At 37.1% G+C, this 55,144-nt stretch overlaps 1 protein-coding gene across 1 annotated transcript; it reads left to right on the forward strand.

Annotated features, from left to right (window-relative positions):
• The first annotated feature begins 3,174 nt into the window (after positions 1-3,174).
• ABCD3 (ATP binding cassette subfamily D member 3) lies at positions 3,175-51,962 on the forward strand. The gene is made up of 23 exons (XM_088153087.1): positions 3,175-3,590; positions 13,075-13,108; positions 15,049-15,147; positions 16,610-16,698; positions 18,889-18,958; positions 22,675-22,772; positions 22,915-23,038; positions 23,678-23,734; positions 24,614-24,756; positions 25,508-25,577; positions 28,788-28,857; positions 31,371-31,468; positions 31,559-31,650; positions 31,971-32,059; positions 32,153-32,225; positions 34,259-34,322; positions 35,599-35,676; positions 35,764-35,829; positions 35,913-36,002; positions 40,249-40,368; positions 42,754-42,858; positions 44,622-44,678; positions 47,048-51,962. The coding sequence occupies exons 1-23, from the start codon at positions 3,463-3,465 to the stop codon at positions 47,123-47,125; spliced, it is 1,992 nt and encodes a 663-aa protein (XP_088009213.1). The 5' UTR covers positions 3,175-3,462; the 3' UTR covers positions 47,126-51,962.
• Positions 51,963-55,144: the final 3,182 nt, after the last annotated feature.

Genomic DNA, 55,144 nt, shown 5'->3' on the forward strand with positions numbered 1-55,144 from the left:
TTCTTCCTGTCCCCCAACACTTGATGTTGTATAATTTTAAGGTACTGATATAAAGCATTTGTCCAGATAGATGGCAGGACCAACCAAAACTAATTTCAAAAATCTAAGTGAAGTCAGACCTATTTAGTATTTGTATTTATTTATTTAGTATAGCCACCAGAAATTCCAAGGAACATAAACTAGACTAGGAAGCCAAAAGACATCATGGAAGAAAGCAAGGCAAACCACTCCATACTGTTGCCAAGAAAACTAGTCTTTGATACAACTGAAAGTTGTTACAACCCAAAATGTTCCTTTAAAATTCCATCTCAATACAGTTACAAACTACAGATGTAGGCCTTTAACATAATGGCCTATTTTTTCTACCTCTACCCCTGACTTATTTTGTTTAACATCCAGCTTAAAAAGATTTCTAGAATCCTGAAAGCTTGCTTATAACCTTGTGAAACTCTGGTCCTATTAAAAGTTCTAGCCTAATGTACTTCAGATTTGGCGAGGGGGGGGTTGCTGTAATTTCTTCGTTAAAATATGTTACTCTTTTGTTGACACATATTTAAGATAAATATTGTCCCACAAATGGTTGAGCTATAATGACATATAATTTCCCACTGCACACACCAGCATAACTAAGCAATACAGGCTAGAATAATTGTAAAGCATTGGCTGATTTGACTTGCTTTGATTATCAAAGCTGGAAACATTACCATGTATCTTAGTCTTACTCTGTCAACATGTAAGAGACATACTCAGATATTTTAAACAATGGGTTGCACTAACATTTATCCAGAATTAATAATAGTGTTTTTATCTGAAAAGTAATAAAAGCACATTAACAATAAACTGAAGTGTGGGATGAATAGAACTTGCACTCTTATTAACCATTTCTAATACCTTCCATTCTCCAACTAATCTCCAAAATCACAAGTAATCACAGTTCTCATCATGACTTCAACTTTCATTATATTCTCTCTACAACCTGTTTGTTCTGCATTCCACATTCCAAACAATCTCCTTTCTCCATCCCAGCAAATAAAAATTAAATAAATAAATAGAATAAAGATATCTGTAAGTGGTTTATTTCATTGGGTCATCAAGGATAAGTTCAACTTCTTATTCCAACAGTGTCCTTAAGGATGCAGTTTTATTTACCCATCCAACATGATTAGGAAGGCACCTTAACAATATAAACAAGCAAAATTAACAATAAGATGTTAGCAATTTAAGCAATAAAATCACAACAGCAACAATAATCACATGGGACAAAGTAATCACAGAATACTCCAAAAAAAAAAAAAAAACCCTCTCAAACATTAAATCGCAAATTTGCTGCTTAAAATGCAGCAAAGGGATCAAGCAGGTATTATTATTTTTATTAGATTTTCATCCCATCTCTTTCTTTCTTTCTTTTTCTTTCTTTCTTTCTTTTTCTTTCTTTCTTTCTTTCTCTTTCTTTCTTTCCTTTTCTTTCTTTCTCTCTCTCTCTCTTTTTCTTTCTCTCTCTCTCTCTCTCTCTCCATCCATCCATCCATCCATCCAGGGTAGCAAATACTCCTGCTTCCTACTTTCTCCACAACAAGCCTGTGAGATGAGTTGGGATGAGAGTGACTGGCCCAAAGTCACCAAGGGGCTTTCACGGGACTAGAACTGAGTCTCCTGGTTTCTAAGCCATCACCTTAACCACACCACCAAACTGGCTTTCTTAGTAGTTTACAGTATTTCAGACCCTACTGAAAAAGTATTGTTTGCACACATCAGGCAGCAAAGGTAAATATGAAATAGGACATCACTAAGTTGCAGTGAGGACTTTTTAGATGAGGACAGTCATACAGTATCCTAAACTTCAAAAAGTTTATAATTTTCAATGCCAAAAATAGTACTTTGAACTGGTTGCAGCATTCTGTACTTGTAATTTTTATTTTCTCCCCCAAACAACTCCATATACAGTACATTTTAGGGTAGTGTACTTGTATGTAACAACAGCAACCAGAACTTGAGACTGATAATTTAGATTAACTACCATTAATCCTTTTTGATGAAAAATTCTTAGTGCTCTTGATCGTAAGGGACTGGTTGGCTATTTTGTCCTTTCTTCCTTCATAGATAGATAGATAGATAGATAGATAGATAGATAGATAGATAGGAAGGAAGGAAGGAAGGAAGGAAGAAAGAAAGGAAAGGAAAGGAAAGGAAAGGAAAGGAAAGGAAAGGAAAGGAAAGGAAAGGAAAGGAAAGGAAAGGAAAGGAAAGGAAAGGAAAGGAAAGGAAAGGAAAGGAAAGGAAAGGAAAGGAAAGGAAAGGAAAGGAAAGGAAAGGAAAGGAAAGGAAAGGAAAGGAAAGGAAAGGAAAGGAAAGGAAAGGAAAGGAAAGGAAAGGAAAGGAAAGGAAGGAAGAAAGAGAAAGGCCGGCAGGCCGGCAGGCTGAAAGAAACAGGGGAAACATAAGCTCACCAAATCTTATGTATTTTAATTAAATTTTGTAGTTGGAAAAGGTGCTATCAAAAAAAAAAAGGTGCTATTATTCCTGATTTTTTGCCACCATAGCCTAACACAGCTTTCTTCCTGCAGTGGCAAACTTAGTGTAGTAAGTTAAATGTAAGTGTTAACACCTGCTGCAAACTTCTGTGCACAAGATTAGATTAAGAAATCTAGATGCTTCTATTCACATTTTGCAAAAACACACTGTATGCACATAGGAACATACTGCAAGGATGGTGGAATTAAAAGTACAAGCTGCTATGATTATCTTTAGAGAGCCGTCAGTTAGTTTTTTTCGCCTTTTCCTCCTTAACAGATTTCCTCTGGCATGAAAAAACAAAACAAAACAGAGTAAGACTACAAAAGTCCGCAGGGTCACAATTAGAGGAGAAGGTAATCTGGTCATCCCAAAAGTCTCCATGCATGATGAGGCAGAGAGACTGAATAGCAACAGCTACTTCTGGGAGCGCACTTGCTATGACACATGCCCTTGAAACAGAGGTTGCAGGATAAAGTCTTCGCGTTCATCTAGACTTCTGGCTAAGCTTCCTTGCCAAGAAGGCAGAAGTGCCTTGCTATTGCCTTCTTCCGGGAGGTTTTTGGGACTTCCTACTGTAGCTTCGAGCCCGGGGATTCCCTGCTGGTCCTCCATTCCAGGACTACCTTGCTTAGGTTCCAGGCCAAGCAAGCTCGTGGGCATCTAAGCTTATTCAGACGCAACCTCTTCTATGGCGGTAAATTCTCCCCCCGGCCTTGGCGTTTTGCTCCGGCTCGTTCGGCTGGTTCTGCTACAGCTTGGGCCCGGCTGCCGGGTGAGGAGGAGCCAAGGCGGGGTTGCCAGAAAGAGGGCAAGGCCCGAGCCGCCGTCGCCCACAGACGCCACCTTTTTTTCCCGACGTCCCTCTTTGCGGCGAGCCTCTTCTCCAGTCGGCAGCCGCCGCTTTGGTGCTCGGGGTGCGCCTGCCGTTCTCCCTCTTGCTGCGCCGCCATGGCCGCCTACAGCAAGTTCCTCACCGCGCGCTACTCCACCATGGCCGGCGCCGCCGCCGCCGCTTGCGCTCTGCTCTGCCTACTCAGCAAGCGGCGTAAAGCCGCCGCCGCCGCCGCCCAACACGGGTCAGTTACGGGGGTCGGGGGCCGGCTGGGATCGGGACCGCGACCGCGATAATTGTTGGATTCTTCCGAAGATGGAAGATCGCCCTGCCTGGGTGGGGAAGAATAATCTTCCCCTTTCCTTCAGTCACCTAAGCGCCAGTTCCAGGTCGAAAGGTGGGAAGGGAAGGGAAGTCTGAGAGGAATTTCGTAACATTTTGCATAGGTCAATAGGAGTGGCGCCGTGGAGCCTCTGATCCCCGGGGAACAGGTGGACTATTCAGCAGGTGTGCCTTTTTCGGCGGGGGGTGGGGGGGTAGCAGCGTGTTACTTGTTTGATCTTGGAAATCTGCTCTTCCTTCAGCCCGGCGAGGCTCCCTTCCAAACTCTTGATCTCGTCCTCCACGACTGGAACTGTGCCGGGTCACCAAGTGATCCCAGGCCATCTTGGGCTGCACTTTTTTTAATTAGTTCTAGCTGGCTTGGCCAGTAGCGAGGGATGATGGGAGAGGCCATCCAAACCATTATCCGGAAAGACTCTTTCTGACCTGTGAAATCCAACTAATTGGAGAGCACAAATGGCATAAACAGTAGCTGTAGTGTTTATGTGCAGCTTTGCAGTGCTCCAAGATTTCTGTGGGTTTGATTTCAGTAACGGCAACCAGATTGTAAAATAAATCAAACCTGTTATATCCATCTTGGACTTACAGTGGCTTGTTTGCTAAGTGATACTGGTGTTTGTTCTCTTGTCCTTTGATTCAGGAAACATAGCTGATTTTCTCCACCCACTTTTCTTGGGCAGGAGAGTGTTTTCTTTTATTATTTTGAAAATATATTTATATTATTTTACTGTTACAATCATACTAATTACCCTTCATAACATACTCAATGGCTATTATACAAAGCATCTAATTTATGCAAATTGCAAGGGAGAAAGCGACAGATTATCCCGTATGAAACATGAGGTATGTATGGACTCATGCAGAAAAAAAAAATTCCGAAGTTGAATTTTCTGAAGGATAGTTAATAAATATGTTTCATATTGTGCAGCTTATAAAATACCCTGTTGAAACACTGCAATTTGGGTGAACCTATTATTGCTGCTACATATGTCTTGCAAGTTTGCAGCCATGATGATTGAGACTAAAGTAATAGTTTGAGTAGTACATTTTTATTTTAAAAAATATTAGCACTTAACAATTTCAGAGATTTATAGCTGGTATCTCCCAGCATTAAAATGATAATCGGACAATAGTCAATTAACTGCTTATCTTCATACAAGCAAGTTGGGTTTTCACATGAGTTGAAAACATGAATGAATGTATGTATGTATGTACTGCCAGAACCAAGGAAAGCAGTTTGTCCAATTGAAAAATCCTATAACTATCTTATTTTCAGTGTACTGTTAGACCTTGAGCGTGATTTTGTTTTCCTAAAATACCATTTAATAGTTAAATGAAGTGATGTATCACATTCCTTTGATTCAGCAACAGATTTTGTGTATTTTATAAGTTATTTGACAAGCAGATCATACCTATATACATTCTAATGCATGTTGCATTTATTGAGATGCAACCTATTTTATTTATTTATTTAGAATACTTGTATAGCCGCCCATCTTAAAGCCAAACTCTGGATGCCTTACAACTGAAAAAAATAAAACAATGTATACAACAATAAAAACAAAAGAAATGCAGATCTAACATTCCCTTCCCACTCTAACCTCACCCTATCTCAACACTTGGGAGGAAAGCCAGGTCTTAACCACTTTCTTGAGGGTTAAATGGATGGGGGCCTGTGGGATCTCCGTTCCATAAGGCAGAGGCTGCAATAGAGAAGACATTAGGTCCAAAGATGGCGGTGTTTAAGGGAAGGGACCTGGAGTGTGCCCACCCTATCTTCTCTGGTGGCACAGGCAGATAACCTCAGGGTGAGGCAGTTATGCAAATAACCTGGTCCTGTGCCATGTAGGGCTTAAAAGGTGCTAATTAGCACCTTGAATTGCACCCCGAAGGAAACTCGGAGCCAGCGCAGCTCATGCAACCAGGGTGTAATATGGGTGAACCTAGTCCCATGTAAAGTTCATTGCAGTAATCCAAAGGGAGATGACCAAGGCATGAGTGACCATGAGCAAGTTCAGGAAAGGGCGCAAGTGGTGCACAAGAAAAATCTGTGCAAAAGCCCCCTAGCCACAGCTGCCACATATTACTTTTATAGTCATAAGGTGAAATCCAATGATCCTCTAGTCACACAATAAACTCTTCCCCTCTTCTCTTTTTCCAGTACTGCCTCTTCAGTCTCTCAGATCTGCTCTGGAGAATTTCATTAGAGTGAATATTTAAATAAATAAATAAATAAATAAATAAATAAATATTAAAAGTTTTAAAGAGAACTTAAAAACGAACATAAACTAAAACAGAAATAAAGAAAACAAAAAGAAAAGTGCAGGAAAAAAGATAAAAAGGAATAGAAACAAGAAGCTTTTGATTTTCTTTGCAACAAATATAAGTATGTTTACAAAATTATCTCTTACTCTATGATTACAAAAAACTCACTTTTTTCTATTATCCAATTTTTTTTGTCGTCATCAAAACCACAAATCATAAGTGCATTTTTTTCTGCTTCATGTGAAATGCCTGTAAGGGGTTTCCAGTCAGCCATAAATGTAGATACTGTTTTTCTCTAATCAAAGAAGTCAAGCCATCTCTGCAAGCTCCTTCATCTTCACCAACCGTTCCTCTATTGCGGGTAGTATCGAACTTTTCCACTTTTGAGCCTAAGTAATCTCACTACAGTTTTCATATATATGAACAAAGTTCCATGGGTTTTTTTTGGCTGGCTGTCCATTAATCCCAAAAGAAAAATCTCTGGTTTCAATTGTACATCAATCTTTAAAATCTTCTGAATTAATGTATTTATTTGTATCCAAATGTTTTTGGCTTTTTTATATGTCTACCATACATGATAAAATGTCCCTTCTTGCTGTTCACATTTCCAGCAAAGATTCAAAGCACCTTTATACATTCTAGACAATTTCTTTGGTGACAAATACCAACAAAACATCATTTTATAAAAATTCTCTTTAAGACTAGAACATAATGTAAATTTTAATCCTTTCAACCACATATTTTCCCATTGATCCATTTGTATATTGTAACCAACAATTTTTAGCCCATTTTATCATACATTCTTTCACTTGTTCTTATGTCTCATATTTCAACAAAAGATTATATGTTTTAGCAATAATATGTTCATCATTTGTACATAGTTCTATTTCAAACTCAGTCTTGCATTGTTCAAAACCATAACATCTTTTATCCACTTTAAACCTTTCTGGTAATTGTACATAAGAAAACCACTGACAACCATATCCTCTGTTATCAAATCTTCTCTTGATTTTATTTTACAATCCCCTTGAGAAAATTTTAGTACATCACGATAAGTTAACGTCTATAAAATGCTTCTTGTGCTGAAAGCCATAAAGGTGTTTTCAGGCACATCCTAAATTTATATTTATTCCATACTCTAAGAATGGCCCTTCTGACAGTGATTTTTGAAATGTACATTAACCTTAGCTTTATCATACCATAAATATCCATGCCACCCAAATCTCAGATCATGTCTTCTAACTCCAATAACCTTCTATTTCTTAACAACACCCACTCTTTCATCCAAGCTAAGCCACAGGCTGCAATATATAATTTCAAATCTGGTAGACCCAATCCTCCTCTTTCCTTTTCACATGACAGTTAAACATCACAGTCTGATTCTTTACCTTATCTTTTGTTGTGTAGATTCTGCCAATTAAATTCATGCTTTAAGAATAAACAAGTATTCCCACCCTGGACTGGTCTCTTTAGCTTAGTGAAATTTACACCAAAGTACTTTCGTCAAAAGTAAAAATGATAAAAATAGAAAAAAAGACTGTCCCCTTGTCTGTTTTAAAACTTACATCTTCTCTTAATTAAGCTTTTTGCAAAGAATTTTTAGATCTTTAAATCATCGTCTCTTTTTCTTGTTTTTTTGTAATCTTGAAAGAAGGTTTAACTCACTGCAAGGAGTCTTCTCTTTGCTTCAAAGAAAATCTCTCTTCATCTGTAAATTAATTACTTCCCAAAGTAATTCACAGTGATTCCAGGCAGCTTACAGAAATCAGATCCCAATGCAAACCCCACTACACCCTCCACAGTCAAACTAGCCATTTGATGGGCTCTGTTTTTGTGAACATATATATTTGGAAGTGTTTTGAAATAAATGTTTTAACTTGGTTAATGATATATAATTATTTTTCTCCAAATATGAATTGTATACTGCAGAAAAATTCAAATATTAGCTTTGATATTAACTTCTTATCCCATGTACAGGTAGTCCCCAGGTTAAGAACACCTGGTTTATGGATGATTCATAGTTAAGGACAAAGCCTATTGTAGCAAAACTCAAGTTAAATACACAATGATTCGAGTTCATTACACAATAATACAGTATTATACAATAATACTGTTCCAACTTACATAAACATTCGATTTAAGGACAGACCTTGGGAATGGAACCCGTTCTTAAACTGGGGGCTTACCCTTTCACTCACAGTATATAGCACAGTGTTTGGCAATCATAATTACTGGATTTTGTAGGAGGTAGGATTATGTTGCAAGGACAGATAGACTTCTGAGCCTTTGTTGTACTGAGATGAGTGATATTATTCAACTAAAAAAATATTTGAGTCATAGTATATCCTTTCCAAAGGTACTGGGAAGCTAGATGAAAATTAAGGAAAGACTATATGCAGTATAATAGTATTTAGAACAGGGATAGAAAAACTTCATTCTTCCAGATGTTACTGAATTAAGCTCCCATCATCTACCAGCTAACAAGTTTTGGAAGATCGTAGTTCCTTCATTGCAGATAGAGAGAATGTCTGGTTGAATTCTTCAAATGTTACATTTTGAAGGTTTCTTACACACATAACTTACCACCAAGGAAAGATATATTAGCTAAACCTCTGATAAAGCTATTTCAGTAAAGGGGAGATAATATTCCTTCACAAGGAAATGGATTGAAGCCAAACATAAATGCTCCCTTAAGTCAAGATTATTTTCAGGTGACTACAGCAATGGCCATCTGGAATGTGGAATCGTTCATCTTTTATTCTTTTGGTAGTTTCTCCCAAATGAATATCATGAGTCTTGACTAATGCAGAAGACTTAGAACTTTACTTGTTTGCTACTATAGCTTTGCTACTGTTGTATAAAATCATGAGACTGAATTTTGCAGTGAAATAATAAAAATAATAAAGATTTTTTTTACGATAATAGAAAGAAAGCAGCATTCAGTCTTACTATTCTGACATAGGACATGTCATTCAGAGCAAGTCAATGTATTACTTGGTTACATAACTTTTGTACTTCGATTCCTATCAGTAATTAACAGAGAATAAATGTGGAAAACCAAACATTTTGTATTTTTATTTATTTACAAATGAGAGTTACAAGACAGGCAGAAAACAGAAATGAATTTGGTCAATTTGGATATATTTGCAAAACGTCATTTTGTTCAAGCGTAGGATTATGAGCGATTGTCAGACTTCCCTTTTAGCAGTGTGGATTGAAAACAGTTAAGCCAAAGAACAAGTGTTTTAGAGCTTTGTTTAGTAATAGTTATTAGAAAGAAGGTTAAGGTTTAGCACAAGAATTCCAGTGAGTTCTCTGCTTTCAAATAAGAAACCTATACATAGGCAGTATAAGGTGGCAAAATTCTGGTCCACTTTCTCATTCTCTTTTGCTGCAAAGGGGAGGAGGCTTATCTCTTTTTGAAGACACGGGTGTCTGCCTCTGTCAGTTCTTTTCGCAATTGTTCCTAGGCTTCTTATCAGTGTGAGAAATTACTCTCTCAGCTCTGTCTTTTCAACACAGTGAAAGCACATGCAGCTCCCCAGTGTCAAAGAAGAGATCTGCTCTGATCTTGCATGATGATTTGAGCAGAATCTGGGGAAAATACAGTAGGTAAAGAAGTTTCACCTGTTTGTCACCTTTCTCCATGATACGGAGAAAGAGCAATGAAAGCAGAAAAAGTAGCCAGACAGGATATTTTGAAGCGTAGCTTCTTATGAAATCAAACTTCTGGAGGGGCTGTGAAAAGAACTTAGCCATCAGACTGCTATCTGAAGAGTTAACTTAGAAGTCATTTCCTCATGATAGAGAATGATGAGATCTGTTGTGAGAACTTAGAAGTCTTCTTAGCTCCGGTTCTCCTGTCTTAATAGTACCTTCTCTATCTATGGTATCTTTTGGGAATACCTCCTTATAGGAAGCTGAATTATTTACTCTGACCCAGATCCAGGCAAAAGCTTCTACTATTAAACCCTTGGATGAGCTCTTGTCTTTCATCAGAACATAGGCATTATACATCTGTTTGGCATCTTTGAGCTTCTTTTCTTAGGGCCTGCCCAAGACACTTGTATGCATCATACAATATAGTTTTCGGTAAAAAATAGTCAGTATAAGATCAATTATATTAGTGATAGGTTAAAAAAAATATTTTTTTGCTATGTTATGTCTTTTTTAATTATTGGTTTGAATAACAATATAATTATTCAGTACTCATTTGGCAATCATTTACTTGTCTAATTCTAAAATGCATCATTTAGCCAGTAAGTGGATTTAAAGGGATGAATGTGACTGTTGTGCCAAATGTAGCATAAGCAGGTTAGGAAGTACATAGGCTCAAGATCTGAATTAATATCTAACCCACCCATACATGTGTTAAATGTTCATGTTTGTATTTAAAAGAAAGAAGATAACAGTTGAAAGGGTAAGCATCATTTTATGAGTAGGTGTGAGCTTTTTGCACGCAAGACGGGTACCCATTTTTTAAAAAAGAAGCATTATTTTGGAATTTTTACTTTTGGAAAGGTCCATAATGGCCCCTTTTTGGAGAAAGACCCTCAAGTAGCTACAGCTTGACTGAAGAATAATAGAGTAAGACTATGTAACTCTTACTTTTGGCCAACAGCTTCACATGGCCTTTGAGTTGTTTGCCAGGAAGCTGTGCTGCAAAGAATAAGTGGGGCCAGAATAAATCGGTGGGGAAGGCTAGGAGGAAACTAAACTTGATTTCACTTAAACATTAAATTAACTACAGTTAATTTGATTATTCTCTATACATGTAATATATGTGTACACTTTTGAAAGAGCTCAGGGGATTGTACCAAAGGAGTTTGAGGGCCGCACGCATCCAGAGATGCCAGATTTTGCACTTTTGTAATGAGGAATTTGCTCCTGTTTGCAAGTTAAATGCATATTATAGGCTACATTGCAAGAAAAGCAATGAGCAGAAGCTAATATAATGCATCATTTAAAGTATTGGATTTCAGTTTGATGTTTGCTGATCATGTTGCAAGAAAGTTGAAGGGATGAGGCATCCAGTTAGGATTTAATTAACCACTATTTTTCATCTATAATTTAATGGATTTATTTTAATTCTGTCTGTCCTTTCAAAAAGGTATTGGGCATGATCCAATCAAATATAGCAGCAAATACTTCTGTAGAAAAATCAATCATATTTGATCATAGCTCAACACGTGGAAGTCAGGAAAACAGCTAGTCTGATATTGCACAGTTTTGGAAATACAGCAAGAAACACCTTATGCTATGTATAAACTGCCTTTGTAGATATAGCCTATGAAGGTGTGAGGATGGTGAAAAAATCAAAATAACATGAAATCATTCATTCTAGCTGGTTTGTTCCCTTCGCTGATAATTTCTTAACTTCGTTTTGGCTGCATTTGAAATATACAAGAAACATGATTTCTGATTAGCTATCTATGCAGTCAGTCACACTCATTTTGCTTTTCTGCAGGGTTTCCTATGGCCACCACTGGCTTTTTAAAGGCTTCTTGTGTTGTATGTGTGCACCTTCTGTTTTCTTTAAAATGTAATTGTATTGTCTAACAATTTCTTCCTGCCATCCGCCTGTGGAATGAACCTAAAATAAGCCATGCGTACAATGCTAATTTGGTGCTTTGTCCCATCAGGCTTCTGTCGTGAACACTACAAGCAGGGATTGCTATTATGTTCTTTTATGTAATGTTAATCTTATTTCTTTGACTTGTGGGTTCTTGTCTTTGTCATTAAAATCCTGATGTATTATTTTAGCTGTTGTTTGGTAAAATTAAACATCAAATCGTATAGGTGGCGTGGACACTTCTGATAACTTTTTTTGTAGTGCAGTAAAGGAATAAAGTTAGAATAGGTTCCCTATAATTTATTAAGACGAGATATTTGTATACATTAATGGGGAGTTTGGCGTAATATATTTGTCTGCTAGAATGTTGCTTTTGCTTCTGCTAAATATTTGTGTTTTAGAAGTGCATATTCATATGGCCCCCATCTTGCCTATGTTCAACCATTCTTTAAAAACCTGGCTGTTCCCCCAGCTTTGATTAAGATGGTTGCATGGGCCACTTCAAGCTGAATGGAGTTATGGAAAGACGGGTTTATTTCTTTGGACAGTTGTTTTATGTTTGTTTATTTTTTATGGAATTGTTCTTTTAACTCTGTGAAGCCTCCCGAAGTCATTTAGAGTTGGGCAGCCTAGAAATTTATTAAATAAATAATGATAAAACAAAATCAGTATTATCTATATTTGAATCAAATAAAGTAAATACGTATGATGACTAAAAGTTTGTCAGTTTCCAGATATGTAAAAATTACTGTAAATTGGGGTGTATGTAATCATTGCAACATCTACATTTTTTCATACAGGCATGCAACAGATAAATTACATTTTTTGAAAGTGGCCTGCTTAATATTCTGATTGCATCTTGATTTCTCAAAAGTACTTTGCTTTTTAGAATAGGGTCCCCAGATATTACTGAATTACAATTCTTAGGAACTCTCAGTTGCCATGCTGTTGACACTACTGAAAACGGTAGTTTGGAAATATTTGAAGGGACATGGGGTCTCCATTCCTGGTTTAGGAAGAAGGTAATCTCAGTCTAATTCACATAAATGATATTAAAATATGTTGACCTAATCTTATTAAAATAAATTATAGACTGATACCCTCATCCAGTGAAAATTAAAGAGAATTTCTATGCAAATGGAGCTAATTTTAGCATTGGTTTTACCAGCTAAGTGTACCTAATTTTATTTAGGTTATAAACAGTCTTTCTTTGCTATATAATTTGAAACTATGTAATTCTGTTTTTATTTCTCTCAAATAGCATTGGGAAATATTTTTAGAGTTGTGGTTTCAGGCAGAGATGGATTGTCATTTAAATTATACAGGAACAGTAACCCTACTGAAGGTTATAATATCAGGAGAGAATAAAACAAAATTAGCTAATATGTATTTAACCCTAAAAAGATCCTCTGTCTAGTGTGTGTGCATACCACTTCAAAATGATATATGTTTTTGCTTTATTTGATAAATAAGTTCAGGAATTTGTTCTTTTAATTTTGTAAAGTACTCTGTAAGAAAGAATAAAACTAAAATAACTTATTATTTGCAGAAAGAAAAATGGAAAAAATTTACCCAGCAATGAGGTGAGTTTTGCTACAGTTACTCTATCAAATATAGATCAGATGGTTGCTGAAATTCCATGAAATTATGTTGTGTGTAATAATATGCTAAGTACAATAAAGAATAGGTTAGAAGAGTGTGGATTACCTATATTGTCTCTTATCCAGTGAGAAAGTTGAGTACCTATTTAGGTGATGTATATTATATAGTCCCATATATGGAATTCCACTGAATTGGGGCTTATTTCCAAGCAAATAAATAAATAAATTATTGTGACATAATAGCATTAAGTCATTTGAAATACTGTTCCTACTATTTTTTTGTTTGTTTGTAGCTTCATTTAGAAACTGAAATATTATAATATGTTTACTTTTTTACTGTTATTTTTACAGTATGGACAAGCACCCACAAAACATCAAATTGTGCTATGGCTCCACAGAGCAAATTGTCATGAAGTAAAAATCAAATAATTATTATAACAGAGGAGACTAAACACAAAACAATAAAATAAAAGCAGAACAAATTAACTCTGGAACATCCTTTTACAAAATTGTGCAGGAGCAAAAGAATCTAGCCAAAGAAAAAATGACCCATCTTTTGACATTGGCTAATAAAGAAATAAAATACCAGTCGATAGGCCTTTCAGGGAATTGATTAAAAATTGGAGTAATAAATACTAAGTGTGCTGTGTGGTAGAAGCTGTAGAACATTATATGATTTAATAATTCTACAGCTTCCATCCACTAGAATAAATTTTAAAAAAAACTTTATATCGGCTAATGTTACTAAAAGCAAGATGATAACTGGGATTTTTATATTGGCCAACGTGAAATGTTTTAAACAATGCAGCTTTCTTTTAAGATGGTATCTTTCTGTTTTGCAGTATTTACGTCAGAGTGGACTCTAGTATTGCTTATGTGTGGGCTGTTTTTAATAAGTATGTTTCTTAAAGTGTTTTATAATAGTTTGTGGCCAAAAGATATCAACAGTTAATATATTTTCTTTAAATCTATACTATATAGGTTGTAAATCTTAAGAACTGGACACACATGTGGATGAATGAGAAGTAGATACTTAATAGGGATGTGGAAAACATTTGAAAGAAGTACTTTTCAAAGGAGTTAAGTGCAAATGAAGCTCCTCTGTTTGAAGGATTAAAGCAGCTGCATTTTTTGCAAAGCTTGTACAACTACTTTGAGGGCTGTCTTTGTCTGGGCCTGTATCTGATGGCTGCGCTTGCATGCAGACATACAGGAGACAGCCTTTGAAGCAGCCCCATGAGCCTGGCAAAGGAGGCGACTGCTTTAATGTTTCAAAGACAGGGGCTTCATTCACATTTTACAAAACACCTCTTTAGGATTCTTCCATTGTGCTAGTGCTTAAAAATAAGCCTTACTGTAAAATCAGAACTACGTCAACCTAAATGAATTTCATTGTTTTCAGTGCTTCACTGTATTTACCTATCTATTCTGCATCACTGTAAAATATCCTATCAGATGGTAATCAATTTCACATGTACGGCTAAGATATATAAGGTAATGTTTTTATCACTGAGTATAATCCAGGAGAAAGAGAGATGTTTTGCCTTCTCTAATTTCACTTGGAAATAACAGGAAAACTGCTTGCAAATAAGAACCCAATTTGCTGTGGGAGGTAGAAGGACAGTCACATACTACTAGCTTCAGCTCCCAATTCTGTCTTTTTGGTCTATCTTGGCTGGCAGGATTTACAGCCTACCTATTTGATTCATTCAGGAATAAGCGTTGATAAAATAAAGATATAGCAGTAATATAATGAAGAAAATGGCAAACCTTGTTTCTTTTGCAAAGCAAAAGCATATGTATTATTTGATAGATCTAGGATTCTGAGAGTAATTCACATGAAATTGTTCAGCTTTGTTGAAATAGTTAAGAAAGACCTATTTGGATGAGACCATTTTCTCATGTATTTTTTTAATATGCAGAAAGAAGTCAAGAAAGAGCGAGCTGTCGTGGATAGAGTATTTTTTGCAAGAATTTGTCAAATCCTGAAAATTATGGTCCCTAGGACATTTTGTAAAGAGGTAAGCTTCAAATAGAGAATAATCAGTCTAATATTTCTCTTATGAAACCATACTAACCTGTTGTCTTTCAGATGTATTTTGGCTGTAACTTCCAGAATGCCCAGTCAACAGGAAGGCTGTTCATTTCAGTCATTAAAAGACTGAAAATTTAGTAATTTGCCACTGCCATTTATGCCAAATGGGTTCCTGAACATTTTTATGGTTGCCAGTGTTAAACCTAGACTTAATAGTACAATATTTGGGTGTGTGGTTATTCGTATTAACTTGAATTAGTTAAATATTGAAAACCATATAATTTGATTGTTGTGGATGTTCTCCAATGAATCCAATGCGGTGATCAGGAATACCAGGTCTGCTGTCAGCATTAAGTCTCATCACTATGGAAGAATGCAGTGGGTATGAATAAATGCTACATACATCAATGTGGTCCTAGGATTTTCCTTTAGACTGGCATTCTTTTTAACAAAGTTTGTAACTTTTTCAGATTTAATTTTATAGATTGCAGATTTGCAAACCTGTTTGTTAAAAATACAAATTGGGTCCCAAAGGTGGACTGTTGTTTCTGTTTTTACAAACACAAGTAGTGTTAGAAGTGGGAGTAATCTACCATGCTTTGCTTGTTTCAGCACTATATGCTATATTAATACGCTGCATTAAATTTCTGCAAGTCAGCCGTCTGAGAGACATAATTAAAGTATAACGATCACATTAGGACTAGAAATCAGCTTATCCTGAAAAAACTAATGCATGCAAATAAGATTTTATTAAAAAAAAAGTGTGCAATCTCTGCAAAGATCCAGTTTCAAGCGTTTTTAACCATGACCATTTAGATATGAATTGAAAACTAGTGAAGACAGTACAGTGTTAAACATGCTGTATAAGAAGACTCCAGTAATAGGAATTTTCTAATATAAAACAGGAATTGGAACTCATTTTGGACTCTGCTTGTATTTGTTCTCTTTTTTTGCTTTGCATTTATGCTAAGAAGAAATGTAGAAGCTATTATTTACTTGAATTTTATAACAGTAAATATAAAAAGAGACTGAGTTTGACGAAAGTGCCCTGATTCCTGTGGCTATGCATCTTATCCCCTTTGCATCTTCACAAACTTGAAATGCCTAATTAGAATACCAAATAATACAAATGAATTTTCCTTCCTTCCTTCCTTCCTTCCTTCCTTCCTTCCTTCCTTCCTTCCTTCCTTCCTTCCTTCCTTCCTTCCTTCCTTCCTTCCTTCCTTCCTTCCTCTAGTGCAACTAGCCTACAGCTCCCTGGCATTGCTTAGATATATAATACAGCAAAAATAATGCCTGCATCTGTATCTATTTGGAACAAATTAGCTTTTTTTAAATGTTAAATTTGGGCTGATTCTTTGTGGTTGGGAAAGATCTGTACGCTTTCTGTACAAAGCTCCTAAAAGAAATATTATCTCTAAATATTGTTTCTACTTTTCTCATAATAGACAGGTTATTTGATACTTATTGCCATTATGTTGATACTTCGCACGTATTGTGACATTTGGATGATTCAGAATGGTACAGTTATTGAGAGGTAAGGATCATTTATATATTCAGAATCAATTTCTTACCATCCTTCTTCTATGTTGTATCAGAAGCTAGTACTGTTATTTTTAGGAACATAGTTTGCGCACAAATGGATGATATTTGGCTTAAATGAGTAAATATGATGGTTTAATCCATGTGTAATACAACAACAATATTTCTTTCTATGAGAAGATGCCATGTTAAGCCACAGGTTCTTCTCTCCCCTTCTAAACTCTGTGGAAGCTGTCTGGAGAGGAAGCATCCACTTCCAGTTTGGCTCATAGACAACCAAAAACCATAGTTTAAATTAGTCTTCCCCAACTAGTGCCCTCCAGATGTGCAAAAATCATAGTTTAAACTACTATCTTCAACTGGTACTCCTAGATGTGTTGGGATTTCACTGTCAGAATTCCCTAGTTTCGTGACCATAGGTTATGTTGACTTTTAAAAGTTGGGATTTTTAAAAGTTGGGATTTCAACATATCTTGAGTGTGTCAGTAGTGTACTGACACACTACTAGTGCATGTACCTACTAGTTTATTTTACAGAAGGTAATACGTTATTCTTTATTCCTATGCCGTGTACAGTATAAATACATTGCAGTCTTGTGGGCACAAATGATATAACCTGTGTTCTTAAAAAGATGAATACTTTTGAAATATCAAAAGTTTTGCTCTAAGCTTCAAGATCCAATTTTAAACAAATCTTATGGAGAGATTTTTTTAAGCTTTCCATTTTGACATTCATTCAGTAATATTGTGTCCTATGAAACACATAATAGCTCTTCTTTTTGTCTTACATATTTTGGTGTCTGTTGAGAAGAGTTGTTTATTAGACATCTCTGGTAATAACTGTCCATTAGTTTTGTACAATAAAAGTATATAATGGTTACTCTGCATAGTCAGAAGAAAAAAATATTAAATTCTGTACATTTTTTTTTCTTACAGTGCAATCGTAAGCAGGGATCTGTCGCTATTCAAGAAATTCTTTATTAAATTTGTAGTTTCCATTCCACTGGTAAACAGACATAAATATTAGCATGCATCTACAATGTTTATGCTCATAACTGATGCATAAATGAAACAATTGCTTTTTATTTCCAGTGGTTTATGACTTCGGAGATTTAGTTTGAACAATATCAGCTAAATTGTATACTGTATAGTCTTTCTGAAGCTTTGTTAATTGCTTCAAAATTTGTATTCTTACAAATTGTATAGTATGGTGTTGGTGACTTTCACTGTTGCTTTCTGCTGCTCCAAAGAAAACCATTTAGTAGGTTAAAGTAAACAGTCCCAACTGCTGCCACTACCACCACCATCACCACCTTGAAACTTGTCCTAGATTGCTCTCAATCTAATTCCTAGTAGGTGTACTGGAACTGCAGTTCTCAGCTTTAGCTGTGCTGGCTGTGAATTCTAGAACTTGCAGGACCAGCACGTTGAGGAAGATCACGGATCATTGGATGATCATAAACTCATTTCTTCCTGCTATGTTTCTAAACCATTGCCATTATTCTTTCTACTGAATTCTTCACCTTCCTGAATATCATTTTTTTTCTTCCTTGTCCTATTCTTGTTTTTTCTCTCTATATTTTTATGCTGGCTTTTATTCAATTTGAATCCTATTTATTAAAATATTTGCATTTGCTGGCTGTAATGATAGGGGAGTTGTTTAGTTTTGTTTTACAAAGAGCACAGAACTGCCTTTTATAGTGGCAGGTCCTGCTTCCTCCTATAGAATACCTAACTTACCCCATGTCCTGATGCCAGCAGAAATGGGGAAAATACATATCTTAGTGACATCACGATGCAAGTGTGAGTTAACTAGGCATTATGGAGGTGTAGAATTTAACACTAGGCTTGTTTGGTGATAGCTTTCTTTGTAACATGTGGTGCCTTCCAAGGAGATGAGCAATGGTATCTGGAAGTTTAGAACCACCACATGTTAATAGCCTGTATAATTAGTTCCATTAATGCCAGAGTTCAAAGGGAGGTGATGGGTTTCACTGAATCAGCTGTCGCTTTGTCAACAGATGTGGGAGCACATCTGAACCGTTTATATGGTGTAAATAGTCTCGCTGCTGCTTTTGTTGATTTTCTTTTGTGTTCGTTTTCATGGCTTTCCACTTGTACTTGTGGAAACATTGTGGGATGGGTCTTGCTTCTGCCACTAACATTTTGCATGTGGTGGTTTGCAGTGCTATCATTGGCCGCAGTAGAAAAGATTTCAAGAGGTACTTGTTCAACTTCATCGCTGCCATGCCTGCAGTAAGTGGTGCTTTTTGTTGTTGACATCCCTTTGGTAAAACAAATAGGTATTCGGTCACAACTTTTCAAATAACATTTGGCCACTTTGTACTCCTGTGAAATTTCTTTCCCTGAAGGAGTTTGTTGTTTTGTTGTATTTCATTTTTTTCCTACTCTAATTATGTGTCTGGGTTAAAGTTAAATATTGTAGTGATCTCCAGAAGTTACGGACTGCAACATTATCAGGCTAAGCCGGTATGACCAATAGCACAATGCTGTGAAAACTGTCATCCAAACTATTTGAAGAGCTCCAAGTTGCCTACCCTTGATCTCAGGGTGTTAATTTGAAAGATTCATTTAATATCAGTGGGGACCGGTACAATGAAACAGGAGGGATGAAATATTCTATATCCAGAAACTACCAGCATAGTGAAAGTTCTTATTTAATAGTACAAAAAATATTTAAAAGTTGATGTAACAGTGAAATGGATTTGATTTGTGATAGAACCGAATGTGCTAAGTAGGAAATTAAGCTTGGTGGTGTAAATGACTGCCTGATACCCTTTCTAAAATTCAGAAGTATCTGGGTTCAAAATTGGCACTTTGCAAATTCTTTCCTTCCCTGGTGAAGGAATATGACATGACAAAAGTGATTCCCCAATCCAAGCTTCTTCTTCTTTTTATACTAATTTTATTAAAAATTACAATTGCAATGATAAAAAAACTAATACAAACTAAAAAAAGAAAAGAATAAAAAGAAAAAATAGAAGGAGCAGAAAAGAAAAAGAAAATAGAAAAAATAGAAAAGAAAGAGAAAGGAAATATATAAAGAAATAACTTCTCCCTTCATCATCACAAGTATACTCAATTTTAGTAACTTATCACCTTCTCTTAAAATACAACAAATGATCTTTTCTCCCCATACCCCATCTCTTATCTATAAACAAATCTTTAAAACCTCATCATCTCAGTCCTTATCAGCAAAAGTCCATTAAGGGATACTGACATATCTATTTTAACCTTGATCAAATAAACCAACTTTATATTCCTTTCTTTTACTTTTAACAATCTTGATCTTTAGTCCCTTTAAATAATGTCCTAGAACTTGATTTCTTTTTATTTTGTCTTTGTCTTTTCTCACAAAATTCTTCAAAGCTTAACAGGTATCTTTTGTAAATCCAGTATAGGAAAATTATCCATGTCACTCTCTTGATTTGTTATTTGTATATCCCTTTTAATTGTTAAGACATCAGCCAGTTTCTTTTGTATGTCCATTGTAGCATCCATATCATTCTTGTAGCCTGTCAGTTTTAAATCCACTTTCAGATCAGTCTCAGTCTTGTCCAGTAAAACTTGTTCCTGTTCCATAACATATTTTAAACACAGTCTATCTATAGAAGCAGACACTCTTAAAATTAACTTCTGGGTCCATTGTTTGAAAATATTCTTCAATATGTCCAGTGTCAAAATATTTTGCTTCATTCAGTATTAGAAAGTGAAATTTAAGTGTTTTTTAATTGTAATCGTTAGCTCCTTCTAGTTCCCTCTAGTGTCCAACCTTCAAAGTCCCATCCTATTATGTTTTTTCTAAAAGAATTCAAAACAAAAGCATTAAGTCCTTAAACTTGTATTTAAAACTTCTTTCGCTAAGGATTGAAGGGAACTCACCCAGGGTTTTCAGACTTGTTGATCCAAAGGTTCCTAATAGCTGAAAAGCAGTTAACATGCAATTTCTGAAAATGATTAGAAAAGGAAGTATGCAAACTCAGTGCCAACTGGGTTTGAGCAAACAAGCCAGTTTGGTCTAGTGGTTAAGGCACCAGGCTAGAAATCAGGAGGCTGTGAGTTCTAGTCCCACCTTAGGCATGAAAGCCAGCTGGGTGACTTCGGGCCAGTCATTCTCTCTCAACCCAACTCACCTCAGAGGGTGGTTGTTGTGGGGAAAGTAGGAGGAGGAAGGAGTATTAGGTATGTTCGCCATCTTGAATTATTTATAAAATAATAAAGGGATGAAAAAAATCTTTTAAAAAAAGATGGCTATACCTTCATCTCCCAGAGAGCTCTAAACTGGCCAGAGACTGCTGTCTTGCAGTCTCTTGCGAGGAACAACTGTCTAGAGCACTTGAGGGTGATCTCAAGTCCCCTCCTTTCCAGAGAGGAGTTACAAAGAGCCAGTCTACTTGCCAGCTCTTCATTCCACTGTGGTTGTTGTTTCGGTTTTTGTGGAGCCATCTTCAGTTTGCCATTTTGTCCCCGGAAATCCCTGTGCTCCTCCTGTATATGCAAAATTTTATCCAAATCTTTATGTAAGACATTTCCCAAAATAATTTTATGGCCTACAATAATTCTATGCATTAGCACTGGGGCAAGCATTCTGAGGTCACAGGGCCTTAAATGGACCCAACCTCTCCCCCTAGTTTTTCAAAGCAGTTCCCATTACAATTGCTGAAAATCAGAGAGAAGTTTTTCCCTCATTTAAAAAACTAGTTATTTATTCTATTGGTATATTGCCAAATCAAAAAGACTCACAACGGTCTATAGCAGTGTTTCTCAACCCCAGCAGCTTTAGGATGTGTGGACTTCAACTCCCAGAATTCCTCAACCAGCATGCTGGCCAGGGAATTCTGGGGGTTGGTCCACACATCTTAAAGTTGCTGAGATTGAGAACACTGGTCTATAGCAATCCAGTAAAATACACAGCCAAATAAAATCATCCACAGTAAACATCATTACAATAAAAGTTGTAAACATTATAAAATAATAATAATAACAACAATAAAATAAAATAAAATAAAAAATAGCACAACCAGACACAACTGAAATATAAGACAAAAATGGAACACAGCAGTTATATGGAATTGAAATAGTTTAAGCAGTCGCTGAACATTTTGGGGAAGAGTTCTATCTTAAGCAGCACCCAGAATGTTAAGAGGGATGGTATCAGTCTTAATTCCAAGGGAAGACTGTTCCATAAGGCCAGAGAAATAGGACCTCTTGACCTATATTCCCCTTAACTCATAAAAGTGGGGTATATGCAGAAGCTTCTTCCAGGGAGAACATACCAAATGGGCCAGTTCAGGTAGGCGAAAGCCATCCTGTAGATACCTGAGTAATAAGCTATATAGGACTTTATAGCTTTGTTTGTGTAGGAAAACCAGCAGAATAAGCCCTAACATCGAAGTGGGGGAAAAAAATGAAAATCTTTCCAAACCAAAGAAAGAATTAGAAGGTCCTGATCCGTACATACGTGTGAGACAGCCCCATCCATCACTGTTGGTTTCTGTTTCCTTTGTGGTAGCAATATATGGTTCCCTACAAATAAAAGATTGCTAATCTCTGCTATACCATAACCTAACTCACCAACATGTTGTAACTGGTACAGTCCCCAGTATATTGTGATACTGCACTGTGAGAAACCTGTCACCATCTGGTAAAACAGTTCACAGAGCAGCAAGCACTGTTACACTTCAGGCTTCCTCTTGGTTCTTTGTATCTAAGCATGTGTTCCTTCATGAAGTTCTAAAAAACTGATTAATAGCACAATCCTATGCAAGCTTACATTGTGTTCAGTTTATTGGGGCTTATTCCCAAATAAACATTTATAGGATTGCAGATGAACTTTTTGTGGGTTATAGTCTTAAACTGGATTTTAGTTTGCCATCTGTTGTGATCTAAGGTGGTGGTGGGTTTTAAGAAGATTAGATTATGTGCTCTTATTAATACGTTCTTGTTTGTAGATTTCCCTAGTGAATAACTTCTTGAAATATGGGCTAAATGAGCTTAAATTATGTTTCCGTGTGCGACTTACCAAGTATCTTTATGAGCAGTATCTACAGTAAGTGGTTTTTTTTTTAGTTTTTAACATGAAATTCAATTAAAATTAAATAAATTGTAATCCTTTAAAGTTCATATACATTTTAATGTCATTAATAATTCAGTAAAAGTGCTGTGTTAATTACGGATTCCTGATATTTTAGGAGTTACACGTACTACAAAATGGGCAATCTAGACAACAGAATCGGTAATCCTGATCAGCTACTTACACAAGACGTCGAAAAATTTTGTAACAGCGTAGTAGACCTATATTCAAACCTCAGCAAGGTACGGGTGAAGAAAAAGTGATTGTGTTGTCATCTGCATGGCTAAATATTGCTTAAATATTAGCAGTTTTAATATAATGAATGCCATGAAATAAAAGTTATAGCAATTCTGCAATTAAATTCAGGAGATGAATTGAGTTAGGCACATCTACCTAATTGTAGGCAGCTATTATAAACGTGTTTGGTGTTTCCCAGTGGCATGCACCTGAAGTTATTTTAATTAAAGTGTTGCTTCATTTGACATGCAATATCAAATTTGTAATTTGTATCTTTTCTTGGTCAAGCTACATTCAGAGCTTGATTTTTTTTAATATATTTGTTTCATTCTCAGCATGAAACTGCTGGAAAACTGCTGAAAACTGGAAGACTGCTGAATTAGATATAAGATTTGTTCTTGCTTTTAAATAACTGTTGAACAGTAGAGAAAACAAAAATTCACGAGACACTGTGATTTATACTGTAGAGATTTTTTAAATGCTGGTCTTTACTTTTTAAATTGAATCAGAATGTTTGTATAACCCTTGAAAGACTACATTATAATGAGACATTTATTTAAAGAACCTGACATTTTTTTTAAAAAAGTATGCTTTTAAATGCTTTCTCCCATGGCTAATATTTACAATTAAATCTTATTTTGCAGCCATTTTTGGACATCGTTCTATATATCTTCAAACTAACAAGTGCAATAGGAGCACAGGTGAAATTGTATTTTTATTTATGCGCTTTGAATATGAGTTACATACTCTCCAGTAGGAGAAATGAATTATTTGAAGATTTTTTATAGATGTAATACTGAGAAATATTTGGAACTAAAAACTACAAGAAATTTAGAAATTTTCAACCATTTCATTACAATCTGTCAAAATAAATGTGTGCTACAAACTCTATAAACAGATGATAAATATAATGTGAGATATTCTTTTAACAATGTCTTGATGGTGTGGTATGCAGAAAGATAAGAGCATTTTGGACTTTTTTAGAATTTCACATAGATTAAGATTCTTGTAGAGAGCCAGTTTGGTGTAGTGGTTAAGGCACCAGGCCAGAAACCGGGAGACAGTGAGTTCTAGTCCCGCCTTAGGCACGAAGCCAGCTGGGTGACCTCGGGCCAGTCACTCTCTCTTAGCCCTAGGAAGGAGGCAGTGGCAAACCACTTCTGAAATCTTGCCAAGAAAACTGCAGGGACTTGCCCAGGCAATCTCCAGGAACTCATGATGACTCAGAGGCATATAATCTTTCAGAAGAGATTTGCATCATAGATGAACCCTTGATTTATACAATGCCATACACGTATTTACTCAGAAGCAAATTTTATTAAGTGTTATTTGGAAGTTGCATTTTTTTTAAAAAATCATTAAATGTTATTTAATATCAGAATTGTCAGGTCTTATTTTAAGGTTGATTACCTTTTTCTGTAGTTAGAATTAACTTCTATCCTGTATTCAGATGATACTTTTCCCTGTAGCCAGCCCCTGCATGGGTGTTTTGCTAGCTGCACCCTTTTTGAAAAAGAAAATAGATTGTTAATAGATTTGTTCTGGAAGTTGTATCTTATTTTCTTCTTCGATATTTTCAGGGCCCTGTTTCTATGATGGCCTACCTGATTTTTTCAGGCTTTTTCCTTACACGCTTAAGAAGACCTATTGGTAAAATGACTATTACAGAACAAAAATATGAAGGAGAGTATAGATATGTCAATTCACGGCTCATTACAAACAGGTATGAGATGGTTTCAGGACGAACTGTTGTTCATTGGGCCAAATATTGCAAGAGAAATCAGGTCCTTTATGTCATTTATTTTAAAAACCTTTGAAAAGGTTTCGTGTTAAACCTCTATATCGGTGGGCAAAGAATGAAAAAAACAATCTTAGTCTGAAAACTGGATGAATAGGATATGTATGTACATTTGATTTGTCTTAATTTGTTTTAATTTAATGTAATTTGTTTTAGGAAGTACATCCCCAAATAGTTGGATGCTGTGTACCCATTTTTATTAAAAAATAAATAAAAAGGAGGTTGTTAATAGCTTAATGTGAGCTGCGGTCAGAAAACACTGAAAATCAGGACTAGTTGTTGGTAATTCTATTAATTACCAACTAAAATTAACTAAAATTTTAAAAATGTACACATTGTGAGTTACCTTGTTTGAACATTTAAACAAAAACCTTTTGCTAATTTTGATGTGGCAGCAAACTCGTCTTTGGTAGTTGCAAAATCACGTTTTAGTCATTTCAAGGTCTGGCCCAGACATGTGGGAGAACGAGAGTCATGCCATGCTGGAACAGCCTGTGTGACTCTGTGCTGCAGGGCAGGATTAAACATGCATAGTAAGCAAGGAAAAAGATTGAGGGAGTATTTAAAATTGTGACTGCCAACCTGCTGTCTGAAATGGTAGGTACTCATTCTCCTGCTGTGTAGCTTGATCATACTTGTGAATATATGTTGATTAGACTTTTTTTTCCCCCTATAGCGAGGAAATTGCTTTTTATCATGGGAATCAAAGGGAAAAACAGACAATTCACAAAACTTTCCACAAACTGGTAAGTTAAATCAAACCATTCTGTAATGTAAATAATCTATAACATTTGGAGCAATGTTCCTAGAGATTTATGAAAGGCTTTCTGTGCTGGAGGGATATCTGAACGAGATGACCACTCAATGAAAATAAAAGCAATCAGCGAAAGAAACTATATCTTTCCTGCAAGCAATGCCTAAGGACTATATGGAATATACTGTCAAATGATGTAGTTAAAAAGGAGGGGACATATAGTGCTTTGAACTTTCCTATAATCTGGCCCTTTGAATGTTTTAGTGATAGTGAGGATTTTTTCTCCCTAGATTCGACTATATCCACCCTCCAAAAATCTTGTCAGGGCATTTTCTTCCTCTTACTGTCTCCTTCCCCCCTCAGCCTTTACATCTTCCATTTTTCCTTAACTTTAAAGGCTTAAAACTGCCTTTAGACCCAGGTCTTCACTTCAGACCCAGTGACTTTGTCGATTCTGGGTGCAGAATTTTTTTTAAAAATGTATTTGACTTTTACAAGTGCCATCTATTGTCCTGTCTTTTTTTTCCAACATTAATTTATTTTTTAGTTTCCCATTTTGCATTATAAATATAATTTCACTCTTTCTTTCAGTAGCTGTGCTTTAGTTGTGAGTAGGTTGAAGCCCTAATTGACATGTAAAAGCAAATATTAACTATTAATGCTTGATAAATTTAATGTAGAAACTTTAAAAGGCAAAAGCCTATTTTGCATAGTAGACTTTTGCCTCTGAAAATTCATACCACAATTCACATCTAACTTCTAACGTGCTACAAGTTTCCTTGATTGATATGACATTCCAAGAGATAGAATTTACCCATCTTTACCCATTTGCATATTTTATTCTTGGGAGTCATCAACATAACACATCCACACATTGGATGAAGTTTCTATTATTATTTTATTTAAAACATACATGCATGCATATGTATTTCAAAATTGCTCTGCATTTTCTATGCCACTTTTAATCTTAACTGTTCCTTGATCTCTTTGACTACATTCTTTGCAGCTGTTTTTTCTCTCTCTACATACAATATATTTTTTTCTGGTCCTCATTTAATACAGCTGTTGTTCTCTTATAACGATTTTTTTTTCTTATCCACAGCATTTTTCACCAATATTCCACTAAGCATTCTTTCTCATACTTTTTGTTAGGACATCTTCCTATGGTACTTTGTAGCATAAATCTTTTCACTCTTTTCCAAGCAATTTTTACATTCTTTTTCCACTTTCTATTCATCTAGCTGGGAGATTAATGTATCTTCTAAAACCTTTTCATGTGGGATTTATGCTTTATCTTCCTGCACTATTCTCTCTTTTGCTTCTTCTATACTTTTTTCCCCAAGTCCCACTTGACTTACCAAGAAATGGTCTACTTGACATTCAGAACTTCTCATTCTTTCCTAATTCTGTCAATCTTTCATCATAAAAATCATAAACCATCAGTCATGCTTTTAGATCTATATTCATTCTTTTTTAATGTGTAGGTATGAATAGATTTTAAACCACTCCTTTGAAACAGACTGTTTTTAAATAGATGCTCACCAAATGGTAACTATTCTCATTCATTTTTCAGTCTCCAAATGGCTGAATCCTTTTTTCCTCTGATCTCATTTCAACTCATCCATTTTTGTTGCCTAACAGAATAATTTCCCACTATTACATTCTTTCAGAATCTTGTACAGTTTTGTCCAAAATTAATAATCGTTTCTGTTTTCACTCTGTATTTAATGTTTAATGACACCAGTTCATACTTCTACATACATTTTAGCCCTTTTATTCATAATTAAACATACACTTTCAATTCCCTTCATGTATTCATGTATTATCAACTATTCTACAAAGCCAGTCCACTTTCATTCAGATCTATTACATCCTTCTCCTTTCTCTTAGTTTTACAGGCATATAACATATCTGGTTTTTGTTCTTTAACCTCTTTGATTGATTGATTGATTGATTGATTGATTGATTGAATATATGCCATCAAGTTGGTGTCAACTCTTAGTGACCAAACAGATAGATTTTCTCCATGATGATCTGTCCTTCACCTGATCTTTCAGGTCTTCTAACTCTGCACCCATGGCCATTGCGACTGAGTCTATCCACCTCGCTGTTGGTCTTCTTCTCTTTCCTTCCACCTTTCCCAGAATTAGAGCCTTCTCCAGAGAGCTAGGTTTTTGCATAATGTGCCTGAAGGAATGAACAGATTTGAGCCTGGTCAGTGGAGCCTTGAGTGAGAACTTTGAGTTTGTTTGATGATCCATTTGTTTGTTTTCTTGGCTGCTTTATGCTCTACCCCTGTTATATTCCAGATTGTAGTTTTCCATATGTCATGGTGGCCACTTGTTAGGCTGATAAATAATGATTTGCAGTCCATCATCGCTTTGGTCACTCTAAGCTTTCACTTAATGCTTTTTCATAAGTTAGAGAAGGTGTAGATTAGATCAGCTACTTTAGATGTATCCATGCCACATGCTTTATTAACTATGAGGACAGTACTGGTCAATTTTGGCACACTTGGTATGGCGCAAAATCAACCAAAGCCCCATTTTACTCAAGCATGCTCATGCTATTCTATGCAAGCTAGGATCTTTAATCTAGAGACTATCTTGCAAGCCAACATACTGTTGCCTGCATGATACCACCTGAGAGTCATGTGCAGTGAAATTACACAAAATGAGCCAAATTCATAAGATTTCTGTTCTTGTATGAGATGTCATGAGATTTTTTCCCATTTTATTTTAATTTTTATTTCTGGGCACACTCAGCAATACACAATGATCTACATTGCCGGAAAAAGTTCATAATTCTGTCTCCTACTTACATCCAATATAAAAAGTATATAAATTTCATGCAAGTAGTGAATAAAATGGATGTCTTCCTTGAAATTATAAGAATTTTTAAAATGTAACAATAATCAGCCATATGCTTTCTGAAGATTATGACCTATAAAGGTTTGTACCCTTTTTTTTAATACAAAAAACTGAGGAATGCCAAAAGTGGCTTGCTGCTTAAATTTTCAGCTTTGATAAATACTTACCTCCTGTGTGTTGTAGAATGCTTCAACATTTTTATTTTTTGTTTCCCAATAAAATAAATATACCTTAATAAAGACTGATTGAAATGCAAAGTTATTTTTAATCCATCATTTAAGTACCATATGTAAAATATATTGACATAACTTTCCACTTTTTTATCACACTAGGTAGAACACCTGCACAATTTCATTTTGTTCCGGTTTACAATGGGCTTTATAGATACCATTGTTGCTAAATGTAAGTGTTTAGTCCGTCCGTCCTTCCTTCCTTCCTTTCTCTCCCCCCCTTTCTCTCTCTCTCTCTCTCTCTCTCTCTCTCTCTCTCTCTCTCTCTCTTTATTTATTTATTTAACTGTTATAGAACTTTGTGATAGATTCCACAAAGAAGGCATTTTGCCATATGAAATTCCATGGTCCCAGTGTCTGCTTCCTGACTTAATGACCTAAAAATGACCATAGCATTTTTCACACCTACTCTCCCACCTTTGTTTTCCATAGTTCTCCCTTCTAATTCCTATGCTATTTAAAAGGTTTCCCCAGTCTTGGGCTGAAGAGAGTGGGAAAGTCTTATAACACAAAGTTTTAGTTACGTTTTTTGTTGACCCTAGACCATTGCTTGTGAATTTAATTGAAAGAGCTTAGCATATAGGTAGTCCTCACTTACCAACTGCCTTGTTCAGCAACCATTCAAAGTTACGATGGTGCTGTCCCTCAGTCATGTGATCGCCATTATAGTAATACACATTGTCCTGAGCCTGACCTGCTGTTTTTCTCCCCCCTCTTGCAGAGCAGAGAAATTGGAGAGGAAGGGATTACAAGAGAGTAACCAGGCACACAATCAGGAATACAGGTGAAACTCGAAAAATTAGAATATCGTGCAAATGTTCATTTATGTCAGTAAGGCAACTCAAAAGGTGAAACCAATATATGAGATAGATGCATTACATGCAAAGCAAGATATGTCAAGCCTTACTTTGGTATAATTGTGATGATTATGGCGTACAGCTTATGAAAACCCCAAATTCACAATCTCAGAAAATTAGAATAGTGTGAAAAGGTTCAATATTCTAGGCTCAAAGTGTCCCACTCTAATCAGCTAATGAATCCATAACACCTGCAAAGGGTTCCTGAGCCTTTAAATGGTCTCTAGGCTGGTTCAGCAGGAATCACAAGCATGGGAAAGACTGCTGACCTGACAGTTGTGCAGAAAACCATCATTGACACCCTCCATAAGGAGGGAAAGCCCCAAAAGGTAATTGCAAAAGAAGTTGGATGTTCCCAAAGTGCTGTATCAAAGCACATCAATAGAAGGTTATGTGGAAGGGAAAAGTGTGGTAGAAAAAGGTGCACAAGCAGCAGGGATGACCGCAGCCTGGAGAGGATTGTCAGGAAAAGGCCATTCAAAAGTGTTGGGGACTTTCACAAGGAGTGGACTGAGGCTGGAGTTAGTGCATCAAGAGCCACTACACAGAGACGGATCCTGGACATGGGCTTCAAATGTCGTATTCCTCTTATCAAGCTGCTCCTGAACAACAAACAACGTCAGAAGCGTCTTACCTGGGCTACAGAAAAAAAGAACTGGTCTGTTGCCCAGTGGTCCAAAGTCCTCTTTTCTGATGAGAGCAACTTTTGCATCTCATTTGGGAACCAGAGTCTGGAGGAAGAATGGAGAGGCACACAGTGCACGATGCTTGAAGTCCAGTGTGAAGTTTCCACAGTCTGTGTTGATTTGGGGAGCCATGTCATCTGCTGGTGTTGGTCCACTGTGCTTCATTAAGTCCAGGGTCAACGCAGCCGTCTACCTGAAGATTTTGGAGCACTTCATACTTCCTTCCGCAGACGAGCTTTATGGGGATGCTGACTTCATTTTCCAGCAGGACTTGGCACCTGCCCACACTGCCAAAAGTACCAAAACCTGGTTCAGTGACCATGGGATTACTGTGCTTGATTGGCCAGCAAACTCGCCTGACCTGAACCCCATAGAGAATCTATGGGGCATTGCCAAGAGAAAGATGAGGGACATGAGACCGAACAATGCAGCGGAGCTGAAGGCCGCTATTGAAGCATCCTGGTCTTCCATAACACCTCAGCAGTGCCACAGGCTGATAGCATCCGTGCCACGCCGCATTGCGGCAGTCATTGCTGCAAAAGGTGCCCAAACCAAGTACTGAGTACATATGCATGCTTATACTTTGCAGAGGTCCAATATTGTTCTATTTCCAATCCTTTTGTTATTGATGTCATGTAATATTCTAATTTTCTGAGATTGTGAGTTTGGGGTTTTCATAAGCTGTACGCCATAATCATCACAATTATACCAAAGTAAGGCTTGACATATCTCGCTTTGCATGTAATGCGTTTATCTCATATATTGGTTTCACTTTGAGTTGCCTTACTGACATAAATGAACATTTGCACGATATTCTAATTTTTCGAGTTTCACCTGTACACCGGGCTATTTGCATAGCATGCTCATGGTTGCTAGTGCCACCACGTTGCTTTCGATGTGTATTCCCCATTGTATGCCTTCTTACTCTCTTGCAATCCCTTCCTCTCCAATGAATATAAATACAAACATTAATTCCCTTAATTATCCAGTCCCAATTGTGGTTGCTAAATGAGGACTACCTGTATGAAATTGAAAAGAATAAAACAATGCTTCATGAAATTGCTGTCTGAATGTTGGATCAATCCACATTTAAAGTAATGATTCAAAATTAGAAATACTTTTTTTTTTCCCGAATCTTATAGACCTTGCTACCGTAGTTGGCTACCTGGTTGTTAGCCGTCCGTTTCTAAACTTGTCTCATCCACGTCATCAGAATAGTACCCATGCAGAACTTTTGGAGGTGAGTAATATATTTGCTGTAGTAGTTAAAATAAATGACACACATGTTGCTTGTTCATTTTTGAGCAAACCTATATTTCATTGTTTTAAGGATTACTACCAAAGTGGAAGAATGTTACTGAGAATGTCTCAAGCCCTTGGCAGAATAGTTCTAGCTGGTCGTGAAATGACTCGATTGGCTGGGTAAGATGGACCAATAATGTATAATCCTATCGGCATTCATAAAATAAATTTATTTTATCCTCGTAACCCAAAATCTGTATTAATTTTCAGTTTTGAGATAACTGAGATAAATTTCAGTTTTGAAATATAAAACATGAAGCATTTTAACAAAGCTTGGCACATCATTTACAGAAAATAATACTTTCTAAATAATTATAATGTGCACTTGTGAATTGATTGTTTTGCCTTCCATTTTAAAATGTCAGTTTATTTTTGATGAAAATTCAGTTTTGAAGAAAAATTCTTGAACTCCGTTAGTTTAATAAATTTATAACCTTTAGCTTCACAGCTCGAATCACAGAATTAATGCAAGTTCTGAAGGAACTAAACAGTGGGAAATATCAACGAACCATGCTAGCACAAGAAAAAGGTAACTGTGATGCCCTGATGTTGATTAAGGAATTAATACAAAAACTCATAATACTTTTGCTATTGTTTACTTGTCATTTCTTTTTAATTTAAGAATTAGATCTAAAGCAAGCTACCCCATTGATTCCTGGTACAGGACGGATTGTCATAACAGATAACATTATCAAGTAGGTAAAATCTCTCATTCTTATTAGGACATCTTATTAGCTTTCTTCATTTCTGCATATCCACCCATGCTATCTAAATTTTGTTTTTAATTTTAGCATTTTTTGTAGATTTCTGTACATGCCTCTTGCCCACAAGAATAAACTGTACAAAAAATGACTGTGAGGCCATGTCTACAGTTGCTTCCTGCCCTTCTTTTTCTCTTCCCCCCCACCCCCATTGTGGACTTCTGAATGCAGGAAACCTGATCCTGTGGGCATCTGTATGGATATGCTTCCTCAGATCTTGGAACTTGTGCAATCTGCATGACTTAGCTCATGGGATTTAATGAGTTCAGTTAAAAAGCAAACTGTTACCTTTGAAATGTTTAAATAATGAGTATCACAAGGTACAACTTGTTCAGTTGGCAGAGTTGACTAATGATCTGACTTGTTTTAAGACGGCAGTTTTACATTGATCAACGTCTTACTCCAATTGTGAACAGATATTGCCATCTCTTGGATCTGAGGAACCTTTCAGGGGGAGAATTGTAGTTAGTAAAAATATAAAACAGGCTTTACAAAACAAGGGTCAAAACATTATTGAACTGTTACTGTTCATACAAACTTTCAAAAGGAAATGCTCAACATCAACATATTTCCAACTTTAGTTCTCTTTTATGTACAGATAGTCCTTGAGTTACGATGGCAGTTGGGACTGGAATTTCGGTCACTAAGCGATGTGGTCATAAAGCTCAATGTCACATGACTGCATCACTTAGCGACAGCAATCCTGGCACTCCCTGTTGCTGTCGTTAACTGAATTCCACCATTCGTTAGCTGAGGATACCCTGATCCAAGCCATTCCCAGCTTGGTCCCTCTCAGCCCCAAGCCTTGGTACTTCCAAGGTAGGGGACTGCCTCCCCTTCAACTCCCCCCAACTGCCTATTTCCCCCACACACACACCTCTGCCCTTTTGGCCACCTTGCACCCTGCCTTGCTGGGCAGCAAGGAGCCCCATAATTGCTTGGCTCTGGGGCTGCTTGCCATTCTGCAGCTCAGGGGCTTCTTGGCATGCCATAGCTCTGGGGCTCCAAGAAGACCCTGAGCTGCAGCACAAAGCCGCAGCCACCCCAGGAAGCTGCAGCTGTCCCAGCCAGGCCCAGCAGTGTGGTGTAAAGCCCCAGCCAGCCCAGGCCAGTGCAGCCCCAGCTGCCCTCGCCAGCCTGCATTCCACTGCCTCTGCTAACTTTCACCATCTTTTTGCTCCTGCTGCCTACAAGGTGTGCCCGACCTGGCCCTTTGTGAGGCAGCTGCTAGCCGCATGAGGCCTTCTTCCCCAGGTCTCATGAGGAAATTGCTGTGCGTAATCTCAGGAAGAAAGCCTCATGCAGCCAGCAGCTGCCTCACAAAGGGCCAGGCCAGGTGTGCTTGGTCAGCAGGGGGAGCAAGAAGACGGCGAAGATCAGCTAGGGGCAGTGTAGCACAGGACAGCAGAGGCCACAGAGTGCAAGGGGCCAAAAAGAGCACAGATGGGGGGAGATAAGTGGGTGGAGGGAGTTGATGCACCCCTATGGTCATAAGTGCAGGCAGGCTGCCATGCCCGAATTTTGATCACATGACCACGGGGTGCTGCAATGGCTATAACTTCAGAGACCGGGTGTAAGTACCATTTGTTCAGCCCCACTGTAACTTTGAACGGTCACTGAACAAATGGTCATAACTCAAGGACTACCTGAATCATTTTTGGAAAGAAATAGCACCTACACATATAATAAACAGAGGCAGAGACTATGCTTTTGAAACATGACAGTATCTATATTTTCAGTTTTGTAGATTTTCATATATTTTCCCATCTCTATTTCAAAAACACATTTTGTTTTTTGCACTTGTTAATTGTGCTTATTTTGTGATATGGCTATGTTGCAAGCACCTTGAAAACATTACTCTCTAGTAGTAGTTTACTACTAAATTTAGTAGACAGTTTACTAATTGTCCTCTTTTGTAATGGTAATATCTCTGTATATAAATGGTGGTATGTCTGTTTTCCTTGAAGGTTTGATCATGTTCCGTTGGCAACACCAAATGGCGATATGTTGATTAAAGATCTCAATTTTGAGGTACATTGCAACATTCACAATTTTATCTTGAAATAATTGCCCGGATGAGAATAAAAATCTATTTTGTTCCTCTTCCCATCCCAAAGCAGTGTCTTTGGAAGATTATTCCAGAACAGAGTGATCTATGAGGGTGATGGAGATTGCCTTGAAAGTGAACAATTACCCAAAATTACTAGAGGTATTTTGGCCAGTGAAGTCCACCCAATTTTGAGTAATATCTCCTTCTCAGTATAGGACCCTTCCACAGACAATCAAGAAGGTCTTCTAAATCTTGGGAGAAGTGCCAAGAGGAAGGAAAAGGAAAGATTTCTATATGAGAAACTTTGGAGTGGAACTATCTCAAGTAGTTTGTAAGCAGTTTCCCCAACTTCTGTATGTACAGTGCTAAATGTCTCAGAAACTTCCTTCCCTTCCTGGTAATAATCATGCTGTACAGATGGAAATCAGGAGGAAGGCTACTTGATGAACAGAGAGCTATTCTCCATGGACCTAGTCACTGCTCATACATTAGTATAGGTATTTTAAACAATACATGAATCAGACTGTTGTTTCCAGTAAGTAGTTATAATACACACCCGAATATCCATACCAAACATTTTTTAAATAGTAGCTCCAACACTGTCTTATTAGGGCTTTAGTTCAACTTGTTCTGTCCCATCCAGACCCTTAAAGCTTCCAGACAAAGGAAAAGTAACTTTACAGCATCTCCAGTTCGGTCTTGGGCAGCATAAAACTGGATATCATCAGCACCCCAAATCACTGAATGACTTCTCCCAGTGGCTTCATGTAAATGTTGAAGACTAGGGGAGAGAAGACCAATCTTTGTGGCATTCCACAAGTGAGTGGCCACAAGGATGGCCTTTAAGGTAGAACAGATCAGAAAACACGCTCTGCAGGAAGACCAGAACTATGCTTTATTGAGGCAGGCTATAATAACAGAATCTTGCATTTCCGTTTCAGATGTCTAGTTCAGAGTTTTTAAAACTTGTAAATTTAACTCAACATTTTAGTAGTAAAAAAGCAGGAATACCCAATTCTGAACTGAAATTTGCATGTAAAATTTTAACTTCCTTTAACAAAATCTGTTTATTTTAAAAACACTTCTGTTTGAATATTTTTGAGTGCTCACGTTTAAAAGAATATCTAGAAAATATTTGCCAAACTGAATATGATTCCCAAGTTAAGGAAGCTAACCTCATGCATTATGAATGAAAGTCGTACATCTTCTAATGTTTTCAAGAACTTTAAATATATTTTGTCTTGATTTACATTTCAGGTGCGATCTGGTGCAAATGTTCTGATTTGCGGGCCAAATGGATGTGGAAAGAGTTCTCTCTTCCGTGTCCTTGGTGAAGTATGTAAAGGTCAAACTAAGGTTGATTTTAAAGACAAAAAATGATGTTACATTTCTATTGTAATAAATTGTGTGTTTTTATTGCAGCTGTGGCCTCTGTTTGGTGGCTGTCTAACTAAACCTGAGAGAGGAAAGTTGTTTTATGTTCCCCAGGTAAACAAACCACTAGGACAATTGACATTTTTTCTCTCAGAAGAATGTCCACATTTTCTAATCCCTTATAATTTGAATTTCAGAGACCGTATATGACACTTGGAACATTGAGAGACCAAGTAATCTATCCAGACACTATAGAAGATCAAAAAAGGAAAGGAATTTCTGACCAGGTGAACTGCATTTTTCTTCCTACGTTATATTTTTCACATTATATTTATAATTATATTTATTGTAGATATATAGTAAAAATGAAAAGACAGAAATCACTGTAATTTAAAAAGCATGTAATAATTTGAAATGCCATTGATGTCACACTATTTAAACAAGCTTTGTTTATATATTTATATTTAAAAAATGCCCCTTTCACCCCTATGGATGGTATGTGTCTTCCTCAATCTAGGGTCCTCTACCAGAGGCCTGGGAGTTTGAGGGTTCTGCCGCAGTATCTTAGCTGTTCCTAGCACTGCACTCTTCTGGACAGGGAGCTCTGATGTTGTTCCTGGGCCCTGTTGGAGCCACTCTCCCAGCTTAGGAGTCACAGCCCCGAGTGCTCGTAACACTACTGGGACCACTTTGGCCTTTACTTTCCACATCCTCTCTAGATCCTCCTTCAGGCCCTGGTACTTTTCCAGCTTCTCATGCTCCTTCTTCCTGATGTTGCTGTCACTTGGCACTGCTACATCTATCACTACTGCTGTCTTCTGGTCTTTGTCTACTACCACGATGTCTGGTTGATTGGCCAGTACCTGCCTGACCATCTGGATCTGGAAGTCTCACAGGATCTTAGCCCTGTTATTCTCCATGATCTTCTATGGAATCTCCCATCTAGACTTGGGGGGTCTAGCCCATACACTATGCAGATGTTCCTGTACACAATGCCAGCTACTTGGTTGTGCCATTCAGTGTATGCTGTTCCTGCCTGCATCTTACACCCTGCCACTATGTGTTGGACTGTCTCTGAGGCCTCTCTGCACAGCCTGCACCTTGGGTCCTGTCTAGTGTGGTAGACCTCTGCTTCTATAGATTTGGTGCTTAGTCCCTGTTCTTGTGCTGCTATGATCAGTGCCTCAGTGCTGTCTTTTAGTCCAGCCCTTTCCAGCCACTGATAGGATTTCCCAGTGTCAGCCACCTCAGCTATCTGTCAGTGGTACATCCTATGCAGGGGCTTGTCTTGCCACAGTACTTCCTCCACTTGAACTTCCTCCCATGTCTACTGTTGCCTGAGGCATTCTCTCAGCAGCTCATCTTTGAGTGCCGTCTTACTGATGTACTCCTGGATGCTCCAGGTTTCGTCCAGGACAGTGGCTTTGACGCTCATCGGACCCCGCCCACCCTCTTTGCGGCTGATGTACAATCGCTGGGTGACTTGGGGTGGAAACCTCTGTACATTGTGAGGAGCTTCTGGGTCTTCACATTGGCAGCCTCCATGTCCTCCTTCGGCCAGCTCACTATACTGGCAGGGTATCTGATGACTGGTAGGGCGTGCATGTTGATAGTATGGATCTTGTTCTTCCCATTGAGCTGGCTCTTCAGGACCTGTCTTATCCTTTGATGGTACTTGGATGTTGCTGTCTTCCTTGCTTCCTCCTCATGGTCTCCATGTGACTGTGGGATACCAAGGTATTTATAGCTGGTCTCTATGTCTGCTGTGTGGCCCACTGGTAGTTCCACTCCATCAGTCTTAACTACCTTCGCTCTCTTTACTATCATCCTGCCACACTTCTCCAGTCTGAATGACATCCCAGTGTCCTCACTGTAGATCCATGTCAGGTTGATCAGTGAGCCAGTGTCTCATTCACTCTTAGCATACAACTTGATGTCATCCATGTAGAGGAGGTAGCTGATGGTGATTCCACTCTTGAACTTGTACCCATATCCAGTCCTTGTGATTATTTGGCTGAGGGGGTTTAAGCCTATGCAGAACAGCGGGGACAGTGTATCACCTTGGTATATGCCACACTTGATGGCCACTTGTGTGAGCTGACTTGAGTTGACTTCCAGTTTTGTCTTCCACAGTCCCATTGAGTTCTTGAGGAAGGTCCTTAGTGTCCTTTTGACTTTGTATAGCGCCAGGCATTCACAGATCCATGTGCATGGCATTGAGTCATAGGCTTTCCTGTAGTCAATCCAGGCTGTGCTCAGATTGGTTTGCCTAGACCTTGAGTCTTGGGTGACTGCTCTATCTATGAGCAACTGGTGTTTTGAGCCTCTGGTGTTATTTCCAGTGCCCTTCTGAGCTGTGTTCATGTACTGGCCCATATGATCTTGTAGCTTGGCAGCTAGGATGCCTGATAGAACTTTCCACGTTGTGGGGAGGCAGGTTATTGGTTGGTAGCTGGATGATGCTGTTCCCTTGTGAGGTCTTTCATGATCAGCACTGTCCTTCCTATGTTAGCCAGTCTGGGTGGGAGCCTGCTGCTAGCAGCTGGTTCATCTGTATTACTAGGCGTTCATGCATTGCTGTTAGTTTCTTTAGCCAGTAGGTGCGGATCATGTCTGAGCCAGGTGCTGTCCAGCTCTTCATGTTCTTGACTCGCTGTTGGATGTCTGCTATTGTGATGGTGACTGGTTCCTGTTCTGGGAGATTGCTGTGGTCTGCTTTCAGGTCCTGCAGCCACTTTCAACTGGTGTTATGTGTCTTCTCTTTCTCCCATATGTTCTTCCAGTATTGTTCAGTTTCCGCTGCTGGTGGCTCTGCTGTTATTGTGTGGTTGCAGTTGGGAGTACACTTTGGATGGTTCTTTGGAAAACAGGGCATCCATCTTCTTGGCCTCTGCTTCTCTAGTGTATCTCCTTAGCCTGGCAGCCAGTGCTGTGAGCCTTTGTTTAGCAGTCTCTAGGGCTTCAGATGGAGTCAGGACCATGTATTTTTTCAGTAGCCGATACTTATCCTTAATCTCCACACCCTCCACCCAGTTCTACCAGCTGACTGACTTCTCTCCAGGTTGCCTTGATCTTAGCCTTCAATCTCATTTTCTAGGGGGTGTATGTACTGCTGTTCTTCTTGATCATGTAGCCAAGCATTTCCAGGATTACAGTAGCTGTAGCGTATACAAGTTCACTGGTCTGAGTTATGGTGGTAGTAGGGAGTAGGGTGGTAATATATATATTATATATATATATATATCAGCCTCTTTTTCACGTGAGTCTTATTTAGCTGACACCAAAGCCAACCTGTTCAAGCAGTGTTGATGTAATTTCAGAATGGTAAATCTCTTAGTTATGTAAAACTCCGATTTTGGGATGGATGGTATGCCAAACAACACAAACCACTTCCTGTCTTGGAAGATTAACTTCTGGGAATAGTTAAGCCATACTTGGAACAGCTAGATTGGTACATTCCAAGAGAGGTGCATATGCCCACAATCTCTGTGAATTGATACTTTGGGAGCAGAGAAAAAAGAGAAAATTACAAATGTTTCTACACATCTTGATTTCTCATTCTCTAAGAAAGATATAACATTTTAAAAAGTAAATATGTACATATTATAGATAACTGTGCCAGAATAAGATTTCTGGAGAGAGTATTGTTTTGTTGGTTTTTACATTTGCATACTGGTATCTGTGTTTCAGATATTCCTAGATTGATTCATGTCTTCTTTTCATTCAAATGGTTAATTACAACATTGATCCCAGAAACCTTAATTTGCTCAGTTAGAATTCTGAACTACCATAGCAGTGTAATCATAAAAGCTAATTTTCTGAATTTATTATAGACCTTGCCACTTGGCAGATAGCAAATGTGCTAGTATGTGAGCATCCTGATTCTATAGTAGCTCACTATAAAAGTCAGGTACATATGAAGCTCTCTGTCTGCTGGTACAGTTAAAGAGTATGAATATAGTAAAGAAGAGATGTATCAGTTCATCAGTAATTGCACAGAAATTACCCTTCTGCTTTAACTTCTACTAAGTCTTCAAGATAGGTGGAATTTTATAACTCTACACATGGATTTTCAAGTTCCAGAATTTTGCTTCCTATATAGAAAAAGACAATACGTACAAATTGTTCAGTTCTGCACTGATGCTTCCGTGAATTAAATGCCAGGTTCTGTGATAATGCCATTGCTATTTGTCTTAAATCACTGAGCAACTGGAGAAAAAACTATAGTTCTGTAGAAAGACAGCACACTGTTACTTAGGTTGCCTATCTTAATGGGAAGGGAAGGATAGTAAATCAGAACTTTCAGGCCAACTATATGTGAGTTCTACATCATCAGTAATAACATTTACCATGTACTTCGGCTCAGTTGCAGCATTTAATACTGTTGCTTCGTATAATTTACATGACAAAATATTTTGAACTAAACCAATTTAAATTTCAGGGCGAGGGATCTATTAGATAAATTGACAGTAAGGCACTAGCTATTGTGTCTGCAAGCTGTTAAGCAATATGTGTTTACTGTTTTGCTTGCAGGTGCTAAAGGAGTATTTAGATAATGTCCAGTTGGGTCAGATCTTGGAACGTGAAGGAGGCTGGGATAGCATTCAAGACTGGATGGATGTTCTCAGTGGAGGAGAGAAACAGAGAATGGCGGTATGTTGTCTTCACAATGTCACTTGACTATGTGTGTATATTTCCCAGCACCTCTTTTGATTGAGGATGTTGATATAGCTTAAGTAAAACTGTGGTCTAATACTACTATTATTATTCATTACATTTATAGACCACCAAATCCCTAGGAATTCTTGGTGATTTACAAGAAAGGTACACAAAAAACAAACAAACAAAAGTATATATTAAAGGTCTACAAACTACTGAAAACAACATTAAATTAAATTAATCAACCAAACTAAGATGGAATCTAGACTGAAATGTCCTCCAGAAGAGCTCTGTTCTGATAAACTTCCAGAAGACAGTCAGGGTGGGAGCCAACCAGATGTTCACTGGGAGGCTGCTCCAAAAGATTGGCACAGCCACTAAAAAACAGCACTGCTGAGCCTTGGCCCTACTCACCTCTCTAAAGGGGGACACTGTTAATAGTTTCTCCCAATTAGCTGAAACTGGCCAGTCTGATTCCAATGGGAAAATGCAGTTCTTCAGATCATTTGGTGCCAAGCCATGTAGGGCTTTATAGGTTAGCACCAGCACTTAAAATTGCACCCAGAAGCCTATTGGCAACTGATGCAGGATTTACAGTACTGATGCAATATGCTCCCACTAGCAAACATCAGTCACTATATGAGCCACTGCACCGCACCTTCCAAGGGATCATTGACAGCCCCATGTACAGTGTGATGCAGTAATCTAAGTGGGTTGTGATGAGGGCATGAGTCACTTTAGCAAGATCCTTCCACTTCAGATAGGGCCACAACTGGTACATCAGCTGAAGCTGGAAAAGACCTCCCTGGTCACAGCCTCCGCCTGATCTTCTAGTAGGAGTTGTAGTCTAAAAGAAACCCAAGTCACAGACCTGTTCCTTCAAGGTAATGCCACCTGATTAGGAGACGTCACTGGAGCAGAGAGAGAACCCCAATGGCTGCCTTATTAGGATTGATTTTAAGTCTCCTTTCTCCACCCTCATTGCCTCAAGGAGTTGGGGCATAACTTCAGTGGCATTACCAGTCTTCCCTGGGTAACAGTGTAAAGCTAACTACATCATATTGATGATAGCAAACCCCAAACCTTCAGATGACTTCTCCCTGCATTTTGTAAATGTTAAATGGGAGGGGGTATTATTCCCTTAGGCACCCCATAATAATTGATTTCTTCTGCCCCTCCACCACCAACTAGAACAGTCCACCAAGGAAAGAGGAGTTCCACCGCAACACAGTGCCCCCAGTCCCCACCTCTGAAGGCAATCCAGAAGGATACAATGGTTGATGGTATTGAAGGCTGCTGAGAGGTCTAAGAGGACCAGTATAGAAGCACTTCCTCCATCTAGGTCCCAACAAAGGTCATCTACTAGCACAACCAGTGTCATCTCCATTGCATATCCAGGCCTGAATTCTGAATGTAGAGTCCTTAGAAAATCCATTAATTCTAGGGTGCTCCATGGTTGATTCCCTACCACTGTCTCAATAACCTTCCCCCCAACGTGAAGGTAGACGACTGGGCAATAGTTATTGAGCTACCTCTGGATCCAGACAGAGCTACTTGAGGAAGTGTACCACAGCCTTGCTCAAGGCTGCCAGTAGCATCCCGTCCTTCAGTGAGGCATTAACAATCTCCCAGATCCAGATCTCACCTCTCCCTTAGCTGCCCGAAGGAACCAGGAAGGACAGAGATCCAAACTACAGATGGTTGAGGAGATCTTAGAGAGCATCCTATCCACTTTGTTGGAAATTGCAGGCTGAAAGGAACTGAACTAAGTAAAAAGATGCCCCAGTCATCATCCTGGACCCTTCTACCTGCTGGTTAATTATTTAATATTCAATAGAAACAAAATGTGTTACAATGCCTGCTTTTGATAGTAAGGTTTTTTTATAAATATAAGATGACTACTTACAATTCAAAATAATAATTCTGCCTAATTCCAATTGAGAATACTTGTTCTTCTAATCTAGGATTTATTCAGACTGGCAGCAGTTCTTGGTCATAGATAGGAGTCTCCCATTACTTGCTACCTTTTAGAGGCCAGAAATTTAGTAAAATACTTTCAGTTAATTCTGAAATTAATTTTTGCACTTATTTCAAGAGAAAAGAGAAAATGTGCCATGTATAAAATTTGCTTTGTTTTACTTTAACATTTTACTAGAGGATGTTTGGGTACTGAGGTTCTCTGGAGAATATGAGTGTAGTGGAATTAATGCACATCTGTATAGTACTGCTGTGATTTGGACATCTCTACCATCATATAATGCGGCTTATATTTTATGGTTAACTAAAAAGGTATCTTAGATTTTAAAAAACCCTTAATTTAATGTTCTATGTATGCATGAACTATATGGTAATCCTTTATCATTTCTTTTTGCATTGCAGATGGCTAGATTATTCTACCATAAACCGCAGTTTGCAATTCTGGATGAATGTACTAGTGCCGTTAGTGTTGATGTAGAGGGCTACATCTACAGCCATTGTCGGAAAGTACGTCTTGCTATGGATGTCCTTGCGTTGCCTGCTTAAAATCTAACTTTAAAGCCATGTCAAAATATATATATATATATATATATATATATATATATGTATATATGTATATATATATGTATATATATATGTGTATATATATGTGTGTATTTATATATATATATATATATATATATGACTACATTAACTCTAGTAATTCTAGGCCTATAGACCCTAACCCTAACATATTAACTTGAATATGTTTTTAAAGAAGGCAGAATAAAACAGTACAGGTTGTCCTTGCTTAATGACTGTTCGTTTAACAATGGTTCAAAGTTACAACAGCTTCGGGAAAAGTGCTTTATGACCTGTACTAGCACTTGCAACCGCCGCAAACTGTCACACCACCCCCCATGGTCACATAATCATGATTTGCGACCTTTTTTATGATGGTTGTTAAGCGAATCCCGTGGTTATTAAGTGAATTCCAGCAAAAAATGTCCATTGGGGAAGCTTAACCACCATGTGATTCACTTAACCACCATGTGATTCGCTTAATGACTATTGTAAAAATGGTCATAAAATTGGGTCTGGTCACTTGGTGACTCACTTAATGACCACATTGCTTAATGACCAATTTTCCGGTCCCTATTGTTATTAAGCAAGGACTACCTGTAAAGAAATAAATCACAGAAAAATAGGACAGTCTCCTTTGGCAAATTTCTTATCTGATATTTTCTATAGAATATAACTAATTCTGTCCCTTTGCTCATGGAAGTCTCTTCAATCTGGAGGTCATTTCTCTGAATTAAAAGATGAGAGTGATTGATTTCATTGACTTTGAATTTCCCTTTACAACTGCTTGCAGCGGCCTTCTGATACAGAGCATTGCTTTGGAAGAGAGGGGGAGATGGTGGCTGAAGCCAAAAAGGGGATTTGATAGAATTAATTCTCCCCTTTTAGTCAGAGAAGCCTCTACTGGAGAGTGGGATGGAGGGAAATAATGCAATACCAATAAGAGGGCTGAGTGGGAATTTTATGCAACTATTGAAACTGTTATATCTGGTCCTTCCCCTGAGTAGCTGTTTATTCTTGCTTGGGACCAGAGTCATGACAAAGCAAATAAGAATTGTGCAGCTGCTGAAGCTAGAGTTGACTATTCATGCTTGTATTTTCCCATATATTAGATTCGAAGTTCTTCTTTATCTCTGAATAAAAGTTTTAAAAATTGTTAAAATATGGTTACGCAATTATGAAATAATTTCTTAAAATCAGTCTCCAATTCTGGTGATTTCAGTGAAAAAGATTTTACATCTTTTATCACTTTAGGATTTAAAATTGGGACTCCATATGTAAGATGACATGTTAGATATAACCTGATTCTTAATCCAAAGGCAAACTGAGGGACTAGGGTTAGGAGAAGGGAGTGAAATCTTATGCTTCCCATATAGATTCCCTGTTCCAAATCACTCTGCTCCAATCTGCTGTTACTTATTGTAGGGAAAACATACAGATATTATAGTGAAACTGTTAGTTACAGAAGAAAATTATGCATCATTGAAATCAAACACAGCAAAAGGTTTCAGTCCAGCACTGTAACCCTATTCCAAATAGTCCCCTCTCCCAGTAGCTGCTTTTAGAAAAAGGAGCACTTTGGAAAATTGGATTATTTTTCTCCAGATCGTATATGGGTTGGCTTTTTCATTGTTTGTGTGCATCAGTCCTGATTGATGTCTAGCATCAGAAAGCTTATTATAATCTTAAACTATGTTTTGGCATTTCAGGTTGGCATCACTCTCTTCACTGTTTCTCACAGAAAATCACTCTGGAAGCACCATGATGTAAGACTTATTTTATTTAACTGTTTTTTTCTAGTGTGTAAAATCCATACTTCACAATGCAAATGCTTACTAAGGGAGTAAGACCAGCTTGGTATGTTACTGATTGATTGATTGATTGATTGATTGATTGATTGATTGATTGAGAACAATAATGTACATAGGCGGTCCTACCATCTGAAATAAGGGTCACAATCATGCAAAAGACTTATTCCTTAAATATTCCAGTCTCAAATCATAAAGTTTTGAGCCTAGAAATTAGCTTGAATTATAACTGTTTTAATAAGTATTGTATATATTTTACTACATATGGCCTACATCAAGTGTCTGGCTGCAGCATTTCAGATCAGTAGGTCCTCATCGCGGTCTCTGTGATTCAGTCCTGGAGGTCCCGCAGCTGCCTGTAACCCCATTTAAAATCTTCTAGAACTTACATAAATTGTTTGATAGAACTGTCTGTCAGGGACCGTACTTTTCCACAGCCAACAGAGAAACCCAGTTAGCTGGCACTGGAGGTATATGGCACAAGCGGTCATGTATATTCACCAGCCTGCATGCTTGCTTGCGTGGCATTCCTTGTGAAAGCTGGTAATTCCATATCTGATTGTGATGGCTGTCAGAGAGGAAATAGGCCTAGCCTGAGAAAAGTTAAGAGCTTTCAGGCTGCTTTTTAGGTTTAAAATTCTGTAAGGCAGTTTCCAGTATATAAAAACAAGACATAGAGTCAACCTCAAATTTGTCAGTAAATGGGGAATCAGAATTGAGTTTAAAGATAAATCATTTGAAGAGTATTTATTTACTTATAAGCATCCAGTACAACTCCCTTGCTATTCCTTATCACTACAGTGACCGTACATCCTTTATTATAAAGGACAGTTCTTTATTTCAGAAAGCTGTCCTTCAGATTTATGTATTCTTCAAAAACTCACTTTTGTCCTTTATTTTGGTCATTTAACTTTTACTCTACAGATGGTACCACTTAATGCACAGTCTTTCATATTCATGTGAAAAATACGGAAGTTGACTTGTCCTTTTAAAATAAATTTACATATGCTATTTGATTTTAGGTGTTTTTATTAGACTAAGCATTTTTGTAAAGTTTTTCTTGGTTTTGCTCTTGAATTTTCCTTTATAGAGCATAGTTATAAACAAACAGTTTTTTTATCCTTCTGAACCTCTTTCAGATTTGCCCCTTTTTCATGTTTGTCCTTTATTTTTCCAAGAAAATATGATCACTTATCACCCACCTTTTAAACAGATTAATATTTACATGGTATCAGGCCTGAATGTTCACTGGAATGTCTCATAAGATCCAATACAGTTGGCATGCTGCAGATCTCACCTGTTAAACAATATCATCTTATGGGATCCAGTAGGCATGTTTTCTCTGTTGCTGCACCTGGCCTTTGGAACAGTATCCCCTTGAGATCTGTATGGTCCTGATCTTATGAGAACCTTAAAGATCTGGCTCTTCCCATCTGTATTGTGGGATATTGCATGAACCAGCTTTTGAAAATTTGAGATTGTATTGTTTAGTTGTTGTGGGTTTTTTCCTCTTGGCACTGCCATTTTTTATGATTTTTTTAAAGGTGTACTATATTATTTTTAACTCTGTGCGAGCTGCCCAGTGTCACTGGCGAGTGGGCAGCCTTCGAAATTGATACTTTAAGTTAATAAATGGAAAAATACACTGAATATTTTCCCCTAATTTTTGAGTGAATAGAGGCAGGGGGTTGCTTAAGCTCTGCTATCTTAATTAGATTTTTCTTCTAAATTTCTTTCTAGGTTCAGAGTCATATAACATTTTACAACTGCAGTGGAAACTCCATTTCAAAGCTATATCTATATATTAGTATGGGGTAACGAAAGAGTGTTCCCCCTTTGGTTTTATATTTTATAAAGTATAATTTTATACTTCTCTGAATCTTGTCTATTTAGCTCATGGATAACTAAAAAAGATTGTTGATTTTTCTGTAATATTGCCCATAGTGATTGCCCATAAATAAAATGAAAACTTTTTTTAATAGTTAAGAGATGTTACTTTTGTCAGAATGTTTTATAACTCACTTGGTTTAATGCCCATTGTCTCTAATCACTCTTTGAAGAATTCAGGATTATTGTTTAACAATTTGTGAGTTTCACTAATAAAAACATTGAATACATCTTTGGAGTTAGGAGGATAAGGCTTAGGTCACTAGATGAATTATTATGGCCACCAGATGGTGATCAAATGTGCATATTTTACAGAGTGCACATTTTTCCCAGAGGAGATGTATGAATATGAATTCCTGTAGATGATCCTTATTCAAACAGATGAATTATTTTACACTTTAACATCCACATTTGCTAATTCTGTTTTCTTATCTCCTCAGTTTTATCTTCACATGGATGGAAGAGGAAACTATGAATTCAAGAAAATTACTGAAGAGACAGTTGAGTTTGGTTCATAACCTCCCCCCCATCAGCAACCATGACTGTTAACAATACTGGACATGGAAAGGCAGTGTACATTGTGATATAGCAAAGCTGCTTGACTTATTCTTTAAACTGATTACTAGGAATATGATAACAAGTTGTCAGTACATTTACTATTATGTAGAATATTACTAATTTGTGTTCATGTTGGTTTAATTATTAATATGCTCTAAGAATGTTCTTATTCTTGTGTTGTTTTTAATCTGCCTAAATTAAATTGGGCTTAAATCACTGTAATGTTGATTCATCCTGGGATGTACACAGTCTGAAGTCAGCTAATTTGACTTCTGTTTGACCATACTTCCTCTGGGGAAGGCCCTTATTAAAATTAGATTCACTACCTCTTCTCTGCCCATTACAATAGACATGAATTTCTACATCAAATCCTAATATATCAGTTCATTGTATGTACTCTTTTCAGGTTAGGACTTACGGTATTACTGCAACATTGTACAGGTTAGTTGGCTTTTCCATTAGCCAAGGCTGTGGAGACCTTCTGTTCGCAGCAATGCTGGATTGATGGGAGAAATGACCCTTAGAATTCCTTTCTAAAGAGATGAATTCAGTATCCTGTGGCCATTGCTGCTCACTGCTCTTTGATTCGATCCTTCCATTTGTTTTTCCAGCTCAGCACAAATAAAGTAACAATATTCCATTTGGCCTTTATATTCCAATTTCAGAAGGACAAATAAGAGGAATGAGAACGGAACAATTAAAGAGGAAAGAAAGCAAAACTAAAAAAACAGGAACCAAAATCCTTGTTCTGAAATAAAGATCATGGACGTTCTCACTTACGAGAGGTCTGATCTCTTTGTAATCTGTAGGAAGTAGCATGCAGGTTCTAAATGAAATGCCTTACATATCTGCCACAAGGATTTGGGTTTTTCAGAGAAGATATTTGCTTACTGGACATTTTTCAACCTGGCATGTAGGTCTGTGATGTGTGATTTTTAAAAATAATGAAAAATGTGTAATGCTGGAGACACAGTAGTTCAGAGTCACCAAGGAACAGTTCAGTCTTTCAGAACTAATTTACAGTACTTGAATTGTTTGGCTTCCTATAAATAAGCACTTTCGAAACTGGCATGTGGTAATAGTTGCTTAAGATGAATATAAATTATTGTCCAGGTTTAGTGACATAGATGGGTTTGGCAGATGTGAGTTGGTTAGTCTCTCTGTGCAGTTGACTACCGTTCATTTTATAAGAATTCCTTAAAAGCTGTGCTGTATGACATGGTTTTGTCCCTATAATATAATATCTACATGCACTTAACATGATGGCATGCACTACATACAAAATAAATGTGATTGTTGTTTTTTTCCCTTTTGCTTAAAATCAGGATGTGTTCTTAATAATTAATCATTCATTAATTATCCCTCTTTCATAGGAAATCTGCAATTTGTCAAACTTCCAAAGAGCTAATCAAGTGTGGTATTGTTCCCAAAAGTTAGTGTTTCTAAATGCCATTATTTTCATGTATTCCGGGTAAATCAGTGGAGAGCTAGATTAGGATAAATTATTGGAGAAATGCAAAAATAATGTTAAATAACTATGTTCAGTTTATTGCCATTTCATATTTAACAAAGAATTGCCTTTTTATAATTATTTGTGGGGGGGGGGTCCTAAAAGCTGAGATTGGTTATACTAGCTGATATGAGTTTACAGACGATGCATCAGGGCATATCATAATCTATCAGGGCATATCATAATCTATCAGGGCATATCATAATCTGAAACAACCATTCCAGACAATGTCAGTATGACATCAATTTAGCATAGATGTGTTGCTTGGAATGGTTGTATCAGATTGGACAGAAATCTGACTTCAAAAGTAAATGAAGCTCTGAGATTAATTTGCTTGCTATACTTCTAGGGAAAACTTCTTTTTCCATATATCATCTTCCCTCCCCCCCGCTTTTTTTTTTTTCTCCTTTTTATGGCTATTCTACTGAGACCAGCTTTCTCCAGAAATTCTTACAAAAAACTGCTATTTTTAAAATACGTATATTCTTTTACAGGGAAATCTGGGCTAAAAGTGAGTAATAGTAATGATGGCGTGTGTGTTTTGGTTACTAACTAGAAAATCCCATTATGCATGTAGCACTTTTTGTAGAAAATCCAGGATTAGTTAATACCAACATTTTAATAGAATGCAACATTATGGAAGCAGAATGTTGTTTGTGCAGCAGGGTTAATTGTTTGTTCTTCAGCTCCCTTCAGCCACATCCCTAAAATCTTCTCTGAATCTAGGAGCAGATTCCGAGAGATATATGCTGTTGGGGAGAACCCCATATTCTGTGAACAGAAAACATTTCTGCTTATAGAAACTCTCTACTGAATTTTACCCACTGGGCACAATTTTTTAAATGTTGTCTATCAGATGGAGCTGATGAACTTCGGTAGCTCTTAATTGACGATACCAGTTGATTTACTTCAGTGCTACATGAGAAGCTAAGGGGACATGGGGATTTTAGATGACCTTCATTAAGCTCCAGTCTTCATACGTCTATCAAGAGTGCATCAAAAATCAGTCTGCCCCATGAGAAAACTAGTATGAAGGTAAAAGTAACCGGAGCAGTGCTCAAGGGGAGAAGCTTTTTTAAGATTATGCTTTTAATCTTGTTATGCACAATGATCCACAGATCAGCCATGATGGTCTTGTTATGGTCATGTGTTTTGATTGATACTGTTAATGATTTATTAAACTGGAAATTTTGGTATGATGTAAAAGTCAGCAAGAATGAAGCATCACCATATCTTATACCAAGATCTTATACCATTAGCGTGGTAACATTTCAAACTGTAGTTGATCCCAAGAGACTCTTGTTTCAGTGGGAAATAATTGCTGTACTTCAATATTTTATAGCTTGTAAAGTCAATTAGAAGGAAAGGCATATGTAAGGTTTTTTCTATATAAGTGCCTCTGGAATAATAAAATTGAAACATATAACCACCTAGGTTTTTCTTTTTAATTGGTGTCATATGAAAAGTTTTTACAACTCTACAGTTGATTGCCATATATAGTGGTTCGTCTTTCATATTTTTAGGGGCTGATCCCAGTTAAAATGAAACAAGATTTCACATTTTATTGCATCAGGCCTAAATTACAAACATTATGGAGTCCAAATTTCTGTGTGCATGCCTTCTGTTTTTCAACTTTCTAACACGGGATCCAGTCAACAGGGAACCAAGAACCTACTGTAAAATAAAGCTCTATTTCAAGACCACTTTTTTCTCCAGTCTGATCCCAATTCCTGTTTTTGTTTGTTTTTTGTTTTTTGCTTCATCGTAAAAAAAACCAGAAGTAAGAGGAAGTTAGAACCTGGAAAGTGTATATATTCTGCATGCTAAGAACGTATTTTGCTCTAATCCTTAAAGGCACAGTAACCAATTTCACACATTGTGCTAATCTGTAATGTGGTTTGTTTGGTTTTATTTCCATGTTGCTTGAACTCAGGCATTGGGATTTATTTCATCAAACATTAAACCATAGTTCAGTGTAATCTTTGAACCCAGCCAGTATATTAAGCGGGTTGATAGTAATTTACAAAAGCTTCTCTGATTGCACCTGTTGTACCAACTTGTCGTTGCCAGTAAGGGGTGTGACTAAACTGCTCATTTAGTACCTGGCCTAACAGTGATTGTTAAAGGGATTTTTTTAAAAAGTAACTGACATTTTATATCTTATGACTAACTAGAACATTGTGGTCTCTGGTTGCAACATATAAAGGCTGACATAACCATTTTTTTGTTTCTTCTTCACCCACACTACTACATTCCTTAGACATGAAAATCAGTTCTTCCAAGCTATTACACCACACACACGTGTATGTGTTTTTATGTATACATATGTAAAAGTATGTATGTGGGTGTGTATATGCACACATAAGTTTTTGTTTTTTTAACCAGTAAGCAGAGTGATAGGAATGTTTTGGGGATAATTAATGGAAGCGTTTTATGTGAGAAACTTTTCAATAGCTTTGCTGAGTTACAATGTTCATGATCTCAGTACACAAAAACTGTTGATGAATATCTAAGTCCCCTTTGGTCTGTTATTACCATAACGGGAGATAAAGCAGGCTTGCGGAGGGCAGGTTTATATTGTAAATACTTGGCATTGAACTGCACAGCTAGTAAAACGTAAGCAGGAGAAATCTATTTGGAATCCAATCAATGACAGTTTATGCAAGGAGTTTTCAGAATATGAAGCATAGGTTTTGCTATTTGGAACAGGAAAGGGGAATCAAAATTCTGATGGGGCATGTTTTAGGACCCATTTTAGAATGTTGGGATCATCACCCAAGCAGGCTTTGATTGAAACACACACGTACCTGCTGTTAAAAGACCTAAGCACCATGTGTGTTGTTTTCAGACAACACATTCAAAGTATGTTAAAGCACTCCCTGTCATGCATTGGCAGTTTATCCAATGGAGTTGAAAGAGCCAAGCTATAAAATTCTATTGATCCTCAGTTTCAGGAGGAAAAGATTGGTTTTATTTCTTTGTTTACTGAATTAAACATAGCCATTTTTGGTTTTTTATTGATAATTATGGGAGATCTCAGACTATTTTCCACTGCCCATAGACTTTTGTCCTTTCTAATCAAGTGGTATATCATCTTCTGATAATCTTTCGTCCATCAAAAAGGTTAGATCTGTCAATTTTCACATCAGTTCATAGCTAGGCAACCAAACTGCTCTTGGCTGAGGTGAATGGGGATGATAGAAGATGAGATCTAAACCCTGAAACTGCTAATAATTAGATTAGGCAAAAAAAAAAAAATATAGGCAACTTTAAAAATACAGACATACCATCAATCTAAACCAATGCTATTCCATGTGATATATTCACTTTCTAGATACTATTGTAGAAGTACATAGTACATACAAGTACTATGCCTAAGACAAACAAATTGCTCCAGATATTTATGTGATTTTAGTTTCTATTGAACATTCACCACAAAAAAAGTCTTAGATTTCAGGTAAGATACGTGTTACAGCTTTTATCTGTTCAGACATTAGCAGAAGTTTACAAGTAAAATTTAAATCAGGCAGTTCTCAACCAACATTAGTAAGTAAAGTAAAGGAGGAAAAAAAAACCCCCAAGAGTCCTAGATTTGTGGCAGAAGTAATTTACTGTAAGAAAGTGATATACAATCTGTGTTGGACACTGATGCTTTCCTCCCACCTCGCTTAAGTGGCAGGTCAGTATGAGTGTCCATCAGCTGATGAAAAACTGTGTCAAAGAGGACCGTTCTCTACCATAAACCCAGATGCCAACTCTGTTTCCATATTTTCACTGGCAACAATAATTCAGTTTCTGTTGCTATTAACTATAATATCCACTTATCTTCCAATATGATATCTGCTATCATTTTCCAGTACGTGCTAATTCATTCTATGTAAGACAACTTTCTGAATGCAAAAGAATAAATGTATATAATCCAACATCTGAAGTGGCATTATCCAAAAACAAACAAAACCCTTCAACCCCCAGGACATTCCATCGCTGATGGCTATCCTTGAGGGAAAAAGAATTCTAGAAAATAGGATTGCTTTCACAAAAAAGTTTACTATGTCTGTTTTTAGTAGTATACAATTTTTATTTTTTTGTTGATTAAAGCTGCTTTTTCCCTGTCATCACAGCTTAAATACAGGAAATGCTGGGAGATGAAAGCATACTTTTCAACACACTGGAGATGTAGAAAGAAGATAATTGAGAAATTGCACAATTTGCCGTTTCAACAAGGATGTCTTGTTTAAAGCATTCAGCAGAGCTAGAGAACTTGTTTATAAAGGGAATTTAAGAGGGCTTTTTTTCTCTGCAGGCTCCAGTTTCTCCAGCAAATGAAGGCAGGATAATCTTTACTAATAACCCTAGGAATGTTAATAGTTCTTTCCCATAAAAAGTTTATTAGATGTAAAATAAAGCCTAAATTCTAGGGGAACAGGGAAGCAACATTGTTTGTATATACAAATAATACCAATGCAATGATGCAAATGCATAGTAGTTGCAGTCAAAAGTTGATGCTATTTAGTCACTATATAGTATATGACTAGACATCTAATAGAAATAAAGTGAACCAAAGGTAACATTCACTGAGTTCATTCATTCAATATTAGAAAATGGTAGTATTGGTTCTTCGGTTTAATTAGACTATGATTTGACCAGCTTCAATCAAGATGTCCTTATGTTATTATCATTAAGAAAGTTTTATCCTTGATAGGCACCAATTTTAGCAAGTGACAGATGATACAGTAGAACCTCTAATATTAGCCACAGAAATTGTGGAAATTCACACACCTATTCTATACCAACATAGAAATTTTATTTATGGAATCCAACCATTCATATTCTAATTTTACTTATAAGAAAGATGCTTTCAATCTGCATAAATGTACAAAGGCTTGAAAAGTGTCTGGAAATAAATTTAATGCACAGGTTTCCCATGAAGTATATGCGTGTGTAGCGCTAATGTCTTTATATGCATGTCACCTTTTATGCATGGATAGTTAATATGGCTTGATGATGCACAATTCCAATCATAGGCAAATGCTTCTATGTTTTGGTATAATTGAGGATCAAATCAGTATTTTTTAAGCACTAACAAAAACAGAAGAACTTTTTGACATGAGATGATAGAGGAATGTGCATATGTAAACCATAGATAGTTTTATCACGCCACCTTCATAATATAAACCAAGGTCATCAATGCTATAAGAGTGATACTCGTAGATGATGTCTATATAAACCCCAAATCAAATAATTTTTAAGTGGCTGAGATTCCATGTGATAGATGGATCTTCTTAGAATTCAAAATTCTAACATAAAAACTCAGGGTTGAGTTCATGGAAATCCTGTCCTATTTGATGAACTAATGATACATGGGCTATTCTTAAATATTTATTTTATATTCAGGCTTGACAATGTCTGGCAACTGAAAAGGTGGTATCCCTGTATCAAAGAATTGTACATATCTCTTTTGCTTTAACCATTACACATCCCATCTTGACTTTTGTATGTAACATGGATTAAGATAGGAACTAATATGAAGTTCATAAGAGCTGTATGAGATTTGACAACATGCGATTTTAGCAGATGGAGACAATTTGTTACTGTGGTCCTAGTCTCCCTAAGAGCTACAGTTAATCCCAAGCATGTATAACAAGCCAATTCTTGCCTCAAAGAATAAATTCTGTGAAAGACAAGGATAAAGTTTAATCCTAGATCACGTATTACTAACTCCTAAGTGTTGTTTATCTGTGTGTGTGTGTGTGTGTGTGTGTGTCAGCCCACCCAAGAATTATGGTGATCAAATAACAGTTTCAATCTGCTGATTTTTTGTTGTTGTTATTGTTATTTGAGGAATTGCGGTGTAAGAATCAATTGCCCAAAAGTGCAGCAGTAACTTCAATAAATGCACTCTTTGATATCCATGTATGGACTAGTAGACGTAGCACTAAAAATGTTAAATGTTACAAATGTCTATAATAGATACATTTTAAAAAATCAAAAGATACCAAATAAGACATTTAAGAATGTGGGATATGGAATAAATAATTAGAAAATTCAGTACATGAACATCAAGAGAAGGCCGTTTTTACATCTATATGTCATATTTCTAGTTTAAATTGCAGTTAATCCAACTGAAATGTCTTGGTATGCATTTGACACCTGTATGCCTTTAGAAAGATGTCGCTGAATTCAGCTAATTATTAGTGTGGCAATACTAAAATGCAGCATTAGTTCATAATCGGGCTGTGCCCTATTTGAAAAAGGTGCTTCGTAACATGCAGAAGTTTTCAAACCTTAAGGGAGCTACCTCTTTTTCTAGGTTCAGGTGGCTCCTTCAGAAGCTGCAGAGTGTGCAGAGGTAAAGTGGAGCAAGTGACCTTGGAAAAGACACTTCATTTCCAATGTGATTCCTTTGCATTTCGAAGGACCTCTTTTGAAGGATTTGCAAAACTCCAGTCCATATAATACAGTCGTGTAA

The sequence above is a fragment of the Python bivittatus genome, unplaced genomic scaffold (genome assembly GCF_059951505.1).
Source record: "Python bivittatus isolate LINGU-HERP-01145 unplaced genomic scaffold, Pbiv_v1 ctg000700_np1212, whole genome shotgun sequence".
NCBI lineage: Eukaryota > Metazoa > Chordata > Lepidosauria > Squamata > Pythonidae > Python > Python bivittatus.

Coding starts and splice junctions, on each gene's coding strand:
- ABCD3 (XM_088153087.1), top strand. CDS start 3,463: ATGGCCGCCTACAGCAAGTTCCTCACCGCGCGCTACTCCACCATGGCC. Junction 15,148..16,609: donor CTAGGACATTTTGTAAAGAG/GTAAGCTTCAAA, acceptor TTCTCATAATAG/ACAGGTTATTTGATACTTAT. Junction 44,679..47,047: donor CACTCTGGAAGCACCATGAT/GTAAGACTTATT, acceptor TTATCTCCTCAG/TTTTATCTTCACATGGATGG.